Below are 72089 nucleotides of genomic sequence, written 5' to 3' on the forward strand. Positions count from 1 at the left end.
TACAAGGGGGGGGGGGGGGGTGATGTAGTGACATAGGGGATGTCACTGTATGGTGCCGGCCCAGAAGGGCCATGCCGTTTGATGTTCTTACATCGTGGACAGCACCATGTTGGTGGCTGTGTGTAACACCAGCCCTAGTGGGGCTTGCTGATCACTGGGATAGTGCGGGCACCACGCACAGCGTGTGGTGGGGGCTGCCACGAGGGGGAGGGGGTGAGCGTCAGCCCAGGGGCAGGGTTGCCCCGGGCCATGGCACTCTAGTTGACCCCGTAGACACGTGATCCGGAGTGTCCACAAAAGGGGCCCAGTTGGGGGGCCTAGTGGGTGATCACGCGTCCAGGGAGAGCTCTTGAGAAGGATCGAGAGGGAACGAGAATGCTCGAGTAGGCGGGCGGGGCTGAGGGCGGAGCGGCCCCGACCGTAGGGGATATAAGGCGGGTCCCTGAGAGGGACCGGGGTCGCTGCATTTTACAAGCTGGAAGCTCTACATCTACAAGCTGGAAGCTCAACATCTACAAGCAGGAAGCTCTACATCTCAAGCTGAAGCTCTTTGTCCTACAAGGCAACCACGTGGTCGTATACCCGAGTGAGGGTCCGACCCTTCGTAGCAGTAACTCCTCTGTATAGGGTAGTTAGCTGGGTGGTCCCCACCATAAGCTGTATCTGGTAAAGGGGCAGTTACCCCTTTGTGTCACGGTGTAACAATAAAAGTGTTGCCTCCAAAGGAACAACGTCTGTGACTCAGTTGGACTCACTACAAATGTAGCCGTAGCGAACACCCAACGGCGCTACCAACCCGACCGACCGAGTTCGATTCCCGCTCACGGCCACCAAACACCAAGTGACGATCATCTGAACCAGTTCTGGGCCTCCCCTAGGTCGACTCGGCCTCAAATGAGTACCCGATGCGGTGGTGTGTAAACATCGCCACTGGGGAGACAAAGGCGTGGTGCTGGCCACCCATCCGCTCATGTACAGTGCTGGCCCGCATTGATGCTCGCTAACACTTGGCCCAATTGTCTCTTAATGGCTAAACGGGGGACCTTTGTCTTGTGTACGCGTGCGCGCCTGTGCGCTCGCGATATGCGATCTTAATTTGACGTTAATTTAAACCAGCGCTCTCCACGTCACGCGGGATGCGGCTACCAATCATCAGGCACGTGCAGTGTCACCATCAGCAGCGGCGGCGCGAGCAGCAGCAGCCTTGATCTATCCACTGCTGGATGAAAACCTCTCTCTAAGCCGGCGTTATCTCTAACGTGTAGTATCATCATCATCAGCAGCCTTGGATGAAAACCTCTCTCCGAGCCGGGCGTTACGTCTCGCGGCGTAGTCGGATGGCCTCATCGCTCCGTCCCCCCGGGGGAGGCCTTCACCTGGGGCGCGTTACCCCACCAACCCCACCAACCCCCCCACTCCTTTGGGTCCCTTTCCAATGGCCTCGACGCCGTTTCCCTCCCGACTCTCGCCACGCTTACCGAGCCCCGCCGGTGACCTCGCGAGCACTCGGGGGTGACACCGCGCCTTTGCCGCTGTCGTAGCGATAGAGCTCTGCTCCCTTCGGTTGCAGAAGCTCCCAAGCACGCGGGTGCGAAACGTCGGACGTCACGCCCGAACAACAACAAGAGCACGCCTCTACAACCCAGACAAACAAACAAACAACAACATCGGGCGGCTACATCCTTACACACAACACGGTTGTTGTTGTTGGGGTGTGTGTGTGGGTGTGTTTGGGGGTGTGTGTGGTGGTGTGTGTGGTGGTGTGTGTGGTGGTGTGTGTGGTGGTGTGTGTGGTGGTGTGTGTGGTGGTGTGTGTGTAGGGGTGTGTGTAGGGGTGTGTGTGTGGGGTGTGTGTGTGGGTGTGTGTGTGGGGGTGTGTGTGTGGGTGTCGTGGGGTGTGTGTGGGGGTGTGTGTGGGGGTGTGTATGGTGGTGTGTGTGGGGGTGTCGTGGGGGTGTGTGTGGGTGTGTGTGTGGTGGTGTGTGTGGGGGTGTGTGTGGGGTCTGTGTGGGGGTGTCGGTGGGGGTGTGTGTGGGGGTGTGTGTGGGGTGTGTGTGGGGGTGTGTGTGGGTGTGTGTGGGGGTGTGTGTGGGAGTGTGTGGGTGTGTGTGGGTGTGTGGGGTGGGTGGGGGGGTGTGTGTGGGGGGTGTGTGGGGGTGTATGTGGGGGTGTGTGTGGGGGTGTCGGTGGGGGTGTGTGTGGGGGTGTGTGTGGGGGTGTGTGTGGGGGTGTGTGTGGGTGGTGTGGGGGTGTGTGTGGGGGTGTCGTGGGTGTGTGTGGGGGTGTGTGTGGGGGTGTGCGTGGGGGTGTTTGTGTGGGGGTGTCGTGGGGGTGTGTGGGGGTGTGTGTGGGGGTGTGTGGGGGTGTGTGTGGGTGGTGTGGGGGTGTGTGTGGGGGTGTCTAGGGGGTGTCGTGGGTGTGTGTGGGGGTGTGTGTGGGGGTGTGCGTGGGGGTGTTTGTGGGTGTGTGTGGGGGTGTGTGGGGGGTGTGTGTGGGTGGTGTGGGGGTGTGAGTGGGGGTGTCTAGGGGGTGTCGTGGGTGTGTGTGGGGGTGTGTGTGGGGGTGTGCGTGGGGGTGTTTGTGTGGGGGTGTCGTGGGGGTATGTGTGTGGGTGTGTGTGTGGGGGTGTGTGTGGGGATGTGTGTGGGTGGTGTGTGTGTGTCGGGGGGTGTGTGTGTGGGGGTGTCGTGGGGGTGTGTGTGGGGGTGTTGTGAGGGTGGTGTGTGTGTGGGGGGGGGTTTAGCGCTGCGCTACGAACGCGGCCACCTCGAGTTCGATTCCCGCTCACGGCCAGCACTAGACAAGCACACATACAAAGACCCCCCGTGTAGCCTCAATAGTCTGTGGGGGCAAGTGCTGTTAGCGAGTAGCCACCTATGAAGACCGGCACGGCACACGAGGGGATGGGTGGCCAGCATCACGCTCGACCGCCTTTGTCTCCCCAGTAGCGATGCTAACACACCGCAACAGGTATTTATTTGAGGCTGAATCGACCTATACACATACGCAAATACACACACACATATACACGCAAATATATATACACATATACACAAAGACAAAGATCCCCCGTATCGCCTGTAACAGACTGTCGGGGCAAGTGCTGTTAGCGAGCACCTTTGAATCGGTCCTGGGCATCCCCTAGGTCGACTCAGCCTCAAATGAGTACCAGGTGCGGTGTGTAAAACATCAGCACGGGGGAGACAAAGGCGGCCGGGCGTGGTTGCTGTTGGCCTTCGTAGGTGGCTACTCGTTAACAGCACTTGCCCCAACAGTGGGTCTGAACGATTTGAGAAAATATCTAATAGCGATTTTTTTGACAGATATTGCGATTTGATTTGCGATTATTTTTTTTAAAAGTCAAGCTTCAGTTCAATATTCACTGTGTAATAGATTTAAAACATGTGATGGAGCATTACCACGTGATACCATCAAAATATGAACTGCTTTATATATTATAATGCAATAAAATAAAATAATAAAGCAATTCCAGTAAGAAAGTAACGGGACTTTTCAAATCGCAAAAAATCGCAGCATTTTCAATTTGCTAAATCACATTGTTTCAAATTGCGATTTCGATTTGAAATCGATAAACCGATCAGCCCGACCCAACAGTCAGCTGCAGGCTATACAGGGAGGGGGTCTTTTATCTTTGCACGCACGTAAAGGCACACATGCGCGTGTGCATACATGCATGTGCACGCGCGTGTATATTTGCATGTGCACGCGCACGCGTTGCCGAAAGAGTGATTTAATTGCGAATGCGTACACCACGTGTCACGTTCGTGCATTGCTATGTGGGGGGGGGGGGTCTTTGTGTGTGCGTGGGTGTTCGGAGGAGAGTTGGGGGAGACAAAGGCGGCCGGGCGTGGTGTTATCGCCAGCATCACCATCAACCCCTTTGCCGACACCTTAATAGGTGCTCGCTAACAGCCCCGGCAGCGTTAATACGGCGCGGGAGGGTGGAGCCGAGTTTTGAGTTGAGGCTGAGTCGACCCCAGGGGCGATTCCCGCGGGATCGGTTCGGATACAATTCACCGCTGATGTAATAGCCGCGGCCAGGAATCCAACTTCGGCTGCGGGCGGATTCGTCGCGGTCAGCGGCACCCTTCAACCGCTGCGCGACCCGCTCCCGCACGATACGAAATTACGCATCGAGCGTGCAGCACGCGCGTGGTGGTGTGATGGGGGGGGGGGAGACCATCGTGATTGGAGATGGAGTTGGGGGGGTGGAGAGAGCGGGGAGGGAGGGGTGGGATGGAGGGGTGCGGTGGGCGGCAGGTGCGAGGGCGCGTTTAAGGACGAGCGCGCCCTCGCTGCGAGCCCTTCGTGCTGTGGACACGAAGCGAGAAGCGAGAGGCCATCGCCACAGAGTGGACGACTCGCGGACAGGGAGAGAGAGAGACTCACTCACTCACGCTTGCTCGCTCGCTCACACTCAAGGCTCATCGTACTCGCAGTGTGCAGCCGCCACGGCTGTTAGCTCCATTGGAGAGCCCGAGACACACGGGGAAGAGATACATAGAGATATATAGAGATAGAGAGATATAGAGATAAGTTGCGTAAACGGGGACCGCTGAAGAAGATGTCAGACAAGCAGAGCTCGTTCCTGCAACAGGCGGAGATCTCTGCCTCGCAGTTTCTGGATGCGTGGAGCCGCTACGATGCGGATGGTGAGATTCCATACACACAACTACATACACCTAACCACCTACGCCCCTACACACACCTACACACATCCACCTACATACACACACACACCTACACATACATACACACACACACCTACACATACATACACACCTAGACACACACCTACACACATCCACCTACATACACACACACCTACACATACACACACCTAGACACACACCTACACACACACATACACACCTCACACACCTACACACATACAAAGACCCCCCATATAGCCTTAACAGACTGTTGGGGCAAGTGCCGTGAGCGAGCACCTATGAAGGCTTGAACGGTACACGAGGGGGTGGGTGGCTAGCACCCCGCCCGGCCTTCTTTGTCTCTCCAGTGGCGATGATTGCTACAAATCGCACCAGGGACTCATTTGAGGCTGAGTGGCCCTAGAGAAGGACCAGTTCAGGTGTTCGCCACTGTTATTGGTCGTGAGCGGGAATCGAACTCGGTTCGCTGGGTTTGTAGCGTGCCAACCGCGACACCACCGCTCTCGTACACACATACACACACACGCACACACGTACACACACACACACACGTACCCACACACTCACAGTCACATTGTGGTTTCCTGCTCAAATGAGCAATCGAGCATGCTCATCTCTCGCGTACAGCGCCTGAGCCAGTGGTGGAAATTCCACATTCACATGGCGGGGGCGAGTTAATCCATGGGACATCCACTATTGACTTATACACACGCATACCTACTGTCACACACACACACACACCTACACGTGTACATGTACCTACATTCAGATGCGCACCTGGAACACGCAACACGTGCATCGTTACACGCAGATGGCAGGCTGGAGCAGTGGCGCCGTGCATGGGGTTAAGCTCTGCGCCTCTAAATCCTGTGAACCTGAGCTCTGTTCCGTTTACACCCCACGCCGCGTACTTAATTGAGGCTGAGTCGACCCAGGGGGTAATGCCCGGGATAGGTTCAGATTTAATTTCGCCGCTGACGTGGCTCCGTGGCCAGGAATCAAACTCATTCGGGGCGTAAACAGCGCCCTCACCACTGCGCCACCGCTCCCGCACGAAACGAAGAGGCGCACGCACGCACGCACGCTCGCGCGCGCGCGTCTCTCAACAACAACGCACGCACAGGCGCTTCGGCACACCCACGCACACAGACACATCCGCTCTCCGGCGACGAGAATTCGTCTCCCGGCAACGAGCAATACCAGTTGGCGAATATCAGAAGCGGTCCTGGGCCTCCTCCCCTAGGTCGACTCGACCTTAAACGAGTACCTGGTGCGGTGTAAAACAAAAAAAACCCCATCAGCGCTAGGTGAGACAAAGGCGGCCCGGGCGTGCGGTGTTGCTGCCCAAGCACGACCAGTCGTGAGCGGTGCCGGCCTTCACGGGGGCTGCTCGCTCGCAGCCCTTGCCACGACAATCGGCTAGAGGCTATACGGGGAGGGGATCATTTTATCTTTGCGCGCACGTAAATACACACGTGCGCGCGCGCTCACATGCACGCGCACGCACGCGCACGGACGCGCAGGTGAATATGTGCATGTGCACGCATGCAACACGTGTCACGTTCGTGCATTGCTTTCTGGGTGCACACAATAAGAGATTGACGCAGGGATGCATGCATGCATCCAGCAGTGGACTGACCATGGCTGCTGCTGCTGCCGATCATGATGACGGCGACTTTTACGACGCAGCGAATGAAAGGGACGTATCCAGTTATGTATGTGTCTGTCGTAAGCGGAATCATCATCGCCTATCTTCACGGGGAAAAGCAGCATTCTGTTTTTTTAATATTTACGCCGTGGCCTCGAATGCGGTGCGACTCGCGGAGTGAACCCTGTTCGCTGTCCACGTGCTGACTGGGAGCTGGTTTTGAGATGTTGTTACGCGCCGGCCTCTTGTACACGACGAGAAAAGAAACAAATTTCAACTCAACACACTCGTCAAGAACACCGCTTGTGTGCGTGTGTGTGCGTGCGTGGGCGTGCGTGTGTGTGCGTGCTTGTGTGTTCGTGTGTGTGCGTGTGTGTGTGCCTGTGTGCGTGCGTGTGTGTGCGTGTGTGTGTATGCGTGCGCGCGTGTGTGCGTGTACGTGTGTGCGCGTGTGCGTGCGTGTGTGTGCGGGTGTGTGCGTCCGTGCGTGTGTGCGTGGGTGTGCGTGCGTGTGTGCGTGCGTGTACGTGCGTGTGTGTGTGTGCGTGCGTGTGCGTGCGTGTGCGTGTGTGTGTGTGCGTGCGTGTGTGCGGCCTCAAATATGGGGAGCGGTAGTGTAGCGGTTAGCGCGCTGCGCTACGAACTTGGCGATTATTTGAACCGGTCCTGGGCCTCCCCTAGGTAGACTCAGCCTCAAATGGGTACCTGGTGCGATGTGTAAACATCGCCACTGGGGAGACAAAGGCGGCCGGGCGTGGTGTTGGCCACCCATGTCCTCGCGTACCGTTCCGGCTTTCATAAGTGCTCGCCAACAACACTTGCCCCAAGTCGTTTAAGGCTATACAGGGAATCTTTATATTTGGCCTCAAATATAACGCGTATACAATAGGCGACGTTTCTGGCAACATTCTTTTCTTCATGGCACGTAGATCGCGAGGCCATGTTGCTGTGAAGAAAGGGTCATCGCCTGAAAAACGTCGTCGATTTCGGTCACAACGGTGCCGTTATTGACGAATGTGCCGCGTTGTTTGTTGTTGTTAATTGTGCTTGTGCACCACTGCGCGTACGCATCTGGATGTGGGTAGCGGTGGTGTAGCGGTCAGCGCGCTGCGCTACAGAACCCGGCCATCCTGGGTTCGATTATGACAGTATTAGTATTTATTTTTATATTACTACTCTGAAAAGGCGGCGATCTGTGGGTCGTGTGTGTGTGTCTATTACGAACCTGGTGACCCCAGTTAGATTCAGGCTCATGGCCAACATCATTGACGATTATCTGAACCGATCCTGGGCCTCCCCTAGATCGACTCAGCCTCACACCCCCTCGTGCGCCGTGCTGGCATTCATAGGTGCTACTCGCTAACAGCACTTGCCCCAACAGTCTCGTAAGGCTACACGGGGGATATTTGTCTTTTGTCTATCCAGTGGAGAAGCGAGCGCCGATTAAGGCCGGTGACGTCATGCGTCAGTGGTTATATCCGGTCACCACCACCACGCCCGGCCGACTTTGTCTTCCCGCAGTTCTGATGTTTTACGCACCGCAACAATCGACGACCTATAACGGGAATGGTCAACCGGCGGTTTCAGATGTCACTGCTAGCCACTGATGGTAGCCGTGGCCTTGACTCGAACTCAGACTGTCGGAGGTTCATAACGCGGTGCGCGCTAACCACATCTTTGGCAAAGACAAAGATCCCCCATGGAGCCTTGTAGAATGTTGGGGAAAGTGCTGCTGGCGAAGTGATCTCCCGTTCACAGCCGTGAAGCCAGTGGCGGATAACTCCACACTCCTATAGTGGGGGGGGGTCGAGTCCCCCTCCCCCACTCCCGCTATAGGACAACTGCTGTTGAGTCATTAATATATCGTCCGACCCTGCACCAGGAGTCGAACTCTCAAAAGTGTCGTCGATTGCGAGCCGCTCGCTCGACCGCCGCTCTGTCGCGCTGCGAGGCGCGGCACGCGATGGTGGCTTTGCCGGTGGCACAAACATCGAGCCCAGCAGCGGGATGAGACGGGGGCGAGGGCATTGGGGGGTGCCTTGCCCCCATCCCCACCCCACCTGGTGGCGAAAGCTACGAGTTGAGTCCCATCTTGACAACCACCGTGATTGGGGCAGTGCTTCTTATTAACCTTTACTGCAGCCTTGCACCCCTTTGGGTCTCAATTGTTGATAAATACGTCGGGTTTGATGAAACCAAGTCGTTGTACTTAGGTGCCCGTGCTTAATTCGTCTTCGATGATTCACCTTCTAAAAAGAACATCTGCCCATGCCTCGCACCCCCAGAAAGGGCATCTCGCACCCTCTGGGGGTGCAGCGTCCACCCCAGGTGAAGGGTCGCTGATTAGGGCAAAGGGAGCCGCGATGTGGAATCGCCTTTTGCGCGACCGCGCCAGACGAAACAAATATTGGGGTGGCGGGCCTGACCGATTCCAGGGACCCCCTGGGCTGAAAACGTCGTTACTGCGCCACTGATCAAACATTCTACGAGGCTATATGGGGGATCTTTGCCAAATATGTGACGAGGTGCTGAACGCACACCGCGCTAAGAACCCCATCAGTCAATCGGAGTTCGATTGCCGATCACGGCTAACATCAGTGGCGAGCTGTGAAGTCTGAAATCGCTGGTTGGCCACCCCCTGTTATCGGTGATCGATTGGTGCGCTGCAACAACATCAGCACTGGGGGGAGACAAAGGCGGCCGGGCGCGGTGGTGGTGACCGGATGTAGTGACTGCCGCATGCCGTCACCGGCCTTAATGGCTGTCTCGCTTCTCCATTGGGAGTGTTTATTGTTCACATCCAGATGCACAACAAAGACCCCCCCCATACCCCCCCCCCGTGTGGCCTGTAACAGACTGTTGGGGCAAGTGCTGTTGGCGAGTAGCGCCCTTGAAGGCCGCCACGGCACACGAGGGGGTGGGTGGCCAACACCACGCCCGGCCGCCTTTGTCTTCCCAGTGGTGATGTTTACGCATCGCGCCAGGCACTCGTTTGAGGCTGAGTCTGCCTAGGGGAGGCCCAGGACCGGTTCAGAAAATCGTCACTGATGTTGGCCATGAGCCTGAATCTAACTGGGGTCGCCAGGTCCGTAGTGGACACACACGCGCGACCCACCGACCGCCGCCTTATCAGAGTGGTAAGATACAAAAATTAAACGAATACTGTAGTAGTAATAATAATAACACCAACAACCACCTGGGCAGAGAGTGGATGGACATCGATCGCGAGTGGGTTTTGTTGCGGCCACCACAATTGGGATGGATTCCAGGGCTGGGTCAAGCGGAGAGCCCCACCAGAGAGCTCCACCAGAGAGCCCCACCAGAAAACTCCACCAGAGAGCTCCACCAGAGAGCTCCACCTGAGAGCCCCACCTGAGCGCTCCACCAGAGAGCTCCACCAGAGAACCCCACCAGAGAGCCCCACCAGAGAGCTCCACCAGAGAACCCCACCAGAGAACTCCACCAGAGAGCCCCACCAGAGAGCCCCACCAGAGAACTCCACCAGAGAGCTCCACCAGAGAGCTCCACCAGAGAGCCCCACCAAAAAGCTCCACCAGAGAGCTCCACCAGAGAACTCCACCAGAGAGCCCCACCAGAGAGCCCCACCAGAGAACTCCACCAGAGAGCTCCACCAGAGAGCTCCACCAGAGAGCCCCACCAGAGAGCCCCACCAGAGAACTCCACCAGAGAGCCCCACCTGAGAGCCCCACCAGAGAACTCCACCAGAGAGCTCCACCTGAAAGCTCCACCAGAGAGCTCCACCAGAGAGCCCCACCAGAGAACTCCACCAGAGAGCCCCACCAGAGAGCCCCACCAGAGAGCCCCACCAGAGAACTCCACCAGAGAGCCCCACCAGAGAACTCCACCAGAGAGCCCCACCAGAGAGCCCCACCAGAGAGCTCCACCAGAGAGCTCCACCAGAGAGCCCCACCAGAGAACTTCACCAGAGAGCTCCACCAGAGAACTCCACCAGAGAGCCCCACCAGAGAGCTCCACCAGAGAGCCCCACCAGAGAACTCCACCAGAGAGCTCCACCTGAGAGCTCCACCAGAGAACCCCACCAGAGAGCTCCACCAGAGAACCCCACCTGAGGGCTCCACCAGAGAGCTCCACCAGAGAGCTCCACCAGAGAGCTCCACCTGAGACACAGTAGGGCAGGGGCGTAGGCTGGGGTGGTGTAAGGTAGGCGGAGGCGGCTCACGTGATGGGGTTCATGTGATTGTGCTGATGTGTTGGTGCTAACGTAATAGGCTTAAGGTGATAGGGTTAGTGTGATAGTGCTAACGTGATAGTGTTAACGTGATAGTGTTAACGTGATAGTGTTAACGTGATATTGCTAATGTGATAGGGTTAAGATAATAGGATTAACGCGATAGTGCTAACATGGCAAGGCTCACGTGATCGGGTGAATTTGTCAGTGCTAACGGGATAGGGTTAACGTGTTAGGGCGAACGTGATAGGTCTAACGTGGTGGGTTAACATAATAGGGTTAACGTTATAGGGTTAACGTCATAGTGCTAACGTGATAGTGTTAATGTATTAATGCTAATGTGGTAGGGTTAAGGTGATAGGGTTAAGGTGATAGGGTTAACCTGATAGGGTTCGCGTGATAGTGCTAATGTGACAGGATTCACGTTAAAGTGCTAACATGATAGGATTAACGTAATAGGGTTAATGTGATCGTGCTAACGTGATAGGGTTAACGTGATTGGGTGAATGTGATAGGGTTAACCTGTTAGGGTTATCGTGATAGGGCTAACGTTATAGGGTTATCGTGATAGGGCTAACGTTATAGGGTTAACGTGATAGCGTTAACGTTATAGGGTTAACGTGATAGGGCTAATGTGACAGGACTGATGTCAGGGCTGGAGTTGGCGTTTGGGTTCATAATAATGAGGGCTGGGGTTCGGGTTATGCAGCGAGACAGCGTTTGAGTGCGAGGGTCAGGATTGCTGCTGCGATGACTGACGACGTCGAATGTTGTGTTTTTGGGTGAGGATGAGTTCTGATGTCATATTTAAATGTCGTGTGTAGGTTAGGGTGAGTGTTAGGTTACATTTTTCGTTCGGGTTATTGTTGGTGCTATGCTGGGGTTAAGTTGCATGCAGAATGTTGCAGTGAGAGTTTGGGTTACGCTAAGCATCGGGATCAGTCGTGGCAGCATTAGGGTTGGTGATAGGGTGAGGGTTGACGCTTTGGTTGAAATTAGGATCTGGATTAGGGTTGGGTTGCGTTATGTTTGGCATTAGGGCAGCAGGGAGTATGGTCAGTGTTAGGGCTGCTGTTAGAGCTCATGCTAGTGTAGGGTCTTCAAATATTACTCACACCGACACGTTGTAACAAGTCACCTGCTTACACTTCATTCACCTGTTCTTGCGCCAGTTATAGGCACTCCTATAACTATCTGTACGGTCACATATACTTGACTTCTCCCCGCTCCTATCTATTCTGCACCTCACTTATCCTGCACTCAGCAGCTCTGCTCTCAGCGACTCCGCACACAGCGACTCCGCACACAGCGACTCCGCACACAGCGTCTTTGCACACAGCGTCTCCGCACACAGCGTCTTCGCACAGAGCGTCTCTGCACACAGCGTCTTCGCACTCAGCAGCTCCACACTCAGCGACTCTGCACACAGCAACTTCGCATCTCCACCGCTGCCCTCACTTACGCTCCCTCAGACCTGCTCACCCGTCTGTCCCGGGTGGGGGGTTCAGCCAACACCTGCCCGGCGACGGCGTGAGGGTTGTGGTCCCGTTGACCGCTGGAGTGGCAGCGGCGAGATGTCTTCACTCTTGGTTCCTGGCAACAACTCCCCTTCGCTCACACAGACTCCGCTTATATCCCCCTGCTCATCCCGAGTCCTCACGTGCTTCCACTTAAGCTTCCGCGAGGCCGGCGCCAGTTGTCCCATTAATCTCTAATCATCACCCCCCATCTCCCGTCTCCTAGGCGCCAACCTCCGGTCACAGCGTAGCACCTGTTCGACCTCGGTTGCACCCGCTTTTCCCCTGAACTACTATAGGTTTGTTGGTGCAAACCTCATGTTGCAACGCGCACACCTGTTTGCCCTCCGTTGCACCCGCTTAACTGTGCACACTGCGTATTTCTCTCCTCATCACTAGTGTTGGGATTAAGGGATTGGGTTATTGTTGAGGGTTAGGGTTAGGGGTATAGTGAGTGATAGAGTTATGGTAGTATTTAGCGCTTGGGGTTAGATTGAGGATTGCTGTTAAGCTAAGAGCGAGGATTGGCAGTAGGTGTTAGGGCTAGGATTGCTGTTAAGGTAAGAGCTAGGTTTGGCCACAAGTTTTATGGTTAGAATTGCTCTTCAGATAAGAGCTAGAATTGGTGGTAGGAGTTTGGGCTCGGATTGCTGTTAAGGTAAGAGAGCTAGGATTGGCAATGATAATTATAATTGGTGGTAGGTATTAGGGTTATGATTGCTGTTAAGATAAGAGCTAGGATTGGCAGTAGGCGTTAGGGTTCAGATTGTTGTTAAAGAGCTACGATTGGCAGTAGGTGTTAGGGTTAGGATTGCTGTTAAGCTAAGAGCTAACATTTACAGTGTGTTAAGGTGATGATTGCTGTTAAGCTAAGAGCTAGTATTGGCAGTAGGTGTTAGGGTTAGGATTTCTGTGAAGCTAAGAGCGATAATTGGCAGTAGGTGTTAGAGTTAGGATTGCTGTGAAGCTAAGAGCTAAGATTGGCGGTAGATGTTAGGGTTAAGATTGGTGTTAAGATAAGAGCTAGGATTGGCTGTCGAAGTTCTGGTTCAGATTTCTGTTAAGCTAAGAGCTAGGATTGGCAGTAGGTATTAGGGTTAGGATTGCTGTTAAGATAAGAGCGAGAATTGGTGGTAGGTGTTACAGTTATGATTACTGTTAAGCTAAGAGCTAGAATTTGCGGTATGTGTTAGGGTTAGGATTGCTAAAGTAAGAGCTTGTATTGGCAGTACGTGGTAGGGTGAGGAATGCTGTTAAGCTAAGAGCTAAGATTGGCGGTAGGTGTTAGGGTTATGATTTCTGTTAAGGTAAGAGCTAGGATTGGTGGTAGGTGTTAGGGTTATGATTGCTGTTAAGCTAAGAGCTATAATTGGTGGTAGGTGTTAGGGTTAGGATTGCTGTTAAGCTAAGAGCTAGGATTTACGGTATGTGTTAGGGTTATGATTGCTGTTAAGGTAATAGTTACGATTGGTGGTAGGTGTTAAGGTGAGGATTGTTGTTAAGTTAAGAACTAGAATTTGCGGTATGTGTTAGGGTTAGGATTGCTAAGGCAAGAGCTAGTACTGGCAGTACGTGGTAGTGTAAGGATTGCTGTTAAGCTAAGAGCTATAATTTGCGGTATGTGTTAGGGTTAGGATTGCTGTTCAGGGAAGAGCTAGAATTGGTAGTAGGTGTTAGGGTTAGCATTACTGTTAAGGTTATGATTTATGTTAAGGTAAGAGCTAGGATTGGCGGGAGGTGTTCGGGTTAGGGCCAAGTTTTGTGATCAGTGTTTGGTAAAAAATTTAAAACATTGGTTTCCAGCTCAATGGAGCATTAAGATTGTGGCTCATTTCCTTTTTATGGCTGTAAGCCAGTGGTGGATAATCCACATTCCTATGGCGGGGACGTGTGTCAACATTGTACATTCTGCTGTTGGACTTGATCCCTATGCAATGCTATTGCAAATACAATTCACGATTAAATTCAAGAATCTATTTTTCAATAATCCATCTCATTTGTGGAAACTTGTTTGTCTGTGCCATCTAGTGCTGTTGTGAGGTCCTGTTAGGCCTTAATTTAATTCGCCTAGTCTTATATTTGCATAACATTTGCACAAATAGGATCTTACATGCACAATTTGATTGCGCGTATCATGAGAATAAAAAAAAACTACTTTAATCAACGGTGAATAATTACACGCCTGGTGTTAGGGCGAGTGTTATGGCGAGTGTTAATACAACAGTTGGGTATAGGAGTTTGAGCTTTCGGGGTGCATTCAATATCAAACGTCACCGAGCACACAGGTACAGTGACTGGAAAGCGATGCGAAACCCATGCATCCATATGTACGATGTTGTTTCCTTTAAAAGCAAAAAAAAACTACAGTATATATGTAGTGGTGTTATTTTACGCAGACAACTTATTTTTCTCCCGTGTCACTTTATTCGTACAGAACTCCACGCGTTCAACACCACGCATCTCCGTCGCAACTCTTTCGCTTGTACTGCTCGTCTGCTAGTCCGTCACAGTGTACTCTGCTAGCTTCTCCACTGCTAGCCTCTCACTATACACTCTGCTAGCTTCTCTACTGCTAGCCTGTCACAGTGTACTCTGCTAGCTTCTCCACTGCTAGCCTCTCACTATACACTCTGCTAGCTTCTCTACTGCTAGCCTGTCACAGTGTACTCTGCTAGCTTCTCCACTGCTAGCCTCTCACTACACACTCTGCTAGCTTCTCTACTGCTAGCCTGTCACAGTGTACTCTGCTAGCTTCTCCACTGCTAGCCTCTCACTGTACACTCTGCTAGCTTCTCTACTGCTAGTCTCTCACTATACACTCTGCTAGCTTCTCTACTGCTAGCCTCTCACTATACACTCTGCTAGCTTCTCTACTGCTAGCCTCTCACTATACACTCTGCCAGCTTCTCTACTGCTAGCCTCTCACTATACACTCTGCTAGCTTCTCCACTGCTAGCCTCTCACTATACACTCTGCTAACTTCTCTACTGCTAGCCTCTCACTGTACACTCTGCTAGCTTCTCCACTGCTAGCCTCTCACTACACACTCTGCTAGCTTCTCTACTGCTAGCCTCTCACTGTACACTCTGCTAGCTTCTCTACTGCTAGCCTCTCACTACACACTCTGCTAGCTTCTCTACTGCTAGCCTCTCACTATACACTCTGCTAGCTTCTCTACTGCTAGCCTCTCACTATACACTCTGCTAGCTTCTCCACTGCTAGCCTCTCACTATACACTCTGCTAGCTTCTCTACTGCTAGCCTCTCACTATACACTCTGCTAGCTTCTCTACTGCTAGCCTGTCACAGTGTACTCTGCTAGCGTCTCCACTGCTAGCCTCTCACTATACACTCTGCTAGCTTCTCCACTGCTAGCCTATCACTATACACTCTGCTAGCTTCTCTACCGCTAGCCTCCTGCTATACACTCTGCTAGCTTCTCCACTGCTAGCCTCTCACTATACACTCTGCTAGCTTCTCCACTGCTAGCCTCTCACTATACACTCTGCTAGCTTCTCTACTGCTAGCCTCTCACTATACACTCTGCTAGCTTCTCTACTGCTAGCCTCTCACTATACACTCTGCTAGCTTCTCTACTGCTAGCCTCTCACTATACACTCTGCTAGCTTCTCTACTGCTAGCCTGTCACAGTGTACTCTGCTAACGTCTCCACTGCTAGCCTCTCACTATACACTCTGCTAGCTTCTCTACCGCTAGCCTCCTGCTATACACTCTGCTAGCTTCTCTACTGCTAGCCTGTCACAGTGTACTCTGCTAGCGTCTCCACTGCTAGCCTCTCACTATACACTCTGCTAGCTTCTCCACTGCTAGCCTCTCACTATACACTCTGCTAGCTTCTCTACTGCTAGCCTCTTACTACACGCAGGGAGAGATGGGATTGGTGGAGGAAGAGGGGGGGGGGGTGCGGGAGGGAGGGGGGCAGGGATAAAAGCAGAGGGTCGCGAAGGGGGAGACGGCTGGGAGGAATGGCGGCTGGAGGCTTGTGAATCGGAGTGCTACAATTAAAGGTCCTCATATCCGACGTTGGGGTCCTAAGTCATTCTACACAAGGGATGACCACGGTCACAGCCGATTGCAGATAACACAGAGTCACATCGAGACGCAAAGAGTTACACAGAGACTCATAAACTCAAACTTTATTTTTGTAATGCTCCTTTGAGCCTAGCAGCTCTGTTGTAGTGGTGGCAGTGAAAGGGCCATTGCATGATGGAGGCAATTTGCAAACTAACAACAAGCAAAAACAACAACAAGTTACACAGACAGAACTCCACGCGAAAACTTAACAGAAAACACCAAAAGTACCAAACATGGAGGAGACCAAAGCACCCTCCGATTAGCGTGGTTGGCTACGTACGGTGCGAATAAAAAATTCAACGTACGTAACATACAAAGGGAAGCTAGCTGATGGCGGGGAGAGATCGCGTGATGAGCAAGTCAGATTTGAAAGGAAAAATGTCCCCTTCGTGTGTTTTTGCATTGGGGGTTTGATGGAACTCCTCCGCTCTGGTTTGATTCTGCGGCTGTGTGGGTTTACGCGGATCTCAGCCGTCCGTGCGTGCAACGTCGTGAACGTTCGCGCGTCCCGGGCCTTAACGATGCCCCCAGGGAGCAAATGCCTTCTCCCCCCTGCCCGCCCCTGGGGGACCATAACCACATCGATCAGCGAGGCCTCCGCAGAGACCGCCAGCGTTGTCACCGATCATCATCGCCGCCGCCCGTTACCAAAGGGACACTGGCGGCACGCCACACGGCTCCCTACGATTCTCCGCAACGGCCCGAGTGGTGCAAAGCGCAAGAGGCGACACCGCTTGGCTCAAATCAGTGGCGTGTGGCGATGATTAATGATCAGCCCCGCAGGAGCGCGCATTGCCACATCACAATAGCCCTCATCACCAACACCACCACCATCATCATCATAAGCATCACTGCCCGGGTGGTGATAAGCCACCCAGCGGTAACACATTCGCCACTTGTTACACGGCCGCCCAGGTGAACACTTCCAAGACTATATTACGGTTGCGTGTTATTGGCTAGACATCGAACAAAAGTCGCTGCATTGCATGCTTTCAGATTAGCTTTTGCGGCCATCTGGAATGCTCTTCCTTCCGATATTTGGCAGCCACTGGAGCTGAGAACTTTTAAATCATCATCCAGATTGAAAACGTATTCCTTTAGAACTGCTTTTTGTGTTTGAGTTTGTTGTCCATCCCCACGCCTTCGATTAGCACAGTTGGCTACGTATGGTGCGGAAGACATTAACTACCTCGCCTGGTATACAGGAAGTCGTGGGTTCGATCCCGACCCTGATGCCTTTATATTTGGAGTTTGCAAGTTCTCCCATTGGTCGCGTGGAATTTTCTCCAGGTCTTCCGGTTTTCCCCTCCACATTTAGAAACATGCGTTTAGAGTATTTGTCTGTTATACATTTCCACGTAATAAGCCACTTTGTTGAGCTATCATTTGTGGCCAGGTCGCTTCTGAAAAGAAGCTAATGGCGCCACTTTGCTTGACAGTGAATGTGAAAGATGCCGCGATGCTACTCGAGGTGAGTCGGCCATTGTGTGCCAACGTCACGGTCCCACATTTGAACAAAAAATGACACTGCTCATCACTCGATTGGGATCATCACACAGACACACACAGCAATAGCATCGCCCACTACTGTGAAACTACCGCAGCCTGTGCCTGTGAAACACAGCAGCGCCTTGCTGCGCGATGATCGCCCTGCGCTATAGGAACGACAGCGTGAATATCAAATGTGTTGTACAATATTATAATATATAATAGCAAATGTATTATGATAAATATAATTTGTACGACTCAATAACATAGAAGTCCGCATCACTACATCACTCTCATCTCTTTGGTTTTTTCGGTAAAGTCACGTAGGTAAAAAATAAAATAAAATAAAAATTAAAACAACTAAATTAAATCACGACGTTTCGGGCGCAACACAAGCGTCCGTCTTCAGGTGGGGACAACGCAGCGAAAGCACACCGCTTAAGTGTGTCTAAGAGATGGCTGTGACGAGGAATTATATAGTTGCGGGGGAAGGAGGGGGGGAGGGGGCATGGTGAGTGTGGGGGCGGGGTGTGGGGGCGGGGTGTGGGCTTGGAGGTAACGCCTGGAGTTCAAACTGAAGCTTTGTGATGCAGGGGGTGGAAGTAGATAAGAAAGCTAAGTTAAGCCTATGGATCCTTGCAGTCACGAAAACTTCAAATCTAGAATCAATCTCATCATTACAACACCACCACCGCCATAATAGTCATCATCATCATTAGAGATGCCTGCAGACCATTTCATGTCCTATGAACAAGGCCCATTGCCCGGTATGACACCTGATATATTTATCCTTTTAAGGCCACACACACAGAGCATACATCGATGAAGGCGTTGAGTGTTTTTTTTGTGTGTGGTGGCTATACACCACTGCCAACAGCAGTATCGCCAAATAAAGTTACACTAAACTATGTCTATGTTTTATTTTACCAACGCCCACTGAGCTATACAGCTTTTTTTCAGAAACGACCTGGTCACAAATGATAGCTCAACGAAGTGGCTTATCATCATGCGGAAATTTATAGCAGCCAAATACTCTAAACGCGTGATGTTGATTCGAAATGTCGAGGGAAACACCGAAGGACCCGGAGAAAAATCAACACGGCCACCGGGAGAGAACGCTTCACGAATTTGAAAGAGAGAGACACGCAAACTTAAATATACAACAAGCGTCGGGGTCGGGATCGAACCCACGACCTCCTGTATACCACACAAAGCAGTTAACATCTCCCCACCCCAAAATAAACATCGTTACAAAATCAACATCTTTACAAAAAACACTGCACTTTCTTCTACTGTTTGTGTAGCCTAGGTGACCGCCGTTGATTGAAGAGGCACATTTTGGTCAAAACCACCCGGACCGCTGCTATTGCTACAATGCTTTGTCTGAGCGAACGAGCGAGAGGGCGTCTCATCTTGACAGTGGTAATGCAGCCAGCCACCATCTGCGCGCTCGGCCCGGGGTAATTATCAGAGCCGCCACTCAGGGCCCGTCTCTCCGCGCGTCACCGTGGCGATGCCGAGGCCACGCCAAGCCGCACGGCATCGCTCGTTATTCAACACACGAAGTGCATTCACTTAGTTGGTTCGTACTGGTAGGAACCTCCTGGTTACACCAACCCACAGGGGATTATTGTGTCCGTCCGTCCGTTGTGCAGAGAGGGGCTGGGTGGGGGAGGGAGGGGCTGGGTGGGGAGGGTGGGGAGGGGCTGGGTGGGGAGGGTGGGGCTGGGTGTGGGGTGGGAGGGGTGGGGCTGGGTGGGGAGGGGCTGGTCACCCCGTGGTGCCCTTATAAAACTCAACGTTTAACCTACTTACGCCGGCTTGCACCCGCCCTCACAGTCGGGCATATTTGCGGAATACACCACGCCGCCGTTGACCGTGGCCATTGACCGAGCAACCCAACGTTCCTACCAGCTCCCTCCGCAGGAATGTGTGTTAAGTTTGTAGAGCCAGCACGGCTAGGATTGGGCAAAACGTATCGCCCCACTTTTCACCCAGGCGACTGGAGAGCAGCACAGAATACGTCTTTCTTGATTCAACATTGAAACAAGCAATAAAAACTATCAACTATATTTTATTTTACCAGGTAAGGCCACTGGGCTTCATAGGCCTTTTCCAGAAGTGACCTGGCCACAAATGGTAGCTCAACAAAGTGGCTTATCGTGTGGAAATTTATAGCAGCCAAATACTCTGAACGCGTGACGTTGATTCTACATGTGGAGAGAAAAACTGGAGAAAAATCCACGCGACCACGGGAAGAGAGACTCCAAATATTCAGGCATCAGGGTCGGGATCTAACCCACGATCTCCTGTATACTAGATGAGGTAGTTAACATCTCGCTCCCGCGGTATTTCAGAAAAAACAACATATATACAATAAAAAAAAATGTTAACTTAAATATCATGAATGGTTCTCATACTATCCGGGACACGATTCCAGTGCCCAACCGGGCTGCTATTGTAATGATTATAATTTAATTTAAAACACCGTGAGCACCAACTGAACGCCGCAAGGGAAAATGTGCGTGCGAGCGAGGATGCAATGCGCACCGCGTGGAGCACATTGGGTGAAGCGAGCCAAAGGTGCAACGCTCCCAAGTAGACCATTGGAGCCTCATTTGCCAGTAAAAAATATGATAATTGTTTTTTTACCTTTTTATCTGGCAACAAAACTGACACCTTTTTTACAAGGAGTCATGTTTGCACAACAATGTTGTGCGCCTTTTATGCAAACAATGTTGTGCGCCTTTTGGCGTCATCTGGTCCAACCCATGTGAGACTAGGCTCTAAGGAAAGCTGTCTCGGGTGTGGACCAATCAACTTCAAGGACAGTACATGCATTATCAGAGTTATGTTTTTTGTTTGCATTATGACTGCAGGTATTGTGGTCTATGCAAACATGACTCCTTGTGAAAAAGGTGTCAGTTTTGTTTCCAGATAAAAGGGTAAAAAAACAATTATCGCTCCCAAATAGCTCAAGAGGTTCACGAGCTACCTGGCTGGCCATCGCACAAAGACGGCAGTCACCGCATCCGCGCACTTTCAGATGCGCTTCTGCGGTCGTCTGGAACGCTCCTTCCTTTCTGATATTAGGAAGCCACTGGAGCTATGCACTTTAAAATCATCTCGATTGAAAGTCGTTTCTTTAGAACTGATTTTTGTGTTCAGTTTGTTGTCATTCCCTCCCGTGCGCACGGTTGGCTATGTACGGTGCGAAAGAAGTTCAACATATGTACATACATGGGGAAAAACAACAGCACAAGAGTGGACGGAATATCAGAATCAGCTCCTTCAACGGATGAAACATCAAAGCTACACGAACTCTGTCTCCCGAAGCCCTCTTGTCGTGACGAGCAGCAGACCTCAACATTGGCATCTAGCTTCTAAACATATTGCTGCTGCCATCACGCACGAGAATGCAATATATATTATTCATTTAAGGGGCACCACGGTGGCGAGATGTCATCTTCCTCGCCTGATCCCGACCCTGACGCCTGCTGCTGTATATTTTGAGTTTGTGCGTCTCTGTCCCTTTGGTCGCGTGGATTTTGTATCCGTGTCCTCCGGTCTTTTCCTCCACATTTTGAAACGTGAGTCCAGATTCTTTTGATTATTTTGCTGCTATAAATGTCCACGTGATAAGCCACTTCGTTGAGCTATCATTTGTGGTCAGACCGCTTCGGAAAAGAAAGCTAATAGATCAACGGGCTTTACCTGGAAAGATAAAAAGAAAAAATGTTTGGTTTTATTTCAAAAAATATTTTAAAGGGATTTGTTTTCATTTTCAATACTTTGCACTCCTATCGTGTTTTTGTATTGTTTGTTGTTGTAACTTTCTGACCCGCCTCTACTGGACATCTGTGAATAACTGCTTTATAGCTCATCGGATTCCTCCAGCATAAATAAAGATTCTGATTGTGATTCTCAAGATGCTGCCGCCGCGACCCTCACCAGGACAAGCGGACCGTGAAACGAACGAACGAATGATTCTGAATAGCTCGAATTCAAATCCACATAAACATTCCACGTGATAATTTACATCATAAAATCATCTCAATAATCGATCTCATCTTGTCCGCATCTCTTCTCGTATTATCTCATCACCATCGCCTTTAGTCCCCACCCAGGAATGATTGGCCCAGGTGGCATTCTTGGCAGAGTTGGTGCGCAGACACTGTGCCTCTTTCATATATTTGTCTCAACACGTAAAAATATATATATATATACAAACCGTATGTATTTACATCCCATCAGCCACCCACACGGAATTCTGGGAGTGCATCCTATCAGCAACATTGGTTCAATACAAGCAAAACTCTGGGCTGGTTTTGACGTGCAGTGTCTCATCAGCAGCCAGACTCGCTTGAACCAACGCGGGTGAACTTCCCGATGTTTGTGGACAAGGGCTGGTTTCGACATTGAGTCCCTCATCAGCAGAGCCATGTTCCCTTGAACCAACACGGACGAACTGCCCGAAGTTTGTAGGCAAGGGCTGGTTTCGACATGCAGTGCCTCATCAGCAAAGTCAGGCTCGCCTGAATCAACGTGAGCGAATTGCCGACTGTTTATCGGCAAAGGGGCCCTCTCTGCAAGGACCGGGATCCTCGCTGGACGCTCGCACTAAACGCAGCAACACGCGGCACAAAATAATCACGTGGGGGGGCGGGGGGGGGGGTCGCCTGGAGAATGTTAATGACAATAACCAATGCCTCCTCCTCCTCCCCCCCATCAACATTCGTCTCTCCACATTGAAATATCGAGCCAGTCGGTCCGTGATGCTGCTCGAGGCTCCACGCAAGAGAATAAATCTGTCTGTCACCTGATGAAGCTTGTTGTAATCACAGACGAAACGTCGTACTCAGATTGTAAATGTTGTGTCTTGGCTCTCCAACACACCGGTTAGTGCTGTACTAGTACACTACACTATACACTACACTATAGTACACTACACTATACACTCCACTATACACTACACTGCTATACACTACACTATACACTACACACTAGTGCTGTACCAGTAACGAATTGGCACATTCTGTTTACGTGACAACCCTTACCAGTTGGCTGTGTCGGGTGGTGGTGGGTTTAACGACACAGTTAAATATTTACGCGATCTAAACTAAAAATAAAACCTGTATTGTGGATGATATTGGTCGCGAAAACCACTTTACTACTACAACTACTACAACAACTACTACTACTAGGTGGTGTTAAACCAGCGACGTGGAGGTGTGCGGGTGGAAGCCGCTCGTTGGTGGGGAAGAGCGTGGCCGTCGATTCGCGTCGCCTCAAGCCCCCACACTCTCACGTCGCTGACAGCATCGTCGTCCGTCCCTTTGTCGTTATCCCTCGCCTCCACCGCCGCCTACCGCCCTGTAAATTGCTTGGATAATTATTTAACGTCGTTTCAATATACGTCGTCCCACCTTTCAGGAACGTATCCCTCGCCCCCCCCCACCCCGACAGTAAACGGTGACCGTGGAAACGAATTATCGCCTCGATGGGATTCCAACAATCGATCTGCTTGTGTTCAACTCGAGACCCCCCCCCCCCTGTTGCTTCCCCTTCGTGCTGCAGAGAACGGCTTCATCGAGGGCAAGGAGCTCGAGAACTTCTTCCGAGACCTGGAGCAGGCGCGGCGCGGCGTGGGGGTGGTGAGCAGCGACCCCAACTCGCCTTCACCCCGACATGCATCACGGGACTTGCCGTTAACTGTTCGCTATGGCAGGCACGCTGGATCCGGTGAAACATCGCCGGGCCATCGATTCATCTCCGGTGCGATTGGGGCCTTGTCTAAGTGGCAAGATGTTAACTCCCTCGCCTGGTATACAGGAGGTTGTGGGTTCGATCCCGACCCTGACGATGCCTGCTGTATATTTGGAGTTTGCGTGTTTTCCCCCGTGGTCGCGTGGATTTTTCTTTTAGTTTTTCCCTCCACCGTTATAAAACATGCATTTAGAATATTTGGCCGCTCTAAATTTCGACACGATGATAAGCCACTTCGTTGAGCGATCATTTGCGATAGCCAGGTCGCTTTAAAAACAATAGCGATATCACTCAGTGGGTCTCTACATGGTACAATAAAAAAAATTGGGTTTAGTTTTTAATAGATAAATAGATGCTGGGCCCAAGTGCCGTCCCGGGGCGATGCCAATGACAGACGTGTTTTTGTCCCCCCATCCCCCCCACGCCTCTCCCCCCGCCACCCCTCTCTTCGTGCCGTTATAAACGAGCGCAGGAACTGCCCGAGAGTGTGGTAAAAGAGAAGATGAAATCGTTCATGGAAAAGTACGACAAGAACGCGGACGGAAAAATAGAGATGGCAGAGGTGAGCTTGAATCTATTTTGCCACGAACATCCTTCGCGACAACGGAACGATTGCGATTCCGGGTTGCCTATTGCCGCGTGAAGTTTCTGTGTCGAGCCAGGACCCGTTTATTGCAGAGAGGGTCCTCGCCTATCAACATGGGGCAGTTTCACCAGCATCGGTTCAAGCAACCCCGCTACACTGCTAATGGGCAGAACTGTTCGCTAAGGGCACGGCGAATAGGGGGCGACCGCCCCGAGCCCCGCACTTTGGGGGGCACCACAGAGTGGGATTTGGACCGGGCCCCGCACACACCCCCTATGGATGATGAAACAATGATTGCCGAAATGGGTCCAGTGTTTTAGTTAAAACTAGAACCTATTTCTGACAGAAAGGCTTCTTGCCAGCGTTGGTTTCGATCACGGCTGACTACGGATGAGACACTGAAAGTTGAAACCAGTCCAGAGTTTGCTTGCATTGAACCAATGCTGCACTCCCAGAAGGTCGTTTAGCTGATGGGTTGTGTAAAACAAATACTCTGACTTTTCATGTGCAGAGACAAATATGGGAATGGGGCGTTCATTATTGTATCAATTACCCGTTGATCTGTCGTAGACACAGACAGAAACAACAGCGTAGGCTGTCGCTCATTGCTCAAGCATGCAGGTCCAATCTCTCCCACGCTCGGTTGGCCTTCGCGTAGTGGCTCACTCTCTTTGGCAGTCTTGAACTCGTGATGGAAACTCGACATTCCTATGGCAGAGCTAAGCACAGTTGAGCCCGGATAGTGCTTGGATGGGCGACTGCCATGCAGAACCAGTTGCTCCAGGCTGCTGTGGGGGCTACGTGGTGGGCAGCAGAGGGCAGTGCAGACAATTCATTGTTGTACTGCGCTTCTATGCACCACGCCTATGCTCCTCGGCTTGCCCAAACGCACACTGACCAGCGTGGTAAAGTATGGTCAAATAACCCCCACGATCCACACGGCGTCGGGGGGCCTTCATCCATCAGTGCTGGCTGTACGCGTGCACAACAGAGCCAGGTCTATTCACCCACAAGGCAACAACCTCCATTGACTTCTCTCCAAATGGAAAGATGATGATGCTGATTTAATCCCGGCCACTTAATGTGAATTTCCCGTCGATATTTTCCACTGTGACGGCGGTAAATGCAGTAAAATGTGGAGATGCCAGGTGGCTCGGAGAGCGAGCGAGCGAGCGAGCGAGCGCCCCTTATCGGATCAAACGTCAAGAGCCATTTCCTGCCGCTCAAATGAGCGTCGAGGCATTTCACTGGTGCTCATCTCACGTTTACAGCCCCTGCAGAGCCAGTGGGGGGAAATTACACATTCCTACGGCGGGGATGAGTCCATCTAAGCACTGTTGACTTGTTGTGACCCACGTGCATGTTTTTGGGCCGAGCCTCGTGCCAGTGATTGTCGTTTGATGCCAACGTGACAGTGGCTAGGAGATGTTAACTACCTCGCCTGGTATACAGGAGGTTGTGGGTTCCACCCCGACCCTGACGCCTGCTGCTGCTGTATATTTGGAGTTTGCGTGTCTCTCTCTCTCCCCGTGGTCGTGTGGATTTTTCTCCGGGTCCTCCGGTTTTTCCCTCCACATTAACAAACGTGCGTCTAGATTATTTTGAATGTTACAGTATTTGGCTGCTGCGAATGTCCACGTGATAAGCCACTTGGTTGAGCTATCATTTGTGATAGCCAGGTCGCTTCTGAAATAGCTCAGTGAGCCTTACCTGGTAAAATAAAAAATAGTTTGACTAGTTTATTGTCTTTAACCCCTCCACCACCCGACGACATTATTTACGCAGGTATTTTTACGACCATTGTTATGTACACATGCCAACGCCTTGAGCTTCTTTAGGGAGCGATCCGAATTTCCGGTGTTCGCCAACCTCGATGAGACTTGAAGCAGTTGGAGCGGAACGTCGTCGCACGTTCACGTTCAATTCAGCCGTGAAAGGTCTCGCGCCGCCGATGAGGAGGGGTGGCGCTTGAATGGTCAGAATTTTATCTTCGTACGGCTGGGGAAGCAGTGATGTACGTGCGTATGTTTGTTGAACTTCTTTCGCACCGTACATAGCCAAACGTGCTAATCAGAGGTGCGGGCGGAAGTACAACAAACGAAACACAAAAAACATATTTACAAAAATGAGTTTTCAACCTAGATTTAAAAGTGCGTAGCTCTAGTGGCTTTCTAATAAGGTTACAGTGTGATGTTAATCATAGTTTGTTGTCGAGGTTAGCAATCCATTCAACGGCTTCAGGCGAGGCAGAGCGAGCGGTCGCGATGCCACCGGGACTGGATCTCTCAGGGACAGGAGTTCGGTGGTATGTGGAGCGATCCATCGTCTGACTTGGGTGGTGGCCACGGTGACAATCTGTTCCGCTCCCCGCGTGTTCCACTCACGCAACAAATGGTCGCATCTTCTTCCTCTGGCCTTGTCCTCAAGCGGTTGGTTGGGGGTCGTTCAAGTTTTTTGTGGAAGAGTTCGAACCTCGTGCACTTCGAGGAGAATGCGATTGGCGCACCATGACATGTGGCGGGATTGATGTTATCTGCCTCGAGGTCACCATCCTAACAGGTGGCGGAGGGCCTAACGACAAGAATCTTTGCATCGGACATCGCCCAAAAACCAACACGGAGAATCACGTTGGCTATGCAAGCTGCCGTTTGTACGGTACTCGTTTTATCGACCCCCGTTGGAGGGATGGATGATGGGCCGAGTCATCCCCCAGCGAGGATTTGAACTCGCGACCTTTCCGATCGCCGTGAGCCACTCGTTCCCATCCGGTGCGGTAGCGCCACTGGAATGTAAATCGAGATTATAAACTTAAAAGTTAAACGTCAAAAGAGAACAGAGAGATGAACAAAGTCGTTGTTTTCGATCACGAGGAAGAAAAAGGAGTATGTTGGAGGATGTTGACAAGAGAGCGTGGTCATTCCCATCACTTTTGTCGAGGTATTGTAGTTTTGAAGCCGTGTGATTTATTCGATTTCTATATTTTTGTGTTTTTGTTTAAATCCGCAGTTGGCGCAAATTCTCCCGACCGAAGAGAATTTCCTTCTCTTCTTCCGGCAACACGTCAAGTCCAGCGCCGAGTTCATGGAGGTGAGTTGGTCCACTATGAGTTGGGATCATCGCCATCACCACCACCGCAATCATCATCATCATGATAATCATTATCACAATCATCGCCATCATCATCATCATGATCATCATGATAACCGCATCATAATCACAATCATCATCATGATCATTATCACGATCATCATCATCATCACAGTCATCATCATGAGCGTCATCTCGCCCCACCGATTAGCACAGTTCGCTATATACTGTGCGAAAGAAGTTCATATATACACATCATGATCATAATCATGATCGTCATCAAATCATCATGATCATCGTATTTATCATTATCACAGCGTGGTGGTGCAAGCAAAAAATATCGATCCGGATCCGATGAGATTAATCTTCTACTTCATCTGTAAGCGGGGAGTTGAACGGCGATGCGTGTTGGTGTTCATGTCGCTCTTGACGAGTGGGCCAGTGGACAACTTCAGGAGCAGCCTCGCAGTTAATTTCCGAAACCCTGCCGGCGAATGGTTGAAGTAGCAAGTGGCATTACTGTGTGTGTCCATGGATTGAGATATTTATTGACGTAGAGATGCCTCGACTTGCATAGAGACCCACAGGACTAGATAACACCCATAGACTGAATGATTGAAGAGGACAGTGGCGTTACTGTGTCGGTCCATGGATTGAGATATTGACTCACATAGAGATTCCTAGACTTGCATAGAGACCCATAACAACAACACCCGCAATGCACCACTAAGTGGCAGTGACGTCACCATGGTGCCTGTTACCAGGCCAGGGTTCACTTTTTAAGGCCACTTGATGTGTCAAAGGCTCACTAACAGCAGGTCACGGGACAGACTCAGGTACCATGGGTTTGCTGACTGAGATGATCGGCAGATGCACCATCTGTGCCCCCTACTGTGTGAACTTGCTGCGTTGACCCGCCCGGCGCTCCGCTCATTGTTGTGAGCTTGGCTCCTCTGCCCTCCGTTGTTGTTGGAGGGCGACTGCTTCCAACTGACGAGCAGCGTCCTTCACGAGCCTCCTCCATAGAGACCCACAGACCTATATAGACACCCATTGACTCAAATCGGCACGGCTTCAGGAGTAGCCTCACGGCGAATATCTGAAAAGCTGCCGGCGAATGATTGAACCGGGCAGTAGCGTTGCTGCGTGGTCCATGGGTTGAGCTTGGTGCCCGCAGCGCCAACCGTCTCAGATCTCTATCATCGCCGGCAGCGGCGCTTCGCGATCGCCGCGCCTGTCACTCGCCAGGCGATCGCGATTCAGCGCTGGACCACCATCCGCAGGGGAAACTGACACCGGGCGGCTCTGCGGTTGGGTTAGCGATCAATTGCCCGTTAAATTATTCATCCAGATCACAAAAGGGGAACATTGTTCATCCAGATCAGACTGGGATGGAAAATCCAAAAGTGTCCTTTAAATAAATAACTAAATCCAAAATACATTTTAAAAAAATCGCTGATTGGCTCTCAATCAGAAGGGCACACGTTCAAATCCCAGTCAACGGTTGACTCAGAACTATCATTCTTCTTGAGTCAATAATATGAAAAGCAGCTTTGTCAATTGGTTCGCATCCATGATAACGTGGACTTTCCACCGCTGATTCTAGGCCACCGATGGAAACGAGCGCATTGGCGTGACTCGCTTGAGCTCGAGGGACACTTTGGGCACGGAGGCACGTCCTGCAAGCTTGTTTTATTCATGGTCCAAATGGCAAAGCCTCTCGGAGATTCATAAACATTTCGGGTTATCATTACGCTTTCATGGTTTTTTTCTCGAAACGTCAGCGCGCATTTCGCACGATCAACTCGACGTTTTCTTTGTTCGCTAATAGGGAAGCGTGCATATGCTTCCTCTCCCCCCACCCCTCCCACAGTTTAATGGAGTGAATCACAAATTAATGAATGCTTCGAATTTTTTTTTTACCAATGAATCATTTAACGGCTCTAGGCTGATTGGGGGGGGGGGGGATGGGGGCGAGCGGGTGTCTCATTTAACAGAAAACGCAAATTCATTCCAACCGCTCGTAATCCACCAACGGGTGGAGGAGACCTCTCACTGGCGCCGTTGGTTATGAGGTTGTCTTGACCATACTTCCGCTTGGCAGTCCAATGCCGCTTGGCGATGGTGCTGTGGTGGGAGAACCGATGAGGATATCAGAATCGGAATACAGGACTCCTCGACTTACGAACGGTCGACTTACGGCCATCCAGAGATACGAACAAACCTGTCCATATGTCGAGTCTGTTGGAACCGATATCATAAGTTCAACCACCGCGCAATAGATGGCGGTGGTGGCATCTACATCTGCAGAACACGAAGAACCAGTGGCATCTACATCTACAGGAGATTGTACAACTTTTAAAGCTATTTACCATGTTTAGTGTACACCGTGTTTAGAATCGACAGGAGTAAAGTTGGACTTACGAACAAATAAACTTACGAACAGAGGAGTCCCTGTACGTATTTATACTGGAGGAATACGATGAGCTATAACGCCCTTTTTCACACATGTCCAGTAGTTCACAGATGTCTATGTGACTCGCCACTGATGTTAGCCAGCGCCCGGACTCGAACTAGGCCCGCATGGCTTCGTGATGCAACATGCTTACTGGCTACCTTGTACATACAAAGGCAAAAATCCCCCGTATAGCTGTTAACAAACTGTTGGGGCAAGTGCTGTTAGCGAGTAGCACCTATGAAGGTTGGAACGGTATACGAGGGGGTGAGTGGCCAGCACCACGCCCGACTGCCTTTATCTCCTTATTTGTGATGTTTACACACCACACAAGGTACTCATTTGATGCTAAGTCAACCTAGGGGAAGAATCCCAGGGTCTGTTAAGATGATCGTCACTCAGTTTAACACGAAGGCTTTCACGACCAATATTATTCATAATGAAGGTTTTTGGGTTAGATCGCGTAAATATAAATGTGTCAAAACCCTCCACCACCCGACACAGCCAATTAGTAAGGGATTTGTCACGTAAACAAAACGCCAAATAGTTACCACTTCAGCCCAACGGTGTGTTGGAGAGTAAATTACCAGCGAAACCCAAAAACCTTCATTATGAATGATCGCCACTAGGTGTTGGCCGTGAGCGGGAATCGAACAGGGTTCCGCCGGGTTCGTAGCGCAACACGCTAACCGCTACACCTCCACTCCCCCGTACATACAACACCCCTATCTACATACACATCTGCGATTATACCACAAACCCTTGATTGATTACCCAGGATAGCCTCGTTTGTTTTGGGAGGGTCCTGCCAGGTTTGATAGTTAGGGGATTGTGGCCTTCACAGCTGCCCAGAGAGGAGCAGGGGGTGCGGGGGGCGGGGGCACGTGCCCCGTGCCTAACACACAAAGAGGTTCCACCAATCAGGAGCCAAGTATTTGTTTTTCCTTTTCCATCGCCGCACGTGGCCTTCCGGCCCGGTTCTCGAGCCCCTTGGTCTCCGGGCGGCCGTGCCGGCGTTGATGGACCTCTTGACATCCACCTTGACCTTTGCTGTTGACCTTGCTAACACCTCTGCCCCCCGCCCCCCCCCCCTTTTTTCGTTGCAGACGTGGAGGCGATACGACACGGACCGCAGCGGCTACATCGAGGCCAACGAGCTGAAGGTGCGCCGAGGCGTATGCGGAGGCGCTCGGATACGAGATCGAGCAATGAGTGGCGCGCGGTCGATCCGTCGGTTTGTGCGGCAGAGCGCCGTGGCTTGTGGTGAAGTCCGCAGAATGCCTCGGGAAAAACGACGCCCACCCTCCCACACTACTCCTCCTGATGCTGTATCACCACCACCACCACCACCGTCAACACCATCATCATCACTACCAGCATCACCTCCACCACCGCAAACACCATCAGCCATCATCACCACCGCCATCAACACCAGCATCACTACCACCACCATCATCAACAACCGCCATTCGCCACCACCAACTCCATCATGAACAGCATCACCACCACCATCATCACCAACATCACCACCAACGCCACCACCATCACCACCAGCATCACCACCACCGTCAACATCACCACCGCCACCACACCATCACCACCAGCATCACCACCACCATCTTCACGATCACACCATAATGCGTTGCCATCTGGCCCTGGACCTCCCCTGGGTCGACTCGGTTTCAAATGAGTACCTGGTGCGGTGTGTAAACATCGCCACTCGGGAGACAAAAGCAGCCGGGCGTGGTGTTGGCCATCCACCCCCTTGTGTGCCGTGTGGGCCTTCATAGGCGCTCGCTAACAGCACTTGCCCCAACAGCCTGGGTAAGCTACACGGGGAATCTTTGTCTTTGTGGTAAGTTTTCTTCAGTCACTAACATAGCCTTCACTACTCGAGTGTCTAGAGTGTGTGTCACTCTAGTCTCTAGTCTCTAGTGTGTGTCCCCTGTGTGTGTCTAGTGTCTAGAGTGTGTGTGTGTCACTCTAGTCTCTAGTCTCTAGCGTGTGTCCCCTGTGTGTGTCTAGTGTCTAGAGTGTGTGTGTGTCACTCTAGTCTCTAGTCTCCAGCGTGTGTCCCCTGTGTGTGTCTAGTGTCTAGAGTGTGTGTGTGTCTCTCTAGTCTCTAGCGTGTGTTCCCTGTGTGTTTCTAGTGTATAGTGTGTGTGTGTCACTCTAGTCTCTAGTCTCTAGTGTGTGTCCCCTGTGTGTGTCTAGTGTCTAGAGTGTGTGTGTGTCACTCTAGTCTCTAGTCTCTAGCGTGTGTCCCCTGTGTGTGTCTAGTGTCTAGAGTGTGTGTGTGTCACTCTAGTCTCTAGTCTCCAGCGTGTGTCCCCTGTGTGTGTCTAGTGTCTAGAGTGTGTGTGTGTCTCTCTAGTCTCTAGCGTGTGTTCCCTGTGTGTGTCTAGTGTATAGTGTGTGTGTGTCACTCTAGTCTCTAGTCTCTAGTGTGTGTCCCCTGTGTGTGTCTAGTGTCTAGAGTGTGTGTGTGTCACTCTAGTCTCTAGTCTCTAGCGTGTGTCCCCTGTGTGTGTCTAGTGTCTAGAGTGTGTGTGTGTCACTCTAGTCTCTAGTCTCCAGCGTGTGTCCCCTGTGTGTGTCTAGTGTCTAGAGTGTGTGTGTGTCTCTCTAGTCTCTAGCGTGTGTTCCCTGTGTGTGTCTAGTGTATAGTGTGTGTGTGTCACTCTAGTCTCTAGTCTCTAGTGTGTGTCCCCTGTGTGTGTCTAGTGTCTAGAGTGTGTGTGTGTCACTCTAGTCTCTAGTCTCCAGCGTGTGTCCCCTGTGTGTGTCTAGTGTCTAGAGTGTGTGTGTGTCTCTCTAGTCTCTAGTGTGTGTCCCCTGTGTGTGTCTAGTGTCTAGAGTGTGTGTGTGTCACTCTAGTCTCTAGTGTGTGTCCCCTGTGTGTGTCTAGTGTCTAGAGTGTGTGTGTGCCACTCTAGTCTCTAGTGTGTGTCCCCTGTGTGTGTCTAGTGTCTAGTGTGTGTGTGTCACTCTAGTCTCTAGTCTCTAGTGTGTGTCCCCTGTGTGTGTCTAGTGTCTAGAGTGTGTGTGTGTCTCTCTAGTCTCTAGTCTCTAGTGTGTGTGTGTGTCACTCTAGTCTCTAGTGTGTGTCCCCTGTGTGTGTCTAGTGTCTAGAGTGTGTGTGTGTCACTCTAGTCTCTAGTGTGTGTCCCCTGTGTGTGTCTAGTGTCTAGTGTGTGTGTGTCACTCTAGTCTCTAGTGTGTGTCCCCTGTGTGTGTCTAGTGTCTAGAGTGTGTGTGTGTCTCTCTAGTCTCTAGTGTGTGTCCCCTGTGTGTGTCTAGTGTCTAGAGTGTGTGTGTGTCACTCTAGTCTCTAGTGTGTGTCCCCTGTGTGTGTCTAGTGTCTAGAGTGTGTGTGTGCCACTCTAGTCTCTAGTGTGTGTCCCCTGTGTGTGTCTAGTGTCTAGTGTGTGTGTGTCACTCTAGTCTCTAGTCTCTAGTGTGTGTCCCCTGTGTGTGTCTAGTGTCTAGAGTGTGTGTGTGTCTCTCTAGTCTCTAGTCTCTAGTGTGTGTGTGTGTCACTCTAGTCTCTAGTGTGTGTCCCCTGTGTGTGTCTAGTGTCTAGAGTGTGTGTGTGTCACTCTAGTCTCTAGTGTGTGTCCCCTGTGTGTGTCTAGTGTCTAGTGTGTGTGTGTCACTCTAGTCTCTAGTCTCCAGCGTGTGTCCCCTGTGTGTGTCTAGTGTCTAGAGTGTGTGTGTGTCACTCTAGTCTCTAGTCTCCAGCGTGTGTCCCCTGTGTGTGTTTAGTGTCTAGAGTGTGTGTGTGTCACTCTAGTCTCTAGTCTCCAGCGTGTGTCCCCTGTGTGTGTCTAGTGTCTAGAGTGTGTGTGTGTCACTCTAGTCTCTAGTCTCCAGCGTGTGTCCCCTGTGTGTGTCTAGTGTCTAGAGTGTGTGTGTGTCTCTCTAGTCTCTAGCGTGTGTTCCCTGTGTGTGTCTAGTGTCTAGTGTGTGTGTGTGTCACTCTAGTCTCTAGTCTCTAGTGTGTGTCCCCTGTGTGTGTCTAGTGTCTAGAGTGTGTGTGTGTCTCTCTAGTCTCTAGCGTGTGTTCCCTGTGTGTGTCTAGTGTATAGTGTGTGTGTGTCACTCTAGTCTCTAGTCTCTAGTGTGTGTCCCCTGTGTGTGTCTAGTGTCTAGAGTGTGTGTGTGTCTCTCTAGTCTCTAGCGTGTGTTCCCTGTGTGTGTCTAGTGTCTAGAGTGTGTGTGTGTCACTCTAGTCTCTAGTCTCTAGCGTGTGTCCCCTGTGTGTGTCTAGTGTCTAGAGTGTGTGTGTGTCACTCTAGTCTCTAGTCTCTAGTGTGTGTCCCCTGTGTGTGTCTAGTGTCTAGAGTGTGTGTGTGTCACTCTAGTTTCTAGTCTCCAGCGTGTGTCCCCTGTGTGTGCCTAGTGTCTAGAGTGTGTGTGTGTCACTCTAGTCTCTAGTCTCTAGCGTGTGTCCCCTGTGTGTGTCTAGTGTCTAGAGTGTGTGTGTGTCTCTCTAGTCTCTAGTCTCTAGCGTGTGTCCCCTGTGTGTGTCTAGTGTCTAGAGTGTGTGTCACTCTAGTCTCTAGCGTGTGTCCCCTGTGTGTGTCTAGTGTCTAGTGTGTGTGTCACTCTAGTTTCTAGTCTCTAGCGTGTGTCCCCTGTGTGTGTCTAGTGTCTAGTGTGTGTGTCACTCTAGTTTCTAGCGTGTGTCCCCTGTGTGTGTCTAGTGTCTAGAGTGTGTGTGTGTCACTCTAGTCTCTAGCGTGTGTCCCCTGTGTGTGCCTAGTGTCTAGAGTGTGTGTGTGTCACTCTAGTCTCTAGTCTCTAGCGTGTGTCCCCTGTGTGTGTCTAGTGTCTAGAGTGTGTGTGTGTCACTCTAGTTTCTAGTCTCTAGCGTGTGCCCCCTGTGTGTGTCTAGTGTCTAGAGTGTGTGTGTGTCACTCTAGTCTCTAGTCTCCAGCGTGTGCCCCCTGTGTGTGTCTAGTGTCTAGAGTGTGTGTGTGTCACTCTAGTATCTAGTCTCCAGCGTGTGCCCCCTGTGTGTGCCGCCGCGCTTTTAGAACTTCCTGCGTGACCTGCTGACCAAGGCCCGCAAGAAGTACGACAACGAGAAGCTGGACGAGTACACGCACACCATCGTGAGCGCCACACTCCTCCCTCCACACCCTCCGAACTCCTCCGTCTGCACCCCTCCTTCCACTCTCACTCTCTCTGCACTTACTCCCGACCCGGCTCACACACTCGGTGCCCACCAGCGAGCATCCGTGTGTGTACGTGCACATTACGGGGAGCGGCAGCGCAGCGGTTAGCGCGCCACGCCCGCGAACCCAGCGATGGAATCGCCAGCTCCGGGTCAGATGATCACTCTCAACTCTTCCCTGATGTCATCCGTGGCCGGGAATCCATCTCGGATCGCCGGGTTCGCGGTGCAGCGAGTTTCACCGCCGCCGTCACCGCTCCACCCATCGATACGTTTACTTGGCTCCCTCGAAGGTGGCATGAGCTGGCTCAGAGGGCGGCATACCCTGTCAGCACCGCCGAGAACTTGGGGTTGGATTCCAGGCAGCCAGTGTTTTCCCGCGGGGTTGCTTTCAATGAAGCGAACCCCGCACGGGTTGTCGACGTCTTCCGGTCTCATCGGCAGGGTGCGGTGCCGCTGAGCCGCTTCGTCGCGAGTGTTGAGCCTCGTTCAGCTCGAGCCAAATGCCGAATCCGTCACCGCTTTGACGTTGTGTTTTTGTTTGTGTGTCCGCGTCGCTCGTTGCAGTTGAGAATATTCGACACCAACCGTGACGGCAAGTTGGGTCTGGGTGAAATGGCGAGGTGAGTGGGAGGCCCCCCGATCGTTAAGCCCCCCCCGTCCACCCCCCCGCCCCCACACTCCTGTCTCGTCTATCGGGTCATCTCACCCTATCCCATATTGGATCGACATCTCCACGCTGTGTACACCTGTGTTGTTGTTTTCCGCCCACCGCAGGTTGCTTCCTGTGCAGGAAAACTTCCTGTTGAAGTTTCAGGTGAGTGCACTCGCAATTCACACAAAGATCCCCACCCCCGTATTAGCCTCAACACACCGTTGGGGCAAGTGCTGGTGGTGAGTAGCACCTATGAAGGCTGGCATGGCACACGAGGGGGTGGGTGACCAACACCATGCCCGGCTGTCTTTGTCTCCCCAGAGGGTGATGTTCACACACTGCACCAGGGACTCATTTAAAGCTGAGTCGACCTATGGGAGGTCCAGGACCGGTTCAGATAATCACCTCTACTATTGGTCGTAAGCGGAAATCGAACTCGGGTCGACCGGGTTTGTCGCGCAGTACGCTAATAGCTGTGCCACCGCTCCGTACACACAAACACACGGAAAGGATAGGGATTTGTTCGGGACAATTTCCAATGTTATAAAAGTCTTCGTGCTGGCAGCAGTGACGTCGCCCCATGCCAACGTGACATCACCCTCGTGGTGGAGAAGAGCGCGGAAGTGGCGGCATACCGTTGTGATGTCACTTCCGGTTTTGGGATCGATCGGATACAAAGCGAAATCTCGGTGGTCTAAAACATCCATGCTGTATATTTATAGGCCCAATTTTAGGATTTTCGCGAAATGCGAATATTCGGAGACGCGTCCTGCTCACGACGCGTGCATAATGTGACGACTTGAGACAAAAACTATACACACATCAATACGAATGCACCTTTGTGCTTCGACAAGAGAGCAAGACGACAACACACAGGGCTGAAAAAACACTGATTCTTGAACTGAATATTGATCCAAATCACAATAATAGTATTGTCAAACGTCACTCCTCCGTATAGGTCTGATGTAAATCATGCGCACTGCCGTGTGGTGTAAAGGTCAGCGGCATGCCGGACTTGCAATCGTGAGGTCGCCGGTTCGAGTCCTTCTCCTGGTTCGATTCCATCTCCCGGAATCGAACGTGCAATCCTGAGGTCGCAGTTGAAATAACGGTGCAAGTTTCTTAAATCGCCCTACCGCCTCTGTCCACCCAGCAGCATAAATGGGGTCACCACAGTTCGTCAACCGGCAGGTCGCATGTGGTGCGGTAAAAATGAAACGAACAAAACGAAGCTAATTTTTATTTTACCAGGGAAGGCCCCACAGAGCTACATAGCTCTTTTTCTGAAGCTGTCTGGCTATCACAAATGATAGCTCAACGAAGTGGCTTACCATGTGTATATTTATAAGCAGTCAAATCGTCTAAACGCATGTTGATTCTAAATGTGGAGGAAAAAACGGTAGACCCGAGGAAAAAAATCCTTGCTACCACAGGGAGAGAAACACGAAAAACTCCACATATACAACAGGCGTCAGGGTCGGGATCGAACCCACGACCTCCTGTATAACCAGGCGAGGTAGTTAACATCTCGCCAAATGTGGGTACCCCCACCTCTTCCAAGAACGTCCGTCCAGCCTGGCAGAGCGGTGCCAAGATGCCCTGCAGACCTCCCTCTCGGGGCTACACCCCTCACGTGTGTGTGCGCAGCAGTGTGAGCGGAGACAACTGCTGCCCCCCCTAACCGTGGAACGCTTTCCCCTTCTGCTGCAGGGAGTCAAAATGACAGCCAAGGAATTCAACGAGATATTCGCGTACTACGACAAGGTACGGCGGAAGGAAATCTGCGGCGTTTCGTGCTTTTTTTTTTTGGTACCGGCTAATTTGGCGTTCCCCGGCACAGAGCTGGACAATCACGCGTACAGGCTGCGGAGAAGTAGGAGCGGCAATCGCGCATGCGTGGATTTCCGGGATGGGCATCGCAAGCTTGGCTTGGCAAGCTTTTGCCACTCGCAACTGCGGACGACTCCCAATGGATGTCTGTCGCCTGTTTTTTTTAAATGTAAATCGTTTCCTTTAAAGGGAAAGTGTTCGTTGAAATCCAACTCTGTGTTACCGATGATAAAAAAAAACCATTGCGACAGGATAAAAGTTGTTATTGTTTTAATTGTCTATTTGTTTTAAGCGATTTGTTTACCTTTCCAATACTTTGCACTCCTATCATGTTTTTGCATTGTTGTTGTAATCTTCTGACCTGCCCCTATTGGGCATCTGTGAAAAATAACTTCATAGCTTATCGGATTCCTCCTCCAGTATAAATAAACATTCTGATTTTGAAAAAACCCATAAGCTGCCGTCACACGGCACAATTCCCACGATGCCTCGCGTGTGCGTCATGTGACCACCGCGTCATCCCATGCACTCCCTGAGCCGCCGGTGTCGGCGACAATGCGGCTGCTGCCGCACGTATTGAGCTGGTGGTCTAGACAAGGCTGAGAGAGCATTGCTCGTGCGAAGCGCGGTGTGCGCACGTCCATGCACGCAGGGCAAAGTGGGGAGCTGACGTTTGCGAGCGGCATTAGATCCGTTCGGGTGGAAGTGTTGTTGATCAACGTGTCTTCTGTTTGTTCACACGCATGAAAGGGTTTTTTTAATCTCTGAGGGGCGAGCGTCCTGCGAATGCCTTGATGACTCAAACGTGCGTGCGTCGCTTTGATGCTGCACGTTGAGTGCGTAATGGGCACTTGGCGCAACATAAATCGCGAGATGAAAAAGCGGCGCACGGGAGCGATGGGATAATCGTCGATTGCCAGCCAGTCAGCGAGCAAAAGTTTTTTCCCCTAACAAAAACAGAAACTTCTAGCAGCAACACAGAGGCACAAAGAGCCAGGGTCACACCCCCCCCCCCCCCCCCAAGTGGCCATGGTCTAAGGAGCAGAGGCAGGAGAGGGCGAGAGAACGAGGGGAGAAAGATTGGGAGAGAACGGACAGATAGTAAGGGGCCGTCCATAAATGACGTCACGCACATAGGGGGGGGGGGGGGGAGTCAGACATTTGTGACGATGTGTGACGAGGGGGGGGGGTTTGAGAAATATGACGTCACATCAAAATGCGCAACTTTAAATAAATACAGACGACACGTTCTACTTAATTAAATAGACTTTTTAATAAATGTTTTCTCCTACAACATCAGAGTGCAGCGCCACATTAAATACGCACTACAATGACAATAGTTTAAAGCGATTTGAAGCATGTTTAACAAAAATTGGGGGGGGGGGGGGCAGAGCTTTGTGACGTCATATTTGAGGGGGGGGTTGACTTTTTGTGACGCCGTGTGACGAAGGGGGGGGGGGGGGGTCAAAAATCGTCCAAAATCGCGTGACGTCATTTATGGACGGCCCGTGCGATGGACATGGCGTGGGAAAGATCGCGTAACGGGGGATGGACGACATTCCCGTTTGGCCATCTGCAAAAAAGAGCTTCATAGCTCATCGGATTCCTGCAGTCTGAATAAAGATTCTGATTACGAGTTAAACCCTATGTTGCTCTGGGTTCTTAGCGCAGTGCCTATGCCACTACAACACCGCCCGCTACATTACATTGTTCGTGAGCTTTGAGATCCAGTTTATGGCATTGATCTCGTCCTCATCCAGAGGTTTTATGTCACCAATTCAAAGATTCAGTGTGGTGTAATGAATGTACATGATTAATATATAATCCCTGACCAATCAAGAGCCCCCAAAGGTTAGGCTACACGTTTGGCCGGAGCAGTCTGGAAGTCGGTTCCGGTGTCCCCCCAATCCCCCCACCCCTCCCCTTGATGCTGGGGGGGGGGGGGGGGGCGAGGTGTGAAAGTTTTCACGGCCGAGGCATTGCTCTGTGCGTTCATCGTTTCAGGACGGGAGCGGCTACATCGACGAGAACGAGCTGGACGCCCTGCTCAAGGACTTGCTGGAGAAGAACAAGCAGGTACTGCCCGAACGCGTTCCCTAGACACTCGCTCGCCGGAGTAATGTTCGAGCGCCTGACTCCCGTCCGTACGTACATATGTACGGAGACTCGTCTACTAACGGACGAGTTTAGTTCTCGAGGTCTGTTCGTAAGCCGATTTGTTCACAAGTCCAACTTTACTCCTGTACAAACACGTTGTACGCCATGTACACTAACAACGGGGAATGGCTTTAAAAGTTGTATAATCTCCTGTAGATGTTGATGCCACTAGTTCTTCACGTTCTGCAGATGTAGATGCCACTGGTTCTTCATGTTCTGCAAATGTAGATGCCACTGGTTCATCATGTTTTGCAGATGTAGATGCCACCAGTTCTTCATGTTCTGCAGATGTAGATGCCACTGGTTCATCATGTTCTGCAGATGTAGATGCCGCCGGTTCTTCGTGTTCTGCAGATGTAGATGCCACTGGTTCATCATGTTCTGCAGATGTAGATGCCACCGGTTCTTCATGTTCTGCCGATGTAGATGCCACTAGTTTTTCATATTCTGCAGATGTAGATGCCACTGGTTCTTCATGTTCTGCAAATGTAGATGCCACTGGTTCATCATGTTTTACAGATGTAGATGCCACCAGTTCTTCATGTTCTGCAGATGTAGATGCCACTGGTTCATCATGTTCTGCAGATGTAGATGCCGCCGGTTCTTCATGTTCTGCAGATGTAGATGCCACTGGTTCATCATGTTCTGCAGATGTAGATGCCACCGGTTCTTCATGTTCTGCCGATGTAGATGCCACTAGTTTTTCACATTCTGCAGATGTAGATGCCACTGCCACCATCTATTGCACTGCGGTTGAACTTACGACTCTCAGTCCGAACAGGCAACTGGACATACGGACATGTTTGTTCGTATCTATGATAGTTTGTAAGTCGAATGTTCGTAAGTAGTCCTGGTATGTTGAATTTCTTTTGCACCGTACGTAGCCAACCTTGCTAATCAGAGTTGCGGGTAAAGGACAACAAACTAAACACAATAAGCAGTTCTAAAGAACGAGATTTCAACCGAGATGATTTAAAATTGCACAGCTCCAGTGGCTTCCTAACATCGGAAGGAAGAGAATTCCAGACAGCTGCAGAAGTGCATCTGAAAGCGCCGCGTGAATGCAGCAACCATATTTGTTTGATGGCCATCCAAAAGCTGCCGCTGTTCCTGTGAGGATGAGCGGAGTTCGCGTGATGGTGGTTTATCCTGCGCACATGCCATGTGATCACCGCATGGCACATGCAGTGCAGTGCACTCAGCCTTGTCGATACCACCAGTTCACAGTCACACGTGCGAATTTGGAAAGAGATGGGAGGGGGGAGACGCAGGAGAGTGTGTGGAGTAGAGTGAGTTGAGAGGGGACAGGTAGGAGAGTGCATTGAGGGTGATCACGTGAGATGAAAGGGGAGAGTTAGGAGATTGTGTTGAGAGTAAAGTTAGACGTGAGGAGAGAGGTAGGAGAGTGCAGAATCGGACATTTTTTTTATCGTAATCTAATTGTTTGAGGAAAACCTGGTCTATTCTTCCATTAACTATTCACAAATTCTACTACTGTATAGTGTTTTCACTGTACACTATCGTGTTGTTGGTGTAGAATGTAAAAATGTTAAACGTAAAACTAAAATTCTATATAGGGATGTTGAGTAAACATTGTCTTTGGCTTTTGCCGGTCACGCGCTTGAGGTGCCCATACATGCTTGCGAATGTGTGCGACGTTGTCACGCCAACGCAACTACAACCCATCACCTCAACTACAAACCATCACTTCAACTGCAAACCATCACTTCAACTACAAACCATCACTTCAACTGCAAACCATCACTTCAACTACAACCCATCACTTCAACTACAACCCATCACTTCAACTACAAACCATCACTTCAACTACAAACCATCACCTCAACTGCAAACCATCACCTCAACTACAAACCATCACCTCAACTACAAACCATCACCTCAACTACAAACCATCACTTCAACTACAAACCATCGCTTCAACTGCAAACCATCACTTCAACTACAAACCATCACTTCAACTGCAAACCATCACTTCAACTACAAACCATCACTTCAACTACAACCAATCACTTCAACTACAAACCACCACTTCAACTACAAACCACCACCTCAACTACAAACCATCACTTCAACTACAAACCATCACTTCAACTACAACCCATCACCTCAACTACAAACCATCACCTCAACTACAACCATCACCTCAACTACAAACCATCACTTCAACTACAAACCATCACTTCAACTGCAAACCATCACTTCAACTACAAACCATCACTTCAACTGCAAACCATCACTTCAACTACAACCCATCACTTCAACTACAACCCATCACCTCAACTACAAACCATCACTTCAACTACAAACCACCACCTCAACTACAAACCATCACCTCAACTACAGCCATCACTTCAACTACAAACCATCACCTCAACTACAAACCATCACTTCAACTACAAACCATCAACTCAACTACAAACCATCAGCTCAACTATATCCCATCACCTCAAATAGAAACCATCACCTCAACTACAACCCATCACCTCAACTACAAACCATCACCTCAACGCCATCCCATCATCTCAACTACAACCCATCACTTCAACTACAACCCATCACCTCTACTACAAACCATCACCTCAACGCCATCCCATCATCTCAACTACAACCCATCACCTCAACTACAAACCATCACCTCAACGATAAACCATCACCTCAACTACAACCCATCACCTCAACTACAACCCATCACCTCAACTACAAACCATCACCTCAACTACAAACCATCACCTCAACTACAACCCATCACTTCAACTACAAACCATCACCTCAACTACAACCCATCACTTCAACTACAAACCATCACCTCAACTACAACCCATCACCTCAACTACAAACCATCACCTCAACTACAACCCATCACCTCAACTACAACCCATCACCTCAACTACAAACCATCACCTCAACTACAAACCATCACCTCAACTACAACCCATCACCTCAACTACAAACCATCACCTCAACTACAACCCATCACCTCAACTACAAACCATCACCTCAACTACAACCCATCACCTCAACTACAACCCATCACCTCAACTACAAACCATCACCTCAACTACAACCCATCACCTCAACTACAACCCATCACTTCAACTACAAACCATCACCTCAACTACAAACCATCACCTCAACTACAAACCATCACTTCAACTACAAACCATCACCTCAACTACAAACCATCACCTCAACTACAAACCATCACCTCAACTACAACCCATCACCTCAACTACAACCCATCACTTCAACTACAAACCATCACCTCAACTACAAACCATCACCTCAACTACAACCCATCACCTCAACTACAACCCATCACTTCAACTACAAACCATCACCTCAACTACAAACCATCACTTCAACTACAAACCATCACCTCAACTACAAACCATCACCTCAACTACAAACCATCACCTCAACTACAACCCATCACCTCAACTACAACCCATCACCTCAACTACAACCCATCACCTCAACTACAAACCATCACCTCAACTACAACCATCACCTCAACTACAAACCATCACCTCAACTACAAACCATCACTTCAACTACAAACCATCACCTCAACTACAAACCATCACCTCAACTACAAACCATCACCTCAACTACAACCCATCACCTCAACTACAACCCATCACTTCAACTACAAACCATCACCTCAACTACAAACCATCACCTCAACTACAACCCATCACCTCAACTACAACCCATCACTTCAACTACAAACCATCACCTCAACTACAAACCATCACTTCAACTACAAACCATCACCTCAACTACAAACCATCACCTCAACTACAAACCATCACCTCAACTACAACCCATCACCTCAACTACAACCCATCACTTCAACTACAAACCATCACCTCAACTACAAACCATCACCTCAACTACAACCCATCACCTCAACTACAACCCATCACTTCAACTACAACCCATCACCTCAACTACAAACCATCACCTCAACTACAAACCATCACTTCAACTACAAACCATCACCTCAACTACAAACCATCACCTCAACTACAAACCATCACCTCAACTACAACCCATCACCTCAACTACAACCCATCACTTCAACTACAAACCATCACCTCAACTACAAACCATCACCTCAACTACAACCATCACCTCAACTACAACCATCACTCAACTACAACCATCACTTCAACTACAAACCATCACCTCAACTACAAACCATCACTTCAACTACAAACCATCACCTCAACTACAAACCATCACCTCAACTACAAACCATCACCTCAACTACAACCCATCACCTCAACTACAACCCATCACTTCAACTACAAACCATCACCTCAACTACAACCCATCACCTCAACTACAACCCATCACCTCAACTACAACCCATCACCTCAACTACAAACCATCACCTCAACTACAAACCATCACCTCAACTACAACCCATCACCTCAACTACAAACCATCACCTCAACTACAAACCATCACCTCAACTACAACCCATCACTTCAACTACAAACCATCACCTCAACTACAACCCATCACTTCAACTACAACCCATCACTTCAACTACAAACCATCACCTCAACTGCAAACCATCACCTCAACTACAAACCATCACCTCAACTACAAACCATCACCTCAACTACAAACCATCACTTCAACTACAAACCATCACTTCAACTGCAAACCATCACTTCAACTACAAACCATCACTTCAACTGCAAACCACCACCTCAACTACAAACCATCACTTCAACTACAAACCATCACTTCAACTACAACCCATCACCTCAACTACAAACCATCACCTCAACTACAACCATCACCTCAACTACAAACCATCACTTCAACTGCAAACCATCACTTCAACTACAAACCATCACTTCAACTGCAAACCATCACTTCAACTACAACCCATCACTTCAACTACAACCCATCACTTCAACTACAAACCATCACTTCAACTACAAACCATCACCTCAACTGCAAACCATCACGTCAACTACAAACCATCACCTCAACTACAAACCATCACCTCAACTACAAACCATCACTTCAACTACAAACCATCACTTCAACTGCAAACCATCACTTCAACTACAAACCATCACTTCAACTGCAAACCATCACTTCAACTACAAACCATCACTTCAACTACAACCCATCACTTCAACTACAAACCACCACTTCAACTACAAACCACCACCTCAACTACAAACCATCACTTCAACTACAAACCATCACTTCAACTACAACCCATCACCTCAACTACAAACCATCACCTCAACTACAACCATCACCTCAACTACAAACCATCACTTCAACTACAAACCATCACTTCAACTGCAAACCATCACTTCAACTACAAACCATCACTTCAACTGCAAACCATCACTTCAACTACAACCCATCACTTCAACTACAACCCATCACCTCAACTACAAACCATCACTTCAACTACAAACCACCACCTCAACTACAAACCATCACCTCAACTACAGCCATCACTTCAACTACAAACCATCACCTCAACTACAAACCATCACTTCAACTACAAACCATCAACTCAACTACAAACCATCAGCTCAACTATCATCCCATCACCTCAAATAGAAACCATCACCTCAACTACAACCCATCACCTCAACTACAAACCATCACCTCAACGCCATCCCATCATCTCAACTACAACCCATCACTTCAACTACAACCCATCACCTCTACTACAAACCATCACCTCAACGCCATCCCATCATCTCAACTACAACCCATCACCTCAACTACAAACCATCACCTCAACGATAAACCATCACCTCAACTACAAACCATCACCTCAACCACAACCTATCATCTCATCTACAACCCATCACTTCAACTACAAACCATCACCTGAACTACAAACCATCACCTCAACTACAAACCATCACCTCAACTACAAACCATCACCTCAACTACAAACCATCACCTCAACTACAACCCATCACCTCAACCACAACCTATCATCTCATCTACAACCCATCACTTCAACTACAACCCATCACCTCAACTACAAACCATCACCTCAACTACAAACCATCACCTCACTGACAAACCACAACAAAGAAGTGATCGTCGTCTTGCCATTTAAAACTACTCTGCAGGGTTTGTGAATCGGTGTAACTCCTCTGAAGCAGGCCCATGGCTTGACACTTGACAGGACTCTATACTGCAACGTCCACCTGCGTTGTCTTTAATGTTGTTACAAATAATTAGCCGTCTCAGTCGTGGGGGTTGTTTGGACCATACTTCACCACGCTGGTCAGTGCGGGTTGGTGAAGAGGGTGGTGGGGGGGGTGCTTAGGATCGGTTCAGATACCACTGATGTTACAACTAAACAATTTTTTATTTTACATAGCTCTTTTTCAGAAGTGACTTATCATGTGGACATGTATAGCAGCCAAATACTCTGAACATGCGATTTTGATTCAAAATGTGGAGGGAAAAACCGGAGGACCTGGAGAGAGAGAGAGACACCACAAACTCCAAATATACAGCAGCAGGCGTCAGGGTCGCGATCCAACCCACGGCCTCCTGCATACAATGGGGAGGTAGTTGGTATCTCGCCACCGTAAACCATGGCCGGGATTCGAACTCGGGTCACGAGCACTGGGCCACCGCCGCGCGTCCTCGTTGTCTGCCATCGTTGATGACGAAGTCGACGGTGGGGGTTGTTGTTACTCTTAGGCTTTTTCGGTAAAGTCACGTAGGTAAAAAATAAAATTACTAAAAGTAATGATAGAAATAAAATAAAATAATAAATCACGCCGTTTCGGAGGCAACACAAGTCTCCGTCATCAGGTGAGACTTGTGTTGCCTCCGAAACGTCGTGATTTATTATTTTATTTTATTTCTATTATTACTTTTAGTATTTTTATTTTTTACCTACGTGACTTTACCGAAAAAACCTGCTCAGTGCTTGTGCAGCACCGCCAACGCAGACCCCCTCCCCTTCCCTAGTCAACGGCGTTGCTTAATTACCCACGAAATATAGTTTGCGCTGAATGCCTGTCAGCCAAAAGGTCAATTAACTTAACCTTCCGGTACACTGGGGCTTTTTTTCCCCTCATTCATCGGTTTTTTTGTTTGTTTCTAGAGCCGTTGTTTGAAGTGACCTTCTGACCTTGCCCGGTCTGCTCTTTCTCAGACCCTGACGCGGGCCACGTTATCGTGGCTCAGAGCTCAGCGGCGATTCGCCTGATCATGAATGTACTCTTTGGTTCTTTCGGTAAAGTCACGTAGGTGTAAAATGAAATAAACTAAATCACGACGTTTCGAGCGCAACACCAGCGTCCGTCATCAGGTGGGACAACCACAAGCAAGAAATTTTCTTTTTTTTTTGCCCACTTAAGCAATTGTTGTTGCTGTGGTTGTCCACCTGATGACGGACGCTTGTGTTGCGCCCGAAACGTCGTAATTTAACTTATTTTATACCCACGTGACTTTACCGAAAGAACCAAAGAGTATGGATCCCTGCAGTCACGAAAACTTATAATCTAGATTGATCATGAATATGTTAATTATGCTTTGCCTAATCATGATTATGTTCATTATGTTAATTATTATTTGCGTCATCATTTTATTTACTTATATTTTGACTGTTTGTGAATATGTTAATTATGATTTGCCTGGTCTTAAATATGTTCATTACTTCTGCCTAGTCGTGAATATGTCAATTATTCTTTGTATGAACATGGATATGTTCATTATTCTGCCCTACGGGTTGGCAGAGAGCTGGGGCAGCAACGGTTCATTCTGGGAAGGCATTATTCCCGGATTACTGTTTTAATGACCATCTTGTGTTATGTATTATAAAGTTTTCCGCTGAACTAGGACCCGTTTCGGGGACTGGCACATCTTCGTAACACGTACATTATCTACTGATTTACTTGCTATGAAGAAGAGCCAAAACGTCGCCTATTATATATTTATTTATTTTCTAAAGACAAATATCCCCCATATTGTCTTCAACAGACTGTAGTCTGTCGACTTCAACAGACTGTTGAAGTATTTTCTTATAAGGCCCCACACACACACACGATGTTGTTATTGACGTACACGTTGAGTTCCTTGTCGTTGTTTGTGCTTGTGCACCACCTTTGGTTTAAACAAATCTGACTGCCGATGAGCCACTGGTTATTGAAATGACACCACAGTTTTGCTCGTATCAAATCAATGCTCCTGAAAAGATGAACTTCCAGAAGGCCCTGTGGCCTGATGAGATGTGACTTTGTTGTTGTTGTTGTTTTTGTTGTTGTTGTTAGGGAAGAGGCAAATTTGGGAAGGAAACGTATCGTGCGGTTATTTATTTGACTACATTCAGAAGTTGGACACAGAAAGTGACAAACGTAGAAGTAAGAAAAAGGCTGAACACAACAGAAGGCTTGATGCAAGTGGTAATGAGAAGGAAACTGAGCTTAATATAATAATTTTCTTATAATGCCCCACACACACACACGCGATGTTGTTATTGACGTACACGTTGAGTTCCTTGTTGTTGTTTGTGCTTGTGTACCACCTGAGCTTGTTTGGGCACACATGCAGGTTGGAGGACAACAGGAAAATATAAACTGTAATGATGGGAATAATAGAGGGATCTGGAAGAAGAGGAAAAGCCTGTGGAGAATGGCTGGGTGACGTGAGAGATTGGTGCAAGATAGATGCGCATCGCCTCGGCGTGTTGGCACAGGCTAGCGGGAAGTGGGAACAGGTAACAAAAATTGCAGTGGGCACCTGCGAGCAATTCTGCCCATGGAGTTTGATTGATTCACATTCAGAAGTTATAGTAATAGGTTTTTACCCTTTCAACTGGTAGAAAAATTGACACCTTTATACAAGGCATCATGTTTGCAATAACCACAACACAAGCAGTCAAAATGCAAACAAAAAGAAACAACTCTGATGATGATCATGATATGCACTGTCCTTGAAGTTGATGTGTCAGTTTTTGTACCAGTTGAAAGGGTAAAAACCTATTACTATATTTTGCCACTGGTAAAGGAGATGTCTCATAGTATTCAGAAGTTAATTTACATAACCCGGCGCTTGGTGTTGTCATAAGAGCCGTGTATAGTGATCGCTTGGCCACCTTAATGACGACCTACGCTCCCAAGTTCAGACGCACTCGGTTCATGAGATCAAGTCACCCGTGGGAGAGCGAGTGGCTTGCCGTCGGAAGTTTGGGGTAGGGGTTCGATCCCGATTCTGACGCTTGTGGTCGCATGGATTTTTCTCCGGGTCCTCCGGTTTTTCCCTCTACATTTAAAGTACTGCTATAAATGTACACGCGATAAGCCACTTTGTTGAGCTATCATTTGTGGCCAGGTCACTTCTGAAAAGGAGCTACGGTGTTGAGCTCAGTGGGCCTTACCACCGAGCAACCAGCTGGTGTCAAGCACAATCCCCGAACTGACACAAATGCACGCGGATACGCTACGTGAAGCGATTGCCTCCTCACTCACCCCGCATACGCCAGAGGCGTGGACGTGTGGTCTGAGTGAACCGTAGCTGTGTTTGTGGGTTTGTGCGGCGTGGTGAGAGGGACCCGCCGCATCTAAGAGGTTGAGAACCCCTCGTGTTGACGTTGGGTAGACGAGGCAGAGTTATACGAGAGGACGATGGTAGGATATCCATGTGCACGCAGCACACAAACATACATCATGCATCGCACATGCGTCACACTCAGGCCAGGCGGTGGTGGTGGCAGTAGTGGTGGTGGTGATGGCAGTAGTGGTGGTGGTGGTGGCAGTAGTGGTGGTGGTGGTGGCAGTAGTGGTGGTGGTGGTGGCAGTAGTGGTGGTGGTGGTGGCAGTAGTGGTGGTGGTGGCAGTAGTGGTGGTGGTGGCAGTAGTGGTGGTGGTGGTGGCAGTAGTGGTGGTGGTGGTGGCAGTAGTGGTGGTGGCAGTAGTGGTGGTGGCAGTAGTGGTGGTGGTGGCAGTAGTGGTGGTGGTGGCAGTAGTGGTGGTGGTGGTGGCAGTAGTGGTGGTGGTGGTGGCAGTAGTGGTGGTGGCAGTAGTGGTGGTGGTGGCAGTAGTGGTGGTGGTGGCAGTAGTGGTGGTGGCAGTAGTGGTGGTGGTGGTGGTGGTGGCAGTAGTGGTGGTGGTGGTGGCAGTAGTGGTGGTGGTGGTGGCAGTAGTGGTGGTGGTGGTGGCAATAGTGGTGGTGGTGGCAGTAGTGGTGGTGGTGGTGGCAGTAGTGGTGGTGGTGGTGGTGGTGGCAGTAGTGGTGGTGGTGGTGGCAGTAGTGGTGGTGGTGGTGGCAGTAGTGGTGGTGGTGGTGGCAGTAGTGGTGGTGGTGGTGGTGGCAGTAGTGGTGGTGGCAGTAGTGGTGGTGGTGGCAGTAGTGGTGGTGGTGGTGGCAGTAGTGGTGGTGGTGGTGGCAGTAGTGGTGGTGGTGGCAGTAGTGGCGGTGGTGGTGGTGGTGGTGGCAGTAGTGGTGGTGGTGGTGGCAGTAGAGGTGGTGGTAGCAGTAGTGGTGGTGGTGGCAGTAGTGGTGGTGGTGGTGGCAGTAGTGGTGGTGGCAGTAGTGGTGGTGGCAGTAGTGGTGGTGGTGGTGGCAGTAGTGGTGGTGGTGGTGGCGGTGGTGGTGGTGGTGGCAGTAGTAGTGGTGGTGGTGGTGGCAGTAGTGGTGGTGGTGGTGGCAGTAGTGGTGGTGGTGGCAGTAGTGGTGGTGGTGGTGGCAGTAGTGGTGGTGGCCACGTTGCTCGTGGCTGCTGTGACCCAGCGCTGTGGAGGCAGCAGCGAGGGTTGGTGGATCACGCACAGATGGGTTGTGAAACTCTCTTCCCGTGGGCGGCACAGCGAGCGGACTAATCGCCATCTGTTTCCATCTGTACGAGGGATAGAGTGTTGCCCCCTCGCGCAAGGCGTGGGATTCCTCCTCCGGATACTCCTGTGTCCTCCTTCCCACGTGAATAATAAGCACTTGTCATGAATCGGCTGAAAACATCTTGAAAAAAAAACCCAATGTGGCAGGGACCTCCCGAGAACAAGTCCGTGGACTCAGTGTGGCATTCCTGGATAGATACGCAATTTATTATTATAATCAACATTACAGGTCAAAAATACAACCCATGGGATTTGAAATCGTGCTGATATTCGGTTCAAATTTTTTGTTTTACTTAATGAGCTTCTGGGAGCACGAGGCTTTGGCTTTGCTTGCTTGTGTCCAGCACAACACAGAGTGCACAGATGCCAGGCGTCCAGTCTGCATTAACCGCACATACTTACGGCAAAACATGTTCGCCTTTTGCCATTGTTCTCTAGTGTAACATTGGGGAGACAAATACGTTTCAAAGACGACGCATATATTATCAGAGCATGTTTGTTTGCATGTTTTGCCACAAGTACGTGTGGTTATTGCAGACTTAGTGCCTTGCAAAATGTATCTATTTGGTGTTTAAATATCTTAACACCTCCTGTTTTATTGCCAGAAAGGGTAAAACCTATTCTTATTTTTCATCATAATAGCTGTCATCTTTTGTGTGCATCTCTCCTCCCTGCTTCCACTAACGCTGCCTCGTCTGTCTGTCTTCTCCCACCTCACTACACCCACATCTTTCGTCTGTGTCTCTCCCGTCATCTCACTCTAGAATAGCATACGTTGAAAGAATAGTATAGATGTTAGCCATAGCCATAAACTGAACTCGGGTCGACGGGTTCATAGTGGAGTGCGTTCACCACCGTGCCACTGGCTCTTAGCTCCCGCAGTAAACATATGGGTACATAATACACACAAAGACGAAGATCCACCATATAGCCTTAACGGACTGTTGGGGCAAGTGCTGTTAGCGAGTAGCACCTATGAAGACCGGCACGGCACACGAGGGGTGGGTGGCCAGCACCAAGCCCGGCCGCCTTTGTATCCCTAGTACCGGTATTACACACCACACCAATTACTCATTTTAGGCTGAGTCGACCTCGAGGAAGCCCAGGACCGGTTCAAATAATCGTCATCGGTGTTAGTCGTTAATTGGGGATTTAACTTTGGTCGCTGGGTTTGTAGGGCAGCACGCTACTCGCTACACTACCGTATATCACGCATACACACACAACGTGCATGCACATCACACACAAACACCCACACAAAGCACACACATCACACACACCACGTAAGCACACCCGCCCACCACAAACACACAAACACGCAGCGCTGCGCTCGAAGCAATTTCAAAAGTATTTATTCCCCAGAAACGGCTTTTGATGAAAGTTCAAGCTCACAAAAGGGGCGAGTAAATAAACAATGGAACAAGGAGCTCGCTAAATAACGAGCGCGGGACGCAGCTGGGGCAGGCGGAGCAGCGCGCAAATGGAACCGCACTCGCGCTAGGAGATGTTAACTACCTCGCTTGGTATGCAGGAGGTCGTGGGTTCGATCCTGACCCTGACACCTGCTGTAAATTTGGAGTTTCATGGTGGCGATATGTTAACTCCCTTGCCGGGTATGGAGGAGGTCGTAGGTTCGATCTCGACCCTGACGCCTGCTGTGTATTTGGGGTTTGTGTGTCTCTCTCTCATCATCATCACGGTGGCTAGGAGATGTTAACTACCTCGCCTGGTATGCAGGAGGTCGTGGGTTCGATCCTGACCCTGACGCCTGCTGTAAATTTGGAGTTTCATGGTGGTGAGTTGTTATCTCCCTTGCCGGGTATGCAGGAGGTCGTAGGTTCGATCTCGACCCTGACGCCTGCTGTGTATTTGGGGTTTGTGTGTCTCTCTCTCATCATCATCACGGTGGCTAGATGTTAACTACCTCGCCTGGTATGCAGGAGGTCGTGGGTTCAATCTTGACCCTGACGCCTGCTGCTGTATATTTGGAGTTTCATGGTGGCGAGATGTTAAAATCCTTGCCTGGTATGCAGGAGGTTGTAGGTTCGATCCCGATCCCGACCCTGACGTCTGCTGTATATTTTGAATGTGCGTGTCTCTCTCCCCGTGGTGGTCGCATGGATTTTTATCCGGGTCATCTGGGTTTCCCCTCCGTATTTAGAATCAGCGTGCGCTTAGAGCAGTGTTTTTAGCCTGGGTTGCACGCACCCCCTGGAATTGCGAGATGCCCTTTCTGGTGGGGTGAGACGGACCAGATTTTTTTGGAAGGTAAATCGTCAAAAGCACAAATTAATCACGGGCATGTAACGACTTTCAATCTATATTTGAAGTTTTCGTCACTACAGGGATCCATACTCTTTGGTTCTTTCGGTAAAGTCACATAGGTATAAACGAAATGTAATTAATTAAATTAAAAATATAATTAAGAACATTTATTGCATTTATTTAATTTTCTACCTACGTGACTTTACCGAAAGAACCAAAAAGTATGTAACGACTTTGTTTAATCAACCCTATGTATTTATTAGCATTATGTATTTATAATGATGGAAAACCAATGGGGGATTGCGGGCTGCAGTAAAGGTTAAGAACCACTGGTTTAGGGTATGTGGCTGCTCTCCATTTCCATGCGCTGACAAGTCACTTCGTTGAGTGATCATTTGCGATTGCCAACGTCGCTTCTGAAAAAAAGAGCCACACAGCTAAGTGGGCCTTTACCTGGTGTGTATATTTTTTTAATAATAGTTTAAACGGTGGCTTTTAGTTTTTATCGCCGCTGGGACAAACTCGCGCGTCGCTTTGAAGGCTCCGAGTGAGCGGAGAGTGGGGAGCTCAACGGTGCAGCGATGGTTGCGTTTCCTCGCAGCGCTCACCAGGAGGGCATCTGCGAGGCCGCAGGAGGTGAGTTAGAGCAGCGGTCCCCAACGTTTTTGGCACCAGGGACCCGTTTCGTGGGAGACAATTTTTTCACGGACCGGGGGAGGGGGGGGGGTCATCATTGGGTCTTTCCCTCTTTTCAAAGAAGCTCTCCAGCGACGTTTGTTTTGTACTCGTTGTGGCTACTAGGGGTTAGAGCTTGTGGGCTTACCAAAACTGTGTGACCGAGACAAGTGCGCGGTGCGGGAAAGAGGCGCGGACGGAAGTGGTCAATAACACTGGTCAACAAAAAAAACATTTTTTTCTGGCCTGGACTTTTTCAGCTGTATTAGACTAATTTCAGGGTGCTGATTCCAAATCTGATCTCAGATTTGCTCTATCACATCTCATTTTTATGCTATCGGCATACCCCATTTTCATTGATTTTACCCGAAATTAACTCTGTCACTTATGATTGCAAGTTGTTGCGAGCCAGTGACTGCTTTAGTGTTAAAATATGGTGCTGTATTTTTACGAAAGTGTGTTTATAATATCATTTTATGTAGGATATCCACATTTATTTAATATTTTTCTTCTGCAGTTTTTATTGAAAATTCAATATTTGATATCTCAAAAACCTGATGTGATAGACAAAAACTGATGCCAGATTTGGAATCAGCACCCCGAAATTACCTTAAAACCGTTGGAATACCTTATGCCAGAAAAAGTGTGTTGACCAGTGTTATTAAACAATGGGGGCAGGCCACGCACGGACTCACCGCTCTCACCTCCTGCTGCTGTGCGGCCCGGTTCCTAACAGGTCACGGACCGGTACCGGTCCGCGGCCCGGGGATTGAGGACCCCTGAGTTAGAGAGCCGGTTAGTGAGAGAGCCGGTGAAGATGGTGAGCCGCCCAGAGCCATCCTGGAGGAAGCCCCCGGGCAGAACGCCACGTGGTGCCCCCCCCCCCCCCGCCCTCCTCATTCATCACGAGGAGGAAGGACAACCACAACTCCCAATGTGGTGCCCCGATTTCGTGTGAGGCCTGGGGAAAGTTGTCCCGTTTGCTACCCACTCTGGACAATTGCCGTCCACAGTCGCGTTGTATATACAATATTACAAATTTATTTATGATCGTAATCTACTTATTGAGTCGAAGGTCTCGTGTTCAGCAGGGTCCTGCCGCTACATTGGGTTTTTATTCTCAGATATTTTCAGACAATGCATGGCGAGTTGTGTTTATTACACAAGTCGGAGGAGGAAACCGAGCACCCAGATACACCCCAGGGCTTGCGCGAGGGGGCAACGCTCTATCCCTCCGTACAGATGGAAACAGAAACAGAGGTGCGCTTAGTCCACTTGTTGGGTACAGGCACCTCCTGGAACCCCTACCCACGGGAAGGGAGTTTCACAGCCCATCTGTGTGTGATCCACCAACCCTCGCCACTGCCTCCACAGCGCTGGGTCACAGCAGCCACGTGCAGCAGTAGCGGAGCCACGATCAGCATAGAGCTGCTTTCTGTGTTTAGTTTGTTGTCCTTCCACCGCACCTCTATATACAGTAGACATTTTTCAGTAGCGACCTGGCCACAAATGATAGCTCAACAAAGTGGCTGTCGCGTGGACATTTGTAGCAGGAGCTAAATACTCTGAACGCACGTCGATTCTAATCCTTGCAGTAACGAAAACTTAAAATCTAGATTCTAAATGTGAAGGGGAAAACCCGCAAAACCCGGAGACACGCAAATTCAAAATATACAGCGTCAGGGTCGGGATCGAACTCACGACCTCCTGCATACCAGATGAGGTAGTTAACATCTCGCCACCATGAAACTCCAAATATACAGCAGGCGTCACGGTTGGGTTCGAACCCACAACCTCCAGCATACCAGGCGAGGTAGTGAACAACTCCGAGCCACCGTGGCACCTGGCGAGTGAAACTGAAATCCCCGGGGATTCTCATCCCAGCGCGTTGCGGTTGTTCACAGCGCGCTCACCACTCGCGCGCGTGTGTGTGCTGTGTGTGTGTGCTGTGTGTGTGTGTGCGCTGTGTGTTCACGTGTGTGTGTGATGTGTGTGTGTGTGCACTGTGTGTGTGTGCACTATGTGTGCGCTGTGTGTGTGTGCGCTGTGTGTTCACGTGTGTGTGCGCTGTGTGTGCTGTGTGTGCGCTGTGTGTGTGCTGTGTGTGTGTGCTGTGTGTGCTCTGTGTGTGTGCGCTGTGTGTGTGTGCGCTGTGTGTGCGCTGTGTGTGTGTGTGCGCGCTGTGTGTGTGTGCTGTGTGTGTGTGTGCTGTGTGTGTGCGCGCTGTGTGTTTGTGTGCACTGTGTGTGTGTGCTGTGTGTGTGTGTGTGCGCTGTGTGTGTGCGCTGTGTGTGTGTGCTGTGTGTGCGTGCTGTGTGTGTGTGCTGTGTGTGTGTGCACTGTGTGTGTGTGTGCACTGTGTGTGTGCACTGTGTGTGTGCACTGTGTGTGCGCTGTGTGTGTGTGTGCGCTGTGTGTGCTGTGTGTGTGTGCGCGCTGTGTGTGTGTGTGCTGTGTGTGCGCTGTGTGCGCGCTGTGTGTGCGCGCTGTGTGTGTGTGCGCTGTGTGCGCTGTGCGTGTGCGCTGTGTGTGTGCACTGTGTGTGTGTGTGCACTGTGTGTTTGCGCTGTGTGTGTGTGTGTGCGCTGTGCGTGTGCGCTGTGTGCGCTGTGTGTGTGTGCGCTGTGTGTGTGTGCGCTGTGTGTGTGTGTGTGTGCCCCACAGGAGACGGACATCCAGGCCATGACGGTCTACCGCAAGAACATCATGGCCCTCTCGGACGGCGGGAAGCTCTACAGGAACGAGCTGGAGCGAGCGCTCTGCTCCGAGACCCTCTAATGCCTTCACCCCAGCCCACGCTGCACCCATCCCCACTTCCCTACCCAGCCTGCGCTCCCACATTGCCCCCGCCCCTACCTGGCCACAATCAGGAGTTGAAACCTCTGCAGAGTCTGGCGATTGCAAACAGCGGTCGACGTTTTAAATCGAATTCCGAACGGTTGACAGCTGCGTGTCGTCGGACGCGCGACGTCCGTTCCGACGTTTTTCGCTCCACAAGCCGGGGAGGAATTCTTCAGCTCCTCCTGAAGTTCTTTGAAAGCGAAGAATTCGGTTGGCTGGAGGCAGTCTCCAGCACGTGGAGCGAAACGTCGGACATCGCGCCCAGACAACACGCGGGAACAAACCCGAATTCGCAATCGGAGAGGCTCAACCGATGTGCCGCTCGAGCGAGTCGCGGGGCTCTGCTCGTCTCAGTCGGCAGCCCCGAGCCTGCTGTGGAAATTCCACATTCCCATGCCAGGGAGCAGAATCTCCACGGAACGGCCGAGATTCATAATCCTGAAGAGTGGCTCTCTGGTCAGGGCCAGGGTGTGAACTTGTGGTTTTATTAGTCGACTACAAAATGAGCGAAATATCAGCCGATTTAATTTAAAAACGACGATCCAAAACTATAATTATTTCGAAAAAAGTCAAAGTGATTTCTTACCAAATTGCCTACAGCCAGTAGTGGGGACAATCCCTATTCCTATGGCGGGGGAGAGACGTTCCATCGGACAACCACTGTTGACTTGCCCACAAAATGGTACTAATTATATCGGCCCCAGAGGGATGATGGGCGGAGTCAACTCCCAACCAGGATTTGAACTCGCGCGACCTTTCTGATTGCTGCGAGCCGTCCAGAATCGGAATCTCGATTTTAGACCGGAAGAAATCCGATGAGCTATGAAGCTCTTTTCCCCCCACAGATAATCAGTTGAGGGGCGCGTCAGACAAATTCACAACAAACGGAACAAAAACACAACGGCGGGAGTGCAAAGCAGAGGGGAAAGCTAGGCAAGTCGCTAACCATAAATTATAAAATATATATATAAAAAAAGTACGAATCGCACAAGCACATCAATCGGCGCTCGCTCTCTCCACGCTTGGACCCCACCCCCTGTGAGCAATCGCTCCGCTCCAGCCGGTGGCCACGACGGTGGGAGAGCTCCAGACGTGAAGAGGTGCCACTTCTGACCTGGCGACCCCTCCCTCCGCCCCCCACCCACTGCCGACTCGCTGCAAGCTTTGCATGTGCAGTGCCCCCCTCCTCCTGCTGCCCCCCCCTCCCCCGCCCGAAGGCTTGCGTAATAAACGAGCGTCGCTCGAGCGAAAGCCGAGATGGGAGACGACGCAAATCTCCCCCCACCCCTGCCCCCCATGATGACGATGAGAGCGAATTTCTTACCGCGGCTACCGCCACCGCCGCTCGCCTGCTGCTGCTGCTGCGGTGGTGGCGGCGGTGACGTCTGCGCTTCAGCGGCGTGCATGTGGTGACGTTTCGCTTGCCGAGTGTGTCCTTGATTCCGTGTTTACTTCTGGAGTTTTGCGGTTGTTTTTCTTCCCCCCCTCCCCCTCTCTCTCTCTCCTCCCCATGCATCATCGTCGTCGTCTGGAAGCCTTGTTCGCCTCCGCGTTGCTTTTTAGCTGCGGTACGCATCGGCTGAAATCCCCTGGTGGTGGTGGTGGCGATGGTGGTAGTGGTGGTGGTGCTCATAACCGGGAGCGGTGAGCGCGCACTGCGCTACGAACCCGGTGACCCGAGTTCAATTCCTGCTTAACGGCTACCTCCCCGAGGTTGACTCAGCCGCAAATTAGTACCTGGCGCGGCGTATAAACATCATCGCCGCCGTGGAGACAAAGACGGCCGGGCGTGGCGTTGGCCACCCACCCCCTCGTGTACCCTGCTGGCCTTCATAGGTGCTCGCTAACAGCACTTGTCCCAACAGTCTGTTAAGGCTATACGGGGGATCTTTATCTTTGGTGCCGATCCGAAAAGATCTTCACCATTGTCATCACCATCGTCATCATCGCCATCATCACTGTCCCGCCTGTCCCCCCCAAAAACTCTGTGTGGATTTAATATGGGGAATGTTTTATTGAAGAGAGGGAAGCTTGCCCCCCCAACCCCCCACCTTGACTGTTAAGAACAACACGTGACCCCTACTTCACATCCATCTCAAGCTGGTCCAATCACCATCAACGCTACCATCACGCTGGTCCAATCACCATCAACACTACCATCAAGCTGGTCCAATCACCATGAACGCTACCATAAAGCTGGTCCAATCACCATCAACGCTACCATAAAGCTGGTCCAATCACCATCAACACTACCATCCAGCTGGTCCAATCACCATCAACACTACCATCAAGCTGGTCCAATCACCATCAACGCTACCATAAAGCTGGTCCAATCACCATCAACAATACCATCACGCTGGTCCAATCACCATCAACACTACCATCCAGCTGGTCCACTCACCATCAACAATACAATCAAGCTGGTCCAATCACCATCAACACTACCATCCAGCTGGTCCACTCACCATCAACAATACCATCCAGCTGGTCCACTCACCATCAACAATACCATCAAGCTGGTCCACTCACCATCAACAATACCATCAAGCTGGTCCAATCACCATCAACAATACCATCAAGCTGGTCCACTCACCATCAACAATATCATCAAGCTGGTCCAATCACCATCAACGCTACCATCCAGCTGGTCAAATCACCATCAACACTACCATCAAGCTGGTCCACTCACCATCATCAATATCATCAAGCTGGTCCAATCACCATCAACGCTACCATCCAGCTGGTCAAATCACCATCAACACTACCATCAAGCTGGTCCAATCACCATCAACAATACCATCAAGCTGGTCCAATCACCATCAACGATACCATCCAGCTGGTCCAATCACCATCAACACTACCATCAAGCTGGTCCAATCACCATCAACACTACCATCAAGCTGGTCCAATCACTATCAACGATACCATCCAGCTGGTCCAATCACCATCAACGATACCATCAAGCTGGTCCAATCACTATCAACACTACCATCAAGCTGGTCCAATCACTATCAACGATACCATCAAGCTGGTCCAATCACCATCAACACTACCATCAAGCTGGTCCAATCACCATCAACGATACCATCAAGCTGGTCCAATCACTATCAACAATACCATCAAGCTGGTCCAATCACTATCAACAATACCATCCAGCTGGTCCAATCACTATCAACACTACCATCAAGCTGGTCCAATCACTATCAACAATACCATCAAGCTGGTCCAATCACCATCAACACTACCATCATGCTGGTCCAATCACGATCAACACTACCATCCAGCTGGTCCAATCACCATCAACAATATCATCAAGCTGGTCCAATCACCATCAACACTACCATCAAGCTGGTCCAATCACCATCAACACTACCATCAAGCTGGTCCAATCACCATCAACACTACCATCCAGCTGGTCCAATCACCATCAACACTACCATCAAGCTGGTCCAATCACCATCAACACTACCATCAAGCTGGTCCAATCACGATCAACACTACCATCAAGCTGGTCCAATCACCATCAACAATACCATACAGCTGGTCCAATCACCATCAACAATACCATCAAGCTGGTCCACTCACCATCAACGCTACCATCAAGCTGGTCCAATCACCATCAACACTACCATCAAGCTGGTCCAATCACCATCAACGCTACCATCAAGCTGGTCCAATCACCATCAGCAATGCCATCAAGCTGGTCCAATCACCATCAACACTACCATCAAGCTGGTCCAATCACCATCAACACTACCATCAAGCTGGTCCAATCACTATCAACACTACCATCAAGCTGGTCCAATCACCATCAACACTACCATCAAGCTGGTCCAATCACCATCAACACTACCATCAAGCTGGTCCAATCACCATCAACACTACCATCAAGCTGGTCCAATCACTATCAACGCTACCATCCAGCTGGTCCAATCACTATCAACACTACCATCAAGCTGGTCCAATCACTGTCACCAATACCATCCAGCTGGTCCAATCACCATCAACACTACCATCACACTGGTCCAATCACCATCAACACTACCATCAAGCTGGTCCACTCACCATCAACAATGTTACTTGCAGACATTCCTCCACCACTAACAATGAGAACGCATCATGAACGCCAACCACCATGCATTTGGCGCTTCACAGTCAGATTCGATCTCTATCAGGAGGAATCTGATGAGCTATAAAGCTCTTTGTCATAGATGTTTAGTAGGGGGCACGGGGTCAGAAAGTTACAACAAACACAATACAAAAAATAACTGCAAATTAGAGAAAAGTTAAGCAAGGCAGTCAACATAAATACAAACACATAAAGGATCTTAGCATAAATTGCATCAGTACGTACATTCCTGTCGATTTACAACACTAAATTCAAGTTTTGGCAAGGCAGCAAAACAACAACAGCAACAGTCCCAGACCACACCAAGACAACACACACAGTCCATCAATAAAAGCTGCACATTAAAATTGAACTATCGATACTGCACGGCTAAGGTTTGAAGCCACAAAAAGCATTAGCAGCAATGACGTCAACATAATCGCGGCTTCGGTTCCATCGATGTGATGACAGGCGCACCGCCACCATCAACACCATCACGCCCTCACCACCATCAACACCATCACGCCCTGGCCACCATCAACACCATCACGTCCTCACCACCATCAACACCATCACGCCCTCGCCACCATCAACACCATCACGCCCTCACCACCATCAACACCATCACGCCCTGGCCACCATCAACACCATCACGTCCTCACCACCATCAACACCATCACGCCCTGGCCACCATCAACACCATCACGTCCTCACCACCATCAACACCATCACGCCCTCGCCACCATCAACACAATCACGCCACCATCAACACCATCACGCCCTCGCCACCATCAACACCATCACGCCCTCACCACCATCACGCCCATGCCACCATCAACACCATCACGCCCTCGCCACCATCAACACCATCACGCCCTCGCCACCATCACCACCATCACGCCCACGCCACCATCAACACCATCACGCCACCATCAACACCATCACGCCCTGGCCACCATCAACACCATCACGCCCCCGCCACCATCAACACCATCACGCCCCCGCCACCATCAACACCATCACGCCCTCACCACCATCAACACCATCACGCCCTCGCCACCATCAACACCATCACGCCCCCGCCACCATCAACACCATCACGCCCCCGCCACCATCAACACCATCACGCCCCCGCCACCATCAACACCATCACGCCCTCGCCACCATCAACACCATCACGCCCTCACCACCATCACGCCCATGCCACCATCAACACCATCACGCCCTCGCCACCATCAACACCATCACGCCCCCGCCACCATCACCACCATCACGCCCTCGCCACCATCAACACCATCACGCCCTCACCACCATCACGCCCATGCCACCATCAACACCATCACGCCCTCGCCACCATCAACACCATCACGCCCCCGCCACCATCAACACCATCACGCCCTCGCCACCATCAACACCATCACGCCCTCGCCACCATCAACACCATCACGCCCTCGCCACCATCAACACCATCACGCCCTCACCACCATCACGCCCATGCCACCATCAACACCATCACGCCCTCGCCACCATCAACACCATCACGCCCCCGCCACCATCAACACCATCACGCCCACGCCACCATCAACACCATCACGCCCTCGCCACCATCAACACCATCACGCCCTCGCCACCATCAACACCATCACGCCCTCGCCACCATCACGCCCACGCCACCATCAACACCATCACGCCCCCGCCACCATCAACACCATCACGCCCTCGCCACCATCAACACCATCACGCCCTCGCCACCATCAACACCATCACGCCCACGCCACCATCAACACCATCACGCCCTCGCCACCATCAACACCATCACGCCCTCCACCACACCATCACGCCCATGCCACCATCAACACCATCACGCCCTCGCCACCATCAACACCATCACGCCCCCGCCACCATCAACACCATCACGCCCTCGCCACCATCAACACCATCACGCCCCCGCCACCATCAACACCATCACGCCCTCGCCACCATCAACACCATCACGCCCCCGCCACCATCAACACCATCACGCCCTCGCCACCATCAACACCATCACGCCCACGCCACCATCAACACCATCACGCCCTCCTCGCCACCATCAACACCATCACGCCCACGCCACCATCAACACCATCACGCCCATCGCCACCATCAACACCATCACGCCCTCGCCACCATCACGCCCACGCCACCATCAACACCATCACGCCCTCGCCACCATCAACACCATCACGCCCACGCCACCATCAACACCATCACGCCCTCGCCACCATCAACACCATCACGCCCTCGCCACCATCAACACCATCACGCCCTCGCCACCATCAACACCATCACGCCCTCGCCACCATCACGCCCACGCCACCATCAACACCATCACGCCCCCGCCACCATCAACACCATCACGCCCTCGCCACCATCAACACCATCACGCCCTCGCCACCATCAACACCATCACGCCCTCGCCACCATCAACACCATCACGCCCTCACCACCATCACGCCCACGCCACCATCAACACCATCACGCCCTCACCACCATCACGCCCTCGCCACCATCAACACCATCACGCCCTCACCACCATCACGCCCCCGCCACCATCAACACCATCACGCCCTCGCCACCATCAACACCATCACGCCCTCGCCACCATCAACACCATCACGCCCCCGCCACCATCAACACCATCACGCCCTCGCCACCATCAACACCATCACGCCCTCGCCACCATCAACACCATCACGCCCTCGCCACCATCAACACCATCACGCCCTCGCCACCATCACGCCCACGCCACCATCAACACCATCACGCCCTCGCCACCATCAACACCATCACGCCCTCGCCACCATCACCACCATCACGCCCTCGCCACCATCAACACCATCACGCCCTCGCCACCATCACGCCCACGCCACCATCACCACCATCACGCCCACGCCACCATCAACACCATCACGCCCTCACCACCATCAACACCATCACGCCCTCGCCACCATCAACACCATCACGCCCTCGCCACCATCACCACCATCACGCCCTGGCCACCATCACCACCATCACGCCCTCACCACCATCACGCCACCATCAACACCATCACGCCCTCACCACCATTAATACCATCACGCCACCATCAACACCATCACGCCACCATCAACACCATCACGCCCTCGCCACCATCAACACCATCACGCCCTGGCCACCATCACCACCATCACGCCCTCACCACCATCAACACCATCACGCCACCATCAACACCATCACGCCCTCGCCACCATCAACACCATCACGCCCTCGCCACCATCAACACCATCACGCCCTGGCCACCATCACCACCATCACGCCACCATCAACACCATCACGCCCTCACCACCATTAACACCATCACGCCCTCACCACCATCAACACCATCACGCCCTCACCACCATTAACACCATCACGCCACCATCAACACCATCACGCCACCATCAACACCATCACGCCCTCACCACCATCAACACCATCACGCCCACGCCACCATCAACAACGACAACCAGCAACATCGCTACTACCCAGAGCCCCCACCGGATTGAGTTCCACTCTCTCGAAACGATTCACAAACACAAAAGTAGATGACTACTCTGACGATAACAGTCCTCGCGAACGTGAGCGTGCACACAGAGGACACGTTCTTGACAGTCTCCTTGGCATGTTTTAATACTGTATGAGTCAACAGAATGAATAAAACAATTACTCAGAAGCGCCGTTGTTTTGCGTGCATTCTGTCAAATGGAATTTTTATTCAAAAGATAAGAGCGATGCCCTGCTGTTATAAATGAGCACTGGTGGTTATCAGTGGTCATCTCACGTTTTCAGACTTGCAGCGCCGGCGGTGGAAATTCCAAATTCCTATGGCAGGGCCGAGTCCATCATGGGGGAATCACCGTGTTACGTCTCCACAACTTGCTACTCATTGCTTCCACGCTGGTATACAGGAGGTCGTGGGTTCGATTGCGACCCTGACGCCTGCTGCTGTATATTTGGAGTTTGCGTGTCTCTCTCTCTCTCCCCGTGGTCGCGTGGATTTTTATCCGGGTCCTCCAGTTGTATCCCCTTCACATTTAGAATCAATATTCGTTTCGAGTGTTTGGCTGCAATACATTTCGACTCGATGATAAAGCCACTGTTCTGACCAGTTCGCTTCTGAAAATAGAGATACATAACTCAGAGGGCCTGAGCTGGTAAAAGAACAATTTTTATTCTAGAATCAAACCCCATCCAGAAGTCGAACTTTTGAGCAACCTACCAATTGTTGCGAGCCGCTGGCTCCCCCGTCAAGCCACGTGGCCGCATCTGTGGACAGCTCGTTTCCGCACCTCCGATTAGCGCGGTCGGCTACGTACGGTGCGAAAGAAGCTCTACATGCATACGAAACGAGCGGGCCACCATCAGCTGCCTTGCCAAGGCAGCTCATTCAGGATGAGCACAACGGCTCCCTTCGCATGCATAACCACGTGAGACATTTACACACACGCACCACACACACACCGCACCACACACACACCGGACCACACACACACGCACCACACACACACCGCACCACATACACACCGCACCACACACACACACGCACCACACACACGCACCGCACACACACGCACCACACACACCACACACACGCACCACACACACACCGCACCACACACACACACGCACCACACACACGCACCGCACACCGCACACACACGCCCCACACACACGCACCACACACACCACACACGCGCCACACACACACGCGCACCACACACACACTGGACACACACGCAACCACACACGCCCCACACACGCACCACACACACACACACCACACACGCACCGCACACACGCACCACACACACCACACACGCGCCACACACACACGCGCACCACACACACACTGGACACACACGCAACCACACACGCCCCACACACGCACCACACACACACACCACACACGCACCGCACACACGCACCACACACACCACACACGCGCCACACACACACGCGCACCACACACACACTGGACACACACGCAACCACACACGCCCCACACACGCACCACACACACACACCACACACGCACCGCACACACACACCGCACACGTGGAGTAACAGTGGGCACACCGCAGTGGCAATCCAGAAGTTGCCGCTGCGATTCCATCTCCCGGCGCGGCAGTTGTGCCAGTTCCTGAATGGCGAGACACCGCAGTTCGTCAATGGGCAGGCCGCTTGTGGTGGGGTAACACGTGGGTATGCCCACCTCTCCCAATGAGTGGTGGACCGGTGATGTGTGGAGCGTTAGCATTTGCTGATCGATAGACAGATTGCACATGCTGCGAACCTACAGCCGCGTGTCTCATTCGCTGCTGGATGATGGCCTCACCGGTAATTAATGGGTTTTTGTTTGACCATACTTTGAAGTCGACTGGGAAGCATGGTTAATACACCCGTAAGTTTCGATTTAAAGCTTTCGTGACTGCAGGGATTCATCTTCTTGGTTCTTTATGTTTTATTATCATTATTTTATTATTTCCCTTCTACGTGACTTTACCGAAAGAACCAAGAAGATGGACACCCGTAAGTATTAACCGGGGTGGCCTTCCGGGTTCAAACCACCATGAGTACAGTCCTGTTCTCCTATAGCGCGGTGGTAGTTGCGTTCCTGAAGAACACCGCGTTATGGACAAATCGCGTTATAATGAGCACAGGTGGCGATAACACGCGAGATGCGTAACGCAGGTTGAGCAAAGACTGAGGCGCCGTGGGGAGCATCCATAAGCATCCAGCAGCATCCCAATGCCTTTGTGTGATGCTACGACCGAGTGAGCCGTAACAACCGTTTATTGCTATTCGCGCTACGCGACGTAGTTCCGTTCGCTCCATCGCGTTACGTCCAATTCGCATCCACGTTATTAAAAATAATACGTTCCCTAAATGAATTCATCATCGCGTTATATCCGATCTCGCGTTATGAAACCAACACGCGGAATTATAGGAGGACAAGACCGCATCACAGGCACAGCAATCGTACTGCAAGCGTAGATCCACGGAGCTGGTTGTGGCTCTTCGCTGCAGGGCGCATGAATGTCCCTCCCCCGTCAGTCACTCTCAGGGGTCTGCGCGATCTACAATTGACCGGGGCTGCCCGTTGTGTTTGCCGTAACGTTGTTTTCTCGTGGAGGTGTCAGACTGCGTTTATATGACGCGCGCCAAATACCCGCGCCAGCCGCGAGGTCTTTTGAGGGCACGGATGTACGGTGGCTCGTGAATAGTGGACAGACTGGGGCCCCCGTCATGGCAACGTGGAATTTCCACGGAGATGAACGCCATCTCCGATACACTGTCCGCAGAACAGCGGGTGTTGTTTAGAGGGCACGTGTTGGGGTGGCGGGACGGTGAATACACGCGATTTATTTATCTGCTTAAGTCATCAACATCCTCATCAGCCGTGGCCAATGATCCACTGCTGGACGAAGGCCTCTTAAAGCCGTCGCCAGCCCTCATGATGATGCGATGTAATAATTTGCATAGCACCGGCAAGCTGGTGGCGAGATGTTAATTCCCTCGCCTCGTATGCAGGAGGCCGTGGGTTTGATTCCGACTCTGACACCTGCTGCATAGTTGGCGTTTGCGCGTTCTTCCGGATCCTCCGAAGTTTCCCCTCCGCATTTGGAATCAACGTGCATCATTTAGATGATTTGGCTTCGGTAAATGTCCACACGGCGATAAGCCGCCACTTCGTTGAGCTGTCATTTGCGACAGTCGCGTCGCTACTGAAAAAGAGCTACGCAGCTCAGTGGGGCCTTAGTGGTTTGTTTTAGCTGATTCCATCGCTCCGTCTCCCCGATGGACGTCCTCCCGGGCACGTTTGAACCCGTGGCTAGCCGTCGTGATTCTTCACCATCGGTCATCATCGTCCCTTGCGGCCGTGCCCCATGCCCCGCTTCGCTCCTCTCGGCACTCCGAACGATGCCGTTCTCCAGCCGCTGTTTGTTCTCGACTCCACGACGTCTCCTCTCGCTGTCAATTCCAAGAGTGTACCCATTAACTTCGTAAACAACAACAACAACATCCAAATGTGTTCACACTGTTATATTTTCAACTCTCCATTTGTATCCCATACTTTATATATGTAAAATACAATTCTCAACAAGTTATCTTCTTTGTCTTCTTTTTCTTCCGCATGGCATTTTTGGGGAATCTGATTACAAATTGATGTAATTTCACTGCTTCGGGAGTAGCTGCGTGGACTCGTGTCACATGACCGTTGAACGATCGCGATTGGGGCGGTCCATCTCACGAGATGTGGCACGGTCTCAGAGGTCGCCCCACCACAAACAACAACCGCCATTCGCCACTAAGTGGCGGTGACGTCACCACGACGCTTGTGCCAGGCCATGTACACCTTGAGGCCACGTGAAGTGTCGAACGCCCGCTGGCAGGTCACGGGGCAGACCCAGGTGCCACGGGTCGACTGACCGAGATGACCGAGATGACTGGCTGATGCACCACCTGTGCCCCCTACTGTACCAACTTGCCCCACCACCACCACCGCAGTCACAAGCTCGACTCTCCTCTGTGTTCTCCGTTCATGGAGAAAGTGTCCCCACATCTTCCATGGTAGATCCCGGATCCGATTCAAGGAGTTGTGGTCTGAAGAAGGGCAATTGCCCGAAACGTCACCTATTTTATAAATACAGGATACTTCAAATTGACAATGATGGTGAACAAGTGGAGTCTCTTTGACCTTTTGAAGATATTAACTTACATTTGTTATCATGTCACAGTATATTATATCCGTTCTTTTTCGATTAAAAACAATAGTCCCACGTTATTTTTAAGCACTCGGTATTTCCATTTTTATGGCCCCAAATACAAAGATCCCTCGTATAGCCTGAACAGACTGTTCGTGCAAGTGCTTTTAGCGAGCACCTATAAAGGCCGGCACGGCACACGAGGGGGTGAGTGGCCAACACCACACCCGGCCGCAGTGTCTCCCTAGCGACGATTTTTACACATCGCACCAGGTACTCATTTGAGACTGAGTCGACCTAGGAGAGGCCCAGGACTGGTTCAGATACTCGTCACTGGTGTTCGCCGTGAGCGGGAATCGAATCCGGGTCGCCAGGTTCGTAGCGCAACTCGCTAACCGCTACACCACCGCTCCCCACACACACGCGCGCGCGCGCGCACACACACGTGGTGGTGATGTTGACGCAACATTTCGAGTCGTTTTGTTGATCGTTGATTGTGCACCACTGCCAACAAGAAAGCAGCGGCAGCGGTGCCACATCGTCTGTTCAACGCGCTCGCTCTGGCGGGTATTCATAGAGACCCCCTTGTGATGGGTTGCCACGTTACGGAGCGAGAGAAGTTGTTGTCACTGTGATCATTAGTATCGTCAGGGTTATTTGAACACGACTTCAAAAGGTCAGCATTTCCATAGATCCGCGGTTGTTCGCGTAGCAACACGTGATGCGCACCAGAGTTTAAAAGTAAAACACGAGCCTTCACATTCGCGTTCATTAGCTGCGCATTTCAAAACCTAATTACATGCGTAACATTGATTTAATGGACATCAATTGATGACTGCTCATTATTTTCAGAGGCCACTCTGATTTCCATAGCTTAGCAACAACAACAACAAAACATCCCGACTGAGCGAAATTGTAACGCATTCGCTTCTCATTTTGTATTTTATTTTTTAAACAAGCAAAAAAAAAATCCATTCAACTTTCAACGGAACGCCGGCCGGTTAGATCGACGAATCAGTCCGAGCCGGTCGAAACTTCACATGGCACTCCCAAAGGAGGCTGCCAACGATCGCCAATCAACTGAACTGAACCTGAAATCAACATCATCGTCCCGGTTCTTTGGCATCCAACGTCGTTTTTTTCTGCCGTCGCTTGACGCGCCACTGGCGTTCGGCTCGGAAAATAAAACGTTCCTGCATTCCTCAAGCCGCTGTGGACTTGACTGACGCGTTTGTATGTATAGGTGTGTGTGTCTGTGTGTCTGTGTCTGTGTGTCTGTGTGTCTGTGTGTCTGTGTGTCTGTGTGTGTTATGTTTGTGGGGCGCGGTAGTGTAGCGGTTAGCGCTACGCTGCGCTATGAACCCGGCACCCCGAGTTCGATTCCCGCTCTCGTCCAACACCCGTGACGATTATCTGAATCGGTCCAGGGCCTCCCCTAGGCCGACTCAGCCTCAAATGAATACCTGGTGCGATGCGTAAGTATCGCCACTAGGGAGACAAAGGCGGCCGGGCGTAGTGTTGGCTACCCACCCCCTCCTGTGCTGTGCCCGCCTTTATAGGTGCCCGCTAACAACACTTGCCCCAAAAGTCTGCTAAGGCTATAGGGGAATCTTTGTATTTATCTTTGTAACAACGACAGTAGCAGCGCAAGAGGTGCCGGCAATGGGTCAGGTGGGCCCCAGTATTGTGATGTGTTTGTTCGCACGGTCGCACCCTAGAGGCGATTAAATACCGCGGCTCCTTTGGCCCAAATCACAATCAACACGCTCACGGTCTCGAACGTGTAACGCTGTAGGGGCGCTCCGTCTTCGCCAATTCTGAATGTGAGATTGCAGTTGTTGCTCTGCATCTACATCAGCAACCGCACGAAAGAAGATGACAAGTTACGAGTACAATGTTTTTTGGGTCTTTCAGTAAAGTCACGTAGATAGGTTCAAAGAAAATAACAAAAACTACGACGTTTCGATCGCAACACAAGCGGTCGTCATCAGGAAAAGGGGGTTAGTTTCTAAAGGCAAACTGTTTATAAAGGTTTGAAATGGGTGTAACCCAAATGTCAGCAGCATGGGCGGGTCAGCTGATTTTAATGTTTTCCACCAATTAAAGGGCTTCATTCTAGATGTGAAGTTTTCGTGACTGCATGGATCCATACTCTTTGGTTCTTTCAGTAAAGTCACGTAGGTCAAAATAAAATAAAATAAATTTCTAGCTGATTTTCACAGCTAGAAATTAATTAATGGACTGCCAAGTAAAAATTAGCATGTTAATGTAAGATCGGTGAGCGACCTCCATGACAAGCGCGTGGAGGTGGCTATGTTATAACGAGGCTGTTAGTGGGATCTCGTTTTAAATACTTTATATTAAGTTCGCTTGCTTGCGTGCTTGCTTGCTTGCTTAGGACCGTGCAAATCTTTCGCTCGTTTTTTAACCCACTTCCCGTGATCCAATCGAGCTGCCATTTTCCACCCAGACTCGTTGTGCGAGACAATTAATGTTCGTGAACATTTTTTTAATTTTTTTTACACTTTTTAGGCAAAAAAAAAATTTATTTTACATTTATTCAAATACAACTCATTCATGGCTTTGGCTGAACGTCACAGTGTAGGAGCCCAGAGCGTAACCCCTCCACAGGCTGTGGCGGAGTAGCGCAGTTGGTAGCGCCCTCGCTTCCCATGCCAAAGGTCGCGGGATCGATCCCCGCGTCCTCCACAGGCGAATATATTTTTAAATCCTTTATATTAAGTTCGCTTGCTTGCTTAGGACCGTGCAAATCTTTCGCTCGTTTTTTAACCCACTTCCCGTGATCCAATCGAGCTGACATTTTCCACACAGACTCGTTGTGTGTGACAATTAATTTTCGTGAAAATTTTTTTCCAAAATTTTACACTGTTTAGGGAAAACAAATTAAATATTTAATTACCAATTGCTTAATACTGGCAGATAATCATCTGACCCATAGGTGGCAGCCATCTCAAGCCAGAGGACGAGAAGACTCTAGCCGCCACGCATATAAAGGATTTATAGTGAAAAACTTTGTTTTTACGGGTTTACTTGTTATTTTTGTATGGCTACCATCATTAAGTAGGTCCTGAATTGTATTGTTGTATGTGGTTTAGTCCATGATGACTGTGGCATCATGTACAAGCTACGAGTACAAGTTACGAGCACAAGCATCACCTCGCTTCGCTCCTCGGCACGTTAGGACGAGACGGGCGTTTTGGCTTCAACGTGCGGAGCGTCACGTGGGTCGACCAGACCCCTCGCGCTCTGAGTGAGCGGAGGGGCTGAAGGGGTGGTGGGGTCACGTGTGTGGGGGGGGGGGGGGTCACGTGTGGGGGGGGGAATTAAACCTTCAAGTGCCATGGAGGTGAAGGCGCAGCCCTGCAATTTCTAGCTGCACGTACACTGCCGACGGAAAGGGCCTCCACGGGAGGGAGCTCAGGAGAGGGTCTTTGGCCTACTCTTTCACACACCGGCCAGACGTTTTTGGGAAGGGGTGGGTGCTGTGGGTGGGAGGAGTGGATGTAGGAAACTGGCGTTGTTGTTTCAACTGCCGTGCCGGGAGATAGGAAGCGAACCGGCGACCTCTGGATTGTAGGAGCAGTGTAGGAACCACAGCAGTCAGCTCTGGTCTAATATAAATATAAATATATAAATGACAGACATTCTCAATCAACCTCCCCACGCTCCGTCAATCACGTGTACTTTGTGTAACCATACTTCACCACAAGGGTCCGTGCTGGTTGGGGGACCGGATGGGGGCGGGAACAGTTCAGTGGCCCACTCGTGTTAGCGCTAACCGCTGCGCCACCGCTCCAGCACGTCCTGGTTACGATCTGAACACGGGGGGGGGGGGGGCGAGTTATCACGTGGGTGCCTATTCAAAGAGGGCTGGGGGGGGTCGTTTAAAATTACTTTGCAATTAAAAAAACACGTGGAAAAATGACAAAGTTTGTGAGAGAGAGAAATATATATATTTGGCAACCCTTTAAAAGTGAAATAAAAATAACCTCCTCTGCACCCCCACAACCCTCAAAAGGTAATTGAAAAAGCAAGTAACCCCCCACTCTGCAAACCCTTGTCGCGTGGTTATTTTATGTTCTGTTTGAAAGACGGTGCACACAACAACACAAAGGAAAAGATCCCCCGTATAGCTGTAACAGACTGTCGGGGCAAGTGCTGTTAGCGAGTAGCACCTAT

At 50.7% G+C, this 72089-nt stretch overlaps 1 protein-coding gene across 1 annotated transcript; it reads left to right on the top strand.

Annotated features, from left to right (window-relative positions):
* Positions 1 to 4271: 4271 nt before the first annotated feature.
* Positions 4272 to 58310, top strand: LOC133355871 (calretinin-like). Its single transcript, XM_061573283.1, has 11 exons — positions 4272 to 4673; positions 23229 to 23305; positions 23890 to 23979; positions 27010 to 27090; positions 30652 to 30708; positions 34585 to 34662; positions 35292 to 35347; positions 35502 to 35541; positions 37090 to 37143; positions 39214 to 39285; positions 55842 to 58310. Exons 1-11 carry the CDS (start codon positions 4586 to 4588, stop codon positions 55953 to 55955), a joined length of 807 nt encoding a protein of 268 aa, XP_061429267.1. The 5' UTR covers positions 4272 to 4585; the 3' UTR covers positions 55956 to 58310.
* Positions 58311 to 72089: the final 13779 nt, after the last annotated feature.

This window comes from Lethenteron reissneri, chromosome 52 (assembly GCF_015708825.2).
Source record: "Lethenteron reissneri isolate LAM-NWPU_2019-01 chromosome 52, ASM1570882v1, whole genome shotgun sequence".
NCBI lineage: Eukaryota > Metazoa > Chordata > Hyperoartia > Petromyzontiformes > Petromyzontidae > Lethenteron > Lethenteron reissneri.

Excerpts from the sequence above, each read along its gene's own strand:
- LOC133355871 (XM_061573283.1), top strand. The coding sequence starts at position 4,586 with ATGTCAGACAAGCAGAGCTCGTTCCTGCAACAGGCGGAGATCTCTGCC. Across the intron at positions 23,306-23,889 it reads CGCGGCGCGGCGTGGGGGTG|GAACTGCCCGAGAGTGTGGT; the intron begins GTGAGCAGCGAC and ends AAACGAGCGCAG. Across the intron at positions 35,542-37,089 it reads ACTTCCTGTTGAAGTTTCAG|GGAGTCAAAATGACAGCCAA; the intron begins GTGAGTGCACTC and ends CTTCTGCTGCAG.